The sequence below is a fragment of the Benincasa hispida genome, chromosome 9, assembly GCF_027475165.1.
Source record: "Benincasa hispida cultivar pf3 chromosome 9, pf3_genome.v1.1, whole genome shotgun sequence".
Lineage (NCBI taxonomy): Eukaryota > Viridiplantae > Streptophyta > Magnoliopsida > Cucurbitales > Cucurbitaceae > Benincasa > Benincasa hispida.
Window position 1 is genome coordinate 34,740,374 of NC_143486.1, and position 72,089 is coordinate 34,812,462.

General features: G+C 34.9%; 1 protein-coding gene, 1 long non-coding RNA gene and 1 pseudogene across 5 annotated transcripts; 2 read left to right on the forward strand and 1 right to left on the reverse strand.

Moving 5' to 3' along the window:
• Nucleotides 1-20,910: 20,910 nt before the first annotated feature.
• LOC150033763 (uncharacterized) lies at nucleotides 20,911-22,496 on the forward strand. Its single transcript, XR_016532406.1, has 2 exons — nucleotides 20,911-21,333; nucleotides 21,422-22,496. It is a non-coding gene; the product is annotated as an uncharacterized LOC150033763 (long non-coding RNA).
• Nucleotides 22,497-28,065: 5,569 nt separating this feature from the next.
• Nucleotides 28,066-38,000, reverse strand: LOC120084532 (ureide permease 1-like). 4 transcript variants are annotated; one of them, XM_039040326.2, is made up of 8 exons: nucleotides 37,720-38,000; nucleotides 35,715-35,974; nucleotides 34,781-34,919; nucleotides 34,461-34,635; nucleotides 34,184-34,215; nucleotides 33,976-34,064; nucleotides 32,954-33,328; nucleotides 28,066-28,432 (listed from the first exon to the last, which is right to left on the reverse strand). In XM_039040326.2, the coding sequence occupies exons 2-8, from the start codon at nucleotides 35,949-35,951 to the stop codon at nucleotides 28,274-28,276; spliced, it is 1,206 nt and encodes a 401-aa protein (XP_038896254.1). In that variant the 5' UTR covers nucleotides 35,952-35,974; nucleotides 37,720-38,000; the 3' UTR covers nucleotides 28,066-28,273. The 4 variants fall into 4 exon arrangements, with proteins under 4 accessions (XP_038896254.1, XP_090174358.1, XP_090174357.1 ...); XM_090318232.1 differs by having other exon boundaries at nucleotides 37,694-37,919; XM_090318231.1 differs by having other exon boundaries at nucleotides 33,976-34,067; nucleotides 37,694-37,919.
• Nucleotides 38,001-66,905: 28,905 nt separating this feature from the next.
• LOC150033764 (uncharacterized) lies at nucleotides 66,906-67,723 on the forward strand (annotated as a pseudogene).
• Nucleotides 67,724-72,089: the final 4,366 nt, after the last annotated feature.

Genomic DNA, 72,089 nt, shown 5'->3' on the forward strand with positions numbered 1-72,089 from the left:
ATCACGTCACCTCAAAGCACAATCTCCCGAATTAAATGATATTTTTGTTCTATGTGTTTGCCTTTTTGTTGACTCCTAGGTTTGTTAGAATTTGCCATAGCACCACTGTTATCACAATAAAGTGTGATGGGGAAAGACATATTTGGAAAAACTTCCAAATCAGTAAGGAACTTCTTAAGCCATACAACCTCTTTAGCAGCTACGTATTCGACTTCCATAGTAGAGTTTGCAATGCATCCTTGCTTGATTCTTCACCATACTATAGCTCCTCCATTCAGAGTAAACACTAACACTGATGTGGATTTCCGAGAATCCCGATCAGTCTGAAAGTCAGAGTCTGTGTATCTTGTAAGGATCAAATTCTTATCTCTATACACAAGCATATAGTTCCTCGTTCTCCAAAGATACTTGAGGATCATTTTGACCGTCGTCCAGTGATCTAATCTTGGATTGGATTGATATTGACTGACAATCCCTATTGCATAGCAAATGTCAGGTCTAGTACATTACATTGCATACATAAAGCTACCAATAGCCGATGCATAAGGAATTCGTCTCTTTTCCTCAACCTCCTAAAGAGTCTTAGGACACTATTCCTTGGACAATAGAATTCTATGCCTGAAAAAGGTAATAAAGCCTTCTTGGAATTGTGCATCAAATATCTGACAAGCATTTTGTCAATATACAATGCCTGAAACAAGGCCAACCTTTTACGATCCCTTATAATCTGGATCCCTAGAACAAATTGCGCCTCTCTGAAATCTTTCATTTGAAATTAGGCAGCTAGCCATTTCTTTACATCAGTTAGAAAACATACATCATTCCCAATGAGTAGAATATCATCCACACACAATACGAGGAAAGCTACTGAGCTGTTGGTGATTTTCTTGTAAACACAAAGCTCATCAACATTTCAATCAAAGCCATAGGATTCGATTGCAGTATCAAATCTTATATTCCAAGATCGAGATGCTTGTTTCAGTCCAAAAATGGACCGATTAAGCTTGCAAACCTTTTTCTCTTAAGCTTGTTCAATGAATCCTTCTGGTTGATTTATGTAAATGGTCTATTCAAGATTACCATTCAAAAAAGCAGTCTTGACGTCCATTTTCTATATCTCATAGTCATAATATGTGGCTATGGACAAGAGAATCCTGATAGACTTTAACATGACAACAAGTGAGAAAGTTTCTTCATAATCCACTCGCTCAACTGGGTATAACCCTTTGCCACAAGTCTAGCTTTAAAGGTCTGTACCTTTCCAACTACACCTCTTTTCCTCTTGTAAATCAATTTACAACCTACAGGTTTTACCTTATCAGGTTGGTCTACAAGTTCCTAGATAGAATTGAAGTACATGGACTCTATTTCTTGATTCATGGCTTTAATCCATTCATCCTTGTCACATCTTCCATTGCTTGTTTATAAGACAATGGATCCTCAACTCCATCATTAGTTATGATGTTTTGGGCTTCTGTTAAACCCATGTAGCATACAGGTGCATTCACAACCCTCCAACTACGTCGAGGCAATCTCAACTCTTGAGATGGATGACTAGATGAACTGACATCAACAACCTTTATTGATCTATCAGTTTGTTCAACAACTTTTTTTGAAGTCTCAATAGACTCATTAGAAATTTCACTTAAAACTAGTTTACTTAGAGGTTTATGATCCCTCATGTGGTATTCTTCCAAGAAGGTAGCGTTTGTCATACAATCACTTTATTCTCACTTGGATCAAAGAAGTATCCACCTCTCATTTTCTTGGGGTAGCCTACAAATAGGCACACTTTTGAACAAGGTTCCAACTTTTTGGGGTTTGCCATTAGCACATGGGTTGGACATCCCCAAATTCTGAAGTGGCGTAAACTACCTTTACGACCTCTCTATAACTCAAAAGATGTTTCAGAAACACTCTTTGAGCGAACGTTGTTCAAAATATAAACTGTAGTCTTTACTGTATATCCCCAAAACAAGTTAGGAAGATGAGCATAACTCATCATAGAACGAACCATGTCCAACAGGGTTCTGTTTCTCCTTTCTGATACACTATTTTGCTGAGGTGTACCTGGGGCTAAGAGTTGGGACATGATTCGATGTTCTATCATATAGTTTTAGAATCTTAAGTCTATATACTCTTCACCACAATTAGATCGTAGTGTTTTTATCTTTTTACCTAACAAGTCTTCAACTTCAGTCTTGTACTCCTTGAACTTTTCAAGAGCTTCAGACTTATGTTGCATTAGGTATAGATACCAAATCTAGAATAATCATTTATGAAAGAGATGAAATATTCATACCCACCTCATGCTCTTACATTCATTGAACCACAAAGGTGAAAATGTATAAGTTCCAAAGTTTCTTTGGCTCTATAACATTTTCCAATAAAGGTCGTTTGGTCATTTTGCCTTCAAGTCATGACTCACATACTGGTAAAGAGTTTTCTTCTAAACCATATAGAAGTCCACTTTTCACTAACTTCTCAATCCTATTGAGATTGATGTGACCAAACCTTAGATGCCAAATATGGTCATTTTCTTTAGGAGAAATTCTCGGTCTTTTTATAGTTGTTGCAGTTTTGAACATTTCAGTATTAAGCACAACTTTTATGACTAACGACCTTAGTACATATAAGTTATTTTCCATTGAACCAAAACCTAACTTCATTTCATTCTTAAAAATAAATACTTTATTCTAAGAGAAAGATATGGAATATTTTTGTTCAATTAGACAGGAAACAAAAATCAGGTTCCTTTTGATATGAGGAACTACATATACGTCATCTAATAACATATATCATTTCTTGTCCAAAAATAACTTAAGTCTGCCTATAGCAACAGCTGAAACAGCCCCACTAGTACCGACTCTAAGAGCCATCTCTCCAGCTTCCAACTGTTTCATGAAATTAAATCCTTGATGGGAAGAACATACGTGGCTAGTAGCTCCTGAATCAACTATCCAGGCAGAATCATCATTTTCTACTAAGCACGTCTTCAAGACAAATAAATCAGATTTATTTTCTTTAGAGTTCTTCCTTTTTTGGAGAGTAGTGGGATCTATTCCACATCCCAAATCATAAACTCCAAATTTCATCTCAGAGGACAATCCTCGTCGATGAACTTTATCAGAGTTAACAACGATTGCTTTCTCTGTTAGTCCCTTGACGTTCAATATGGACTAGAGATTATCTTGGGAACTAACACTACTGGTTTCTTTGTCATCAATCCCATTTTGCTTAAATCGTGAGAACTTTCGTTCAAACAATTCTCGCACTGATTGCATGATTTCATGTGCAATGACCATGTTATCATATCTTTGGCCAACGCATCAGGTATACTTGCCAAAATGTGAACTCGGGTGTTCGAATTAGCCTTTGTCCACACCTCATATGCATTACGAACATTTTGTGGTGCATCAGAGGTTGGGACTTGAGGACAATCCTCAATCATGACAATTTTGAGGCCGTTTACCACGAAAAATGTTTCAATGGATTCTTTCCATGTCGTATAATTAAAATCGGTCAAACTAGAAAAGGCAACTAACGGAAAAATGTTATTTAACATATTTGCTGAAAAATAAACACATTGATCAACATTAAATTTTAGTATAACTCTTAAAAAAATCCAATCAGTTTTAGCAAATCTAAATGAACCCCATTTAACATCTAATTTTTCAATGACGCTTCAATTATTTAGGACAAAAGCCACCGAAGGGTAGTCAGTTGTCCCTTCACTGAATTGAGACACTCTCAACCAATCATTACACCAGAATAACTCTTATTCCTATAACGATTAGTCATCATTTATTCTGTCAAGAAATCATTAACTTGCTTAATAATTTCCCGTAAGTGTGACCCTCCATTTTAGATCCTAGAGTTTCACCCCAATGAGCCAAAAAAGGGAAAAACTGATTGGGTCAAAAACTAAAGCGATCCTATCCATATCTGAAGTCCGCCTTGATACTGACCTACTGCACAAACTATCCGAAGGGGGACACTCCCAAGGCACTTCGAGGTCGTGCAAGAAGATCTCACGGTGCAAACCAATGAAAGAAACTATAGGACATGTTGACACACATCCCTCTCCCACTTATTATAAATACTCTCTCCATTCACCTTGATATTGACCCATGCAAACACCATCCGAAAGGGGACGCTCCCAAGGTGCCTCAAGGCCAAGCATGGGTCTCATGATGTGAATATTAAGGGAGAAGCGTGAGTGAAAAAATTGACATATCATATACATCTTTCCCTCTCACCGAGTATTTTAACAACTTAGGGTTTAATTTACTTAGGAAAAATACAGTTAATTATTTTTACTAAGTGATTGTTTAAGTTTTCCCAAAAGTAACATTTACTTTAGAACGTTAAACAATTTTGATTAATATTCGTTAAACACTTTAACAAATGTTAATCAACAATTGCATGCTTGTAGCAAGTCTATTTAATACACCTTTTCAGGTAGGTTCCCAGGTAGGGGTGTTCCGTTTCCGTCATCTTAAGTACCCCAGCCTAGACAAAACCCGCCTTAGACTAAAGGTCCCTTATAGTTATGTTTACTACAAATTTAATCTTTTATTGAAATCAATTTAATCCTATTAAATCGATTAAAAAAGATTAATCTAATTTCTAATCACATTAGAAATTCGTGAACTTAGGTCTATGTGAATCATATTTTAAAACTATTTTAAAAAAATAATTTTACTTAAGTTCGCATGCAACTCTTAGTTATTGATTTTAATTTCTAATTTCATTTATTTATAACTCTTTTAAAGTAAATGAAACAAATTAAAACCTACATTGCATTAATTGACATATTTATAAAATTACAACGTTTATAAGATTAATGTAATGTATCATGCAATGTTCATTTCATTACTACATATACATAACGCTTATATATATCAAAGTAATGAAATTAAATAACACACATCACATGCATACATTCAAACTATATATTATAACGATTATAATATAAATAATGCATGGCTATGTTATTTATGCATGCAAACATATAGTATAATACTTATATTAATGATGCATGAGCATGCTATAAAATTAAATCATGCATATACATATATAATAACACTTATAATATAATTGATGCATGAAATTAAATGCATAATCTATGGTGGATTTTGATTCTATATGACATACAATATGACATATAAGGAAAAAACATGCATCAAATGTATATTTACACTAACAATTAATAGACTGGGATAAGACACCTAAAAGGAAATTTAAAAGGCTATCATTATATAAGCAAGAGTCCTTCGGTTCGAAACAAGTGAACTAAGCCTTGAACCGCTCGAACCAAACCACCCTTCAACGAACTCTCTGTAGTGATCGTGTAGCAAACTGGATGTGCGATCTTGTAACAAATGCTACACCGTCGTGTAGCAAATTCTATACGATCATGTAGAAAAGTCTACACGATCTTGTAACAAATGCTACACGATCGTGTAGCAAAATCTACACGATCTTGTAGCATTAGCTACACGGTTGTTTAGCAAATGCTACATGATCGTTTAGCAAAAGTTGCATGATCGTGTAGTTGTAGCTACACGATCTTGTAGAACTGCTTCGTCTTCCTCATCGAAACAGTGCTCTACAACAATTCTTTGAAGCTCCCTGGGAACAGCACGAGCGACTCAAACTTAAGAATTACAGACTCTATAACATGAATATGCCCATACAAACCAAATTTGTAAATAAAGAAAGCTTTCAAACAGAGTATCCTATCCCGAAACATCCATAAAAAAAAATCACATTCATAACCATTCATCACATGAATTTTTAAACAGAATTCAGTAAAACCCACCAACACTGTAAAAATGATTCAATAAAAGAATTTGGAATCAAAAAACCAAAAACCTAGCTATGATACCAATTGAAGGAACTCTAACTGAGGAGAGCTCCATGAGCGGAAGCAAGATTGACTCAATTTTCATTTTTCATTGAATTTAAGTTTTACAGTAAAATAAGAATAAGATATGCATTTAAATAAATTATAGCATTAAATAATAAAGAAAAACTTAGAGTTTCAGAAACCCTTACCTTTGAAGAGCACTTTCTTCAAGAATCCCTCAAACAAGTCACTAATAGATCTCCATCTCCAAACAGGACACCACCACTTAAGAATCCTCTATATTCTCTTCAGACAAAGGATTCAAGCAAGAGTTGTGGGCTTTGCTTGAATCCTTGAAAGAGGGAAGGGAGATGGAGAGGATGAGAGGGACTTTTCAGAGAACTTTTCTCTTCCATGTGTTTCTTTTAAGAAAGAACTCTTCTTTCAGTCATCTATCAAGAAAAGATGAATCCAATACCATCTATCTCTCTAACCCCACGTACTTGGCTGAGAGAGATTAGGGGGGGGGAGTTGTAACTCCCTCCCTTTAATTAATTAATATTAATTTAATAAAATTAAATTAATAATAATTATACATATAATAACAACCTTATTTTATGTATATGTTATATGCCATATAACATATAATCTATAGTTACATATTGTTTCAAATACAATATGACCTATACGTGTATTTTCTCATTTTCTCTTAACCATACATGGCATTTAATATAAATCACATTTATATTATATTTACTTATATGAATCTCATTCATATAATTAATTTTTTAATCATATTCAAATATTTAATTCCTCTCAGCTTATTTGTGGTATTTAATATAAATCATATTTGTATTAAATTTAATTACATGAATCTCATTCATATAATTAGTATTTGAATCATATTCAAATTCTTCTCAAATTACCTTATATTATAATGTATCAAATACATTATATTAATTATACTCATATATAATTAATTTAATTAAATTATATCATATATAATTAATTTGAACACTTCAAATTAATCCAAAAATAATTCTCAACTAAATCCTTATGAGCTACAAAGGGGACCTTAGGGACCTGTAGATTGAAGCTCCAATGGCACTCAGATAATTAATTAAACTCTTTAATTAAATTATTCAACATCCGTTAACTACTGGTCATTCCACTAAAAATTGATAGCTGCACTATTCGCATTATAAATAAATTTCTATGTCCATTGAATATAATCAATCAACAGTGTAATGACCCTTTGAAAATTGCTCGAAGTACAATTGGGCCAAAATTAACATTTTACCCTTATAGTTACATCTAACTTCTTAAGTACCACTGATTCCTCTAATGAACAATAAGTTATAGTCCAACTATGACCAAGTCCCTCTTGGGCCAAGAGAGAGTGTGGCCACTATGTTCAAGCCCCAGAATCAGTCCTTAAGGGAGAAATTTATCTACTTATCTCTACATCGATGAAGGAGTTAATTTCGTCTCGTGTAGCTGTGTTCTAGCTCCCCAGTCAGATGAATCCCCAAAATGGTAGGCTTGTTGAGTTGGCAATCTGGCCACTCTCACCTATACAAATTAAAGGACTGGCTTCATGAGCAGAAGTTCACAACTCACTCAGGATTCAGGTCATATCACCTATGGTCATCCTAGTGAAATGTAAGTCTCTATTATTAACGACGTAATATAAATAGACTAATCATTTTGTGGTCTAGTCTTATACAAACTCTTTGTATAGGATACGTCCACTCACATATCTCCACATGAATAATCAAAATTAGATCATTTGTAGTACTTTACAACATTTGTAACACCTACAAAGCAGCTCATATCCGTAGTGTCACCAGGATAAGGTACCCAATCTTATCCATCTACTACAGATCATTTAGGTTATTATTTAAACAAGATCCACTTATATGTCTCTACATACTTTTTTAAATTATATGAAAACCTCATATCTTAGTTTATTGAATTGAGTATATGCTGATAAAATAACACTTATTTTATTAACAACAATATGTTTATATCAAGTTTACAAACTACCAGACTACGAAGAGATTTAAAACACCAATCCCAACAGTGCGTGCCTGATCTGGGCTTGCTAATGAACAACATTGCAACGCTCTATGAGAAGTGTTGCAACGCGTGTTGCAACGCTGCAAGGTCTCATTTGCTACAATTTCCTACAACAACATGCTTCATTTCATCTTCAATTACACCATAATTTGCACTTTATGGACTGTAATAAGTTTACAAACTCTTTTACATTAAGGCCCATAAACAAGAAGCCAATTACAACATAATTGAAGGGGAATTTTGATGTCAAAACCATAATATATCCATTTCAACCCCATTTTATGCACCTTATGAAAAACACCCACCAAACTAAAATTAATGTAAATTGATTGCTTAAATTATGCTCTGATACCAATTGATGGTGTTAAAAATTAACATGCGGAATTAATCAGGATCTTAAGCACTCTAACTGTATCAATTTTAGTAAATAAGCATGCATGTTCATAGTTTTCAAGAATTTAGAGCTTCAGTGAATACCTTTGTAGAACCTTCAAATTGAACCAATCGACTGCTAATACTCACGAACTTGTTATAGACTACCACAAGTGTCTTTCCTACTATCATTTGGCCTTAGATTGGATTGTGGGATCCAAAATGAGCATCTATTTGAGAGAATTTTGGAGAATGGTAGATTTTCGTTCTTAGAGTTAGAGAGAACATTTCTCTTTTTTAAAAAAAAAACCCAAAAAATACAAAAAAAAAAAAACAAAAAACAAAATGCATGAACCCTATCTCAGAATTTCCAATTTCTTTTTATCACAAACAACATGTAAATTGAAATTCATGAAAGATTGACACCAACATTTCATGCATTAAGTAGGAAATAGGTGGAAGTACTGGGAATAACCCATTAATTTATTTTTATTAAAATGATTTTCTCAAAAATCATTTTAAATAAATTTGATTTCTAAAACTAATTCACTTAATGAATTTAAAAAAAATAAAAAATAATTTTAAATAAAATTAATTCAAATAATTAATTAAAATAATTTAATATCAAATATTAAATTATTAAACCACCAAATCCTAATATGAATTCCTATTCATAAAATATTTAAATCATATTTAAATATTTTTCCAACACTTCAATTTCGTTTAATTGATATAATCAGTTTTAACAGTAAAAAAAACATTATAAAGAAAAGTGACTATTTCGTGGTCCGGTCTTATGCAAACATCTTTTGCATAGGATGTCCTCACTTGCATGTCTCTACATGAACAATTTTGGAATCACATCGTTTTTATCAAATACAAAGTGGGTCGCATCCATATTGTCCTAGGATAAGGTACCCAACCCTTTTCTATACTTATAGACCGTTTTGGCTATATACTCAAACTTGATCCACTTCTCCACATAAAGTTCAAGTATCCTTGCTATAGCCAAAGGTTCGTTAGTTTATTGGATTTAGGCGTTTTACAAGTGTAATTCACATATTCAATAACAACTTTACTTAATGAACCTCAATAAGATCTTTATTGCAAATAGAATATATTTAATTTTTACAAACTATGAGTTTCAGGACATACAACCCAATAAACCTGACTCGACTTTATCATCCATATTCATCAAAGATCGCTAGGTAACCATCTCCCACCCCCAACTTAGGAGGTTGACCACAAATGTGAAAAATATTAATACTCGAACAAATAGGATTAGTGGTGGTAGGGGGTGTCAAATCAATAAATTTTTTTTTACCTCCCTGTTTAATTTGTATGGACCATTTGTCCACATCAATCACAATCTTAACTGTTTTAAGAATGGGTATCTCCAATAAAACAGATAAATCAAAGGGATGGGAATGAGCATTCACGTAGAGAACGTAAAAATCAGTTGGGAAAGACAGGTCATTTACTCTAACTAAACATCCTAACTAGTCCTAATGGCCTAACAAGAGAGAGATCAGCTAACTGCACTAAAATGTCAGCTGAGTGCAAAATATGAGACTGAAAAATCATAGAAAAAAGAAACAGGCATGACATTTATAGCTGACCTAAGATCTAACATTGCGTGCTCATATTTTCTAGTGTCTATCAGACAAGGCACAGAAAACGTATGTGGGTCTTCCTGCTTAACAGGTAAATTACCTGAAAAACTACCTTCTGCTTGATCTTTTCCTCTTGTTTATTTTCCTTATTAGAAACCTCAACCCAAACTTTCTTGCCCTTTCCAGTAGGGTTCTTAGCACCAAATTACTAGCCAGATTTCATCTCCTCCTTGAGTGATCCTCCCTGCGCAATAGTCGACTTATTAGGAAGTGGAGCACGAGGGATATTAGATTTTAAATTTAAATGTGGATCGAACCTTACCCCTTATCTTCTTGGCTGACTGCATTCTTCTCCTTAGTATCCTCTGCATCTTCTTACCTACAACCTCCACTGGCTTAGCAGTGGACTCAATAACAGGTATCGGGAAGCACTCAATGTAGCTCACAGTAGAAATGACACTGAAGTTATAATCCTCAAACACTATCTGTGAAGGAAGCTTCCCATAATGAGTGTCTAGCCTACTGATCATGTTGTTCCAACTAGGAAAGTTGTTTTTTGATACTCTGGATGTGAGAAAGAGTAGTCTTCTGGTTCTTCATGAGTTGCAAAGTGGTATCTGTTAAGCTTTTGACCACGTCCTCAAGAGGCATCCCTGAGCTGGTTTGGCCCTGGTTTTCTGAACTTTCCAAATGGTTGTAATTATATGTCCAACCACTGTGTAGATTACAGCATAATTCACCTCAGCTACAGACTCCCGAGATTGTACCTTTGCAGAAATAACTTGTTTCATGAAAGTAGATAATTCAGCAAGTTTAGCTCTAAGTTCACTTACCTCTTGTGAAGATGTAGATGACTTGGTTATTCGGTATCGCGTCCTAAACTGTTGGTTATTTGCAGCCATGGTGAAAATAAGCTCCATAGCTTCAGAGGGAGTTTTATTGACTAGTGCACCTCCTGCGGCGGCATCGATGTCGCTTTTATCTTGCTGCAGTAAGCCCTCACAGAAGTAATGGATAAGAAGATGGTCAGGATGATTGGGGATGCCAATGTAGAGGTGCTTAAACCTGTCCCAATACTTGTATAGAGTCTTTCCATTCCCCTGAAAAATGTTGTATATCTTCTTTGGAATTCTGGTGGCACAGGATGCTGGGAAGAATTTTTCTAGGAACTACTTCTTCATTTTAGCCCAAGTAGTGATGCTCCCGGATAACAAATAGTATAACCAATTCTTTGCATTATTTTTAAGGGAGAATGGGAAGGCTCATAGATTAAGTTGCTCATCTGTCACACCATGAGGGCACATTCCACTACTTACCATATGGAAGTCCTTCAGGTATTTGTGTGGATCTTCACCTGCACGTCCAGAAAATGAAGGCAGTAAGTGAGTAAGACTAGTTTTGAGTTCAAAATTACCTATGGTCTCAAGATAAGTAATGTAAAGGGGTTGTTGGGTCAGGTCTAGGGCTGTAAGTTCCTTCAATGTACGCTCTGGTATAACAGCCATGATTGTCTCTTCTTGCTCTATCTCTTCTTTAGAATGCTCATTTTCATATATGCCTCCTACAGAAATTTCTCTTTCACTAGTTCTTCGTTCTCTAGCCTTTCTTCTTCATCTTCTTTGCTCCCTACCATGCTTTGCAAAATACAACAAAAAAAATTGATCTTGGGAGGATAAAGTTATACAAAGAAAGAAAAATTTAAGAACGAATGATGAACTGAAAACCCTTTAAAAGAGAAAATACTTGGCTGGCCAACAATGATGCTAATTTGGTCAGGCGAATTTCGTCGCCTAAATTTGGACAAGATAATTTAACTATATCCACTCGAAACTAATGTAGTAGTGGTAGCACGGGTCAAACTTAGAGAGCCCTCAAATTTCTTAATTAAACAGTTTACAACTTGAGGTAACCAATGAGGGGTTTTTTAAATTGATTGATTGTGTGAAATCTGGATTTCCATTTTCCCTACTTAAGAAGGTGATTAAGGGAATTAACTAAGTGAAAGTTAAATCCTATGCTAGAGAGAAGGAAATTTCTAAGTGTTGAATTGATTTTTCTTGAGTAGTTCTGGAGATAAGCCTTAACTAGTGAAATTTGGCTATGTGTAAAGTCAAAAAGGAACCATGCGTTTAGTGTTAGGAGACATTAACGAATAAGATGAGTAGAAAGGAAACCATGCGTTTGTAAGGTTGAACGCATGATTGGCTGAGGCATTGGTAAGAGGCATTGCCAAGTTGCTCATGCATTGAGAATGCATGAGCGAGAGTAGAGAGAGTGAGATGTTAAGCACAAGGCGCTAAGCAGACGATTGTGTAGCAAATGAGCGGAACTACATAATGAGGTAGGCGATCGTATAGCTATGAGGTAGGCGATCATATAGCAAATGTGCGGAGCTCAGCAATATGCTAGACGATCGTGTAGATGCACGTGGTGTTAAACGATGAGAAGTGGCGTGCTAGACGATCAGGCTTTACGATAGGCAAAGGCACAACACGATCAGTGTAAGCGCTAGACGATAAGCATAGAAGCTGGATGATAGCACTAGATAATAGCATTTGCATTGAGCGGGTGCTAAGCGATGAACGTTAAGCGATGTGCAGGCGCTAAGCGATAGACTACACGATGGCGCTACATGATAGGCATGGGCGCTAGACGATAGTTGTGCTACGCTAGACGATGGGCGTCAGCGCTACACGATAAGCGAAATACTAAGCAATGGGCATTACACGATAGACGCGGACGTTGGGCGATGATGCTAAGCGATAGGCGAATGCATTAGACGATAAGGCATCAGCACTAAACGATGGAGGTAAACAATGGGTGCAGCAGCTAAGTGATAGGCTATGCGCAAGATCGTTGATAGCGAAAACGTTTACTAAACAATTGAGCTACACGATGGGGCATTGGAGCTAAGTGATAGATGTGAGAACTAAGCGATGGAATAGTGTTGAGGCTTGCATTACGCAAGGTTGATGAGCTCACTCAGACAAATGGCTATACCGAGAGATGGATAGACTTGAGTTAGTAGGAGCTGGATGAATTACATGCAAAGAGAGTCTTATGCATGAGAAAGACAACACAAGTAGGTGTGTGGCATGAGAGTAGGTGAATGGCAAAGGAAGTAGGTGGTGGCAAAACATGGTGCAAACACCCCAAAGTAGAAGGTGTCTTGAATTGAGACTTGGTAAAAATGATAAGGATCGTTTCCTTTGGCTTAGCTTGGTATCAAAGCATAAGTTTTTGGGAAAATTGAAGATCTAGCCTATTATCAGAGAAAAGGTTTAAGTAAAACCTGGGAAAGGTTAGATTAAGTTGATACCAGTTTGGAATCAAAGCATAAGTTCTTGGAAATCGAAGGGTTGAGTTTAGAAAACCTGAGGTTTGAGTTCGATAAAACCAGAGGGAAGTGTGGTAAAGTAAAGGTTTAAAGAGAAACCTAAGAAATTAGTCAAAGTGAGACTAAGAGGAATAGCGTAAGTGGCAGGACCTAGCAGGCAACTGGAGCTGGAACTCACAACGCTACTTGAAGATCTACAGAGGAAGGTAAGTATGAATTTAATTATTTTCATTTAGAGTTTGAGATTGAAAAGCTACTGTAGATAGTTTGGTTCAAAGACTAGCTAAGAGATGGCTAGGAGAGGTATTGTTGACAAACTAAGAAGTTAATATCAGAGTAGCGCAGTGGCAGCGTAGTAATAAACAAGGTTATAAGAGTTTACAACAGTGGTTGTTGTGAAACCTTAAACCAGAGTAAGCCCGACTAAATTTCGAAGACGAAATTTTCTTAAGGGAGAAGTAAATGTGAAACCCCTATTTCCATTTTCCCTACTTAAGAATGTGATTAAGGGAATTAACTAAGTGAAAGTTAAATCCTATGTTGGAGAGAAGGAAATTTCTAAGTGTTGAATTGATTTTCCTTGAGTAGTTCTGGAGATAAGCCTTAACTAGTGAAATTTGGCTAAGTGTAAAGTCAAAAAGGAACCATGTGTTGAGTGTTAGGAGACATTAATGTATAAGATGAGTAGAAAGGCAACCATGTGTTTGTAAAGTTAGCCGCATGATTGGCCGAGGCGTTGGTAAGAGGCATTGCCCAAGTTGCTCATGCATTGAAAATGCGTGAGCGAGAACGGACAGAGTGGGATGTTGATCGCAAGGCGCTAAGTAGACGATCGTGTAGAAAATGAGCAAAACTACATGATGAGGTAAGCGATCGTACAGCTATGAGGTGGGTGATCGTATAGCAAATGCGTGGAGCTCAGCGATGTGCTAGACGATCGTGTAGATGCGTACGACGTCAAACGATGAGAAATGATGCGCTAGACGATCGGACTATACGATATGCAAAGACACTACACAATCAGTGTGAGTGCTAGACAATAAGTATAGAAGCTGGACGATAACACTAGACAATAGCACTAGACGATAGTGTTACGCGTTGAGCGGGTGCTAGGCGATGAGCATTAAGCAATGCGCGGGCGCTAAGCGATAGACTACACGATGGCCCTACACGATGGCGTGGGCGCTAGACGATAGTCGTGTTGCACTAGACGATGGCCATCAGCACCTCACGATAGGCAGAATAATAAGCTATGGGTGTTACACGATAGACGCGGATGCTGGGCGATGACGCTTAGCGTCAGGCGAATGCGTTAAACGATAAGGCGTCAGTGCTAAATGATGGAGGTAAATGATTGGCGCAACAGCTAAGCAATAGGCTACTTGCGAGATCGTTGAGAGAGAGAATGTTTACTAAACGATTGAGCAACACGATGGAGCATTGAAACTAAGCGATATATGTGAGAACTAAGCGATGGAACGGTGTTGAGGCTTGTGTTACCCAAGGTTGATGAGCTCACTCGGGTGGATAGACTTGAATTAGTAGGAGCTGAACAAATTAAGTTTCATGCAAAGAGAGTTATGCATGAGGAAGACAACACAAGTAGGTGTGTGGCATGAGAGTAGGTGAATGGCAAAGTAAGTAAGTGGTGGCAAAACATGGTGCAAACACCCCAAAGTAGGAGGTGTCTTGCGTTGAAACTTAGTAAAAATGATAAAGATCGTTTCCTTTGGCTTATAAATACCACCACAAGATGTCTCTTCCATTCATAAGCCAATCCTCTTCAAAAATCGTAAAGAAGAGTGTTAGAAGGTGGATTTGAAGGAGACCATGCATTGGGAAGAAGATCATGCGTCGGTCATGAAGTTCCAAGAGGAGAAGATGTTGTCGGACAGTGAAGTCTAGAAGTAGCATCAACTTAGGACGAGGATTTCTCCAAGAATACTCATGCATTTCGAGTGATTTCAAAGCCACCTGAAAGCTGAGAGAGTATAGTTTTCAGGGTAGGACTTCCGGAGAAGAAGCTCCAAGGAATCGGGATGGAGAATGAAGAAAGGACAGAGGGGTCGAGCTGTCGGGTAAGCTTAGGCCAGTCTTAATGTTTTGAGTACTTATGAGCTAAGATTTTAAGGTAAGCTTCCTGAGATATTTTAGAGCATGTTCGTAGAAGGAAGTATCTCAAGATAAGTCTTAGAACTATGAGTAATCGGAGCTTTAAGTTGAATTTGGATCTTAGGGTTCAAACGGGAGCTCGAGGTGATCAGGGAACTTCTAGAAAGAAAGATTCCTACCTTACCAAGGTGAGTGGTATTTTCCTTTAAGTATTAAATTATATCTTTTGGAGTAAAGTGTATATGCTTATGTTATGAATGAGTAATTAGCATGAGAATGAGATTATGTGATCGGGATGGTCAGGATGGTCAGGAGGTCAATAGACCTAGTTCCTTAGCCCAAAGTGGAAGCTTACAGGATGGTCAGGGGACCGAGAGGTCTAGTTCCTGAGTCTATAGGAGGATCCTCATATAAGATGGTTAGAGGGCCGACGGGCCTAGCTTCTGAGCCCATGAGCAGGGAGCTATGTGCACATAGGGAACAAAGGGGAAACGCAAGAGATAAGCGTTTATGATTAATAACAGTTAACTATCTACCGTGTGTGTAGATAGAAGTAGAAATCAGACTCATTCAAAGCGGAGGTTTGAGTATTAACCTCGTATTTATGATATACTTGTTATTATGAGTTGAAATAGACTCTAGAAGTTTCTTACCACTCACTGAGATTTATGAAGCTCATTCTTTTTTTTCATGTTTTTCTTCCCAAGTAACAAAATGTGAGGAGTTCTAGGGTGCTGCTAAGGTCAAGGTTGGCCACAAGCCACAGTCACACTTCTGAGTTTGAAGAGTTGTTCTTGTAAACTTTGTAGTTAAGTCTTGAAGTTGTATAAACGTTACATTGTTGTAATAAAATGGCCCTACTCAATCAGTTGTTGTTTATCTCCTTGACTTAAAGTTTACTGAGAGTAAAGATGGCAGTAGGTATCACAAAAGGGCGATATCTGTGGTCGCTCATGCCTCTCCTCAGGCTCAGGAGGTAGGCTCGGGGCGGGGTGTGACAGATTGTAAGGAAACTAAATTGTAAAAAGAAAACACAAATCAAAGGTTTAAATTTAATATGAGAAAACCTATCTTGGGTTGTTACGGTGTTTTCCCTATTTAACGTACTCGTTCATCGAATTCTCATCACTAGACTCAAATATTTTCTTGCACAACCAAACTAATTGGAAAAGCCAATTAATTATCCTAATTATCCAATTAGTCCTAATTGAATTGATGAAAAGCATGCAAACTCAATTTCGAACTAATTGCATTAAGGTCTAGGAAAATATTAGGTCGAATATTCAACAGGAAAAACCTTAATTAAATATTTGTTCGATTCAGTTCTAGGTTGGTTAAAACAATACTTATCTTATTCAATTTGCGAGCCAACCCAACCTGTAGCTTCTTAGTGATTAACACAAGATTATAGGTCATATATCAAATGCTAATCAAAAGCACAAATATAAAATCCACGAGTGTCCGATGATATAATCATAATCTATTTTTAAAATTAAATTCAATTAAGAAAACAGAAAAGCATTCGGTTCAAAACTCACTAGTACATTAAACTAGAGAAAAATTCCTAAACACAAGGTAGAATGAAATCGAGACGGCTACTGTTCCTTTTAGAGAAATCGAGACGCGCTGCGACGCTAGGATACAACATCGAGACACTGATGAAAACTCTCGCGTGTAGGAACTTCGGAGTGTTGGGGGGTGCACCACAGGGCAGCATTGTGGCGCTGCATCAAATTCAGTGCTTCTAGAAAAAGCGTTAGGCACTAGTGTCGCTACGTTGTGCACTGTGCTTCCAGGAGCAATTTTGTCATTTTGGCATTCTCGTTTCTGGTTGATACAATTAAGCTCCATTTTGGCCCATTTTAGCTTCATTTCATCACTAACGCCCCATTCTATCTCTTAAATGTTTGAAACCTATAAATTCATCAAATAAACTTATAAAATCTAAAAACAATCCCGAATTTAGCAAAGCAAGATAGCATATTTTTAGTGTTATCACCTACCTCCCCCAGTACCAAGTTTATTGGGCTTTATGCCCTAAAGCCTCATAATTAATTAGTTTATTAATTTAATTATTAATTATGCAATATTAATTTATCCATTAACCAGAAAATCCAAGGTTATTACATGTAGTTTTGAACAGTATGTAGTTGACATACAGGTAGATTATGTTCAAAAAATAACCTAAAGGTCTATAATATATGGATAAGGTTGGGCGTCTTATCCTGGTGACACTATGGATATGAACCACTTTGTAATAGTTATAAATGGTTTGATTCAACCATTCATGTGGAGACATGTGAGTAGGGATATCCTATACAAAGAGTTTGTATAAGCCTGGACCGTGAAATATTTAATCTCTCTTTGTAAATCCGTTATTTGATGAGATTAATATTCCATAGGATGATCATTGTGCCACTCGATCTTAATCCTGAGTGATTTATGAACTTCTATTTATGAGGTCAGTCCTTTGATTTCCAAGAGTGAGTGTGGCTCGAGTTGTTCACTCAATAAGACTACCATTTTGGGGACTTGATTAAATGGGGAGTTGGGAATATAACTTCACAAGATGAAATTCACTCATTCCATATAGTGTAAGTAAATTAGTAGATTCCTTAAGTATTGATTCCTTTCTTGAACATAGGACTCCACCCTTTCACTAACCCAAAAGGGGCTTAGTTTATAGTTTAACTATAAACAAATTGTTCATTAGAGAAATGAGTGGTATTTAAGAAAAAGAAGTAATTATATGGGTAAAATGGACATTTGACCAAACCATAATTACAAATAATTCGTGAAGGATTGGCTTGCTAATATTGGTTATATTCATGGACACAACTTACTCTACCGTTAGAGATGTCTATTTAACCAGCGGGATCGGGGCCTCATGGGTCCCACCCTGAAAGGAGTGGGGAATGCCCGATTAGATAAGGAATGAGGATAATTTTTTTTCCGTTGGCTAAATAAGGACAGGGACAAGTAATATATATATATCACCCGTGGACATCTCTACCTATAGTGCATAAAAGTTCATCTATGGGTCTATATTGGTTTATTCTATAGTTAATAAATGAAGGTTAATTTAATTAAATAGTTTAATTAATTAACTTGGATCATTGGAGTTATAACATGTAGGTCCATAAAGTCTCCTGGTTAGCTCACCACGAACCAACAAGGATCAATTATATTGAAAGAAATTTTGAAATGTTCAAATTTAGGAGGGAACATATTAATTGTATTGGATATAATTAAATATATATTCTATTATAAAATTTATTTGAGTGAGATTGAATTATAATTTTATAACATGGAGTATTAGTTTATTTGAATATGATTGAAATAATTAATTGTTTAATTTAAATGAGATTTGAATTAAATAGATAATAAGAGAATTAATTTATTTGAATATGATCAAATATTTAATTAATTGATTTTAATAAGATTCAAATTAAAAAGATACTGCAAAGAATAAATATTTAAATATGATTTAAATATTTAAAGCCTTTTAATATGATATATTAATTGTCATGAAAATAAATTATAGAAAACCTAGTTATGATGAGAAATATAATAAACCTTCACTTTTAAAGATAAAATTAACGAATGAAAATTGAAAATTTACTAAAAAGTGACATATGATGGAGTTTATCATAATCTAAAATATAGAAAAAAAATGATTTATAAAATTTTATAAAATGGATACATGTTTTAAAAGGTTATTTTTTTTCTCGAGGTCAGAGGTTTGATTCCTCCTCCTTTAATATATTACCTTTGGAAAAAAAAAAGTTTATTTTAATAGATTCCTAACCATATGTAATACTAAATACGAATAAATCAAAATAAAAAAGATTGGGAATATGAAAGAAAAACATATTAGTAAACCCACATACTAAATTTAAACTAATTTATGAAAGAAAGGGAATTAAAAATAACCCAATTGGAATCTGACCTAGTCCCTCTGTCTTTCTCCTTGGGCGTGAAGTAGTGTCCATTCCTCTTTTGTTTTCTTTCTTCTAGCCAACCAGCCCCTTCGTCTTCCCCTTTTGGCAAAGAAAACCCATGGCGACACTCCCTCCTCATGAGGATAAATACTTTTTGTCACTACAACAAACTCTATTCCTTGACATTTCCAATATTTAATTCGTTCACTTTTTTAAAAGAAAAAAAAAAAATCAAGTAACGCATGTTTTTTTCTTTTAAATGTCAAGAAAAATAAAAAAAATAAAAAAAAAAATTTATAGGTTCATGAATTTTTTCAAAATTTTTCATGCTAGAATAAAATTGATATTCTTAAAATGTCAAATTTGCTACTGGCTTTAAAAGTATTTAAGAATTAAAAATTAGAGAAAAATTATAAAGCACTATGTTCTTAGTGCTCGACTTTGTTCAAATATAAAAATATCAAAATTTCTAACTATGAGGCGCCGTCCACGAACAAAGACTTCTCCTTAATTTGTTGTGTTTCGGATGAAATCGAATTGGTTTATTCTAACGCCCTATGTTTTCCGATATAGTTAATTCTAGTAAATTGAGTTTATGTTGGATCTCATCTTAGATGAATATTTTGAGTTAAGTTTGGTTTGATGGAATGGTTGAGTATAATTGTTTATTAGATTAAATTGGTATGATTTCCTTTTTAATTTTTTAATATTAGGACCAATTTGGTATAATTGGAAAAGAAATTGTTTTTTAATTTTAGATTTTATTTGAGAAATTATTTCAAATGGTAACATTGTTGAAAATATTTACAAGGTATAGCAAAATTTGGAACTATCAATGATAGACGCTTATAGACTTCTATTAGTGTCTATCAAAGTGTTTATCGGTGACTATAACGTCTATCATTGATAGTTCTACAATTTTGCTATATTTTGTTTCATTTTTCTATATTTGAAAACAACCCATTTTATTTTGGAGAGAGATTTGGAATGTTAGGTTTGAAGGATGAACATGAGCATAGCACAACTTGCATAGTGTTTGTATTATCAACCTCGAGGTCAGAGGTTTGATTCCCTTAACCCACACTTTATTACAATACCATGGGTAAGCCAGTGAGTTTCTGTACTGTTTTCCAAATCTTGTAACCTCACTTTTACAAACAAATGAAATTCGACCTTTTGCTGATGTCATCATGTTGTGAATAATTTACCACTTTAACCCTTCTTTCTTCTTCCTCCTTCCTCCTATCTTTTGCCACACATTTTTTCTTTTTCTTTTTTTTTTCGTTTTTCCTGCTTTCTTCATCTTCTTCCTGTTTTCGTTTCTGGTGATTTCTTTCGTTTACGCCGTCCTCTGCGTGATTTTCCTTTTCTTTTTGCTAGTGATTTCTATGAAGATCAAGATGAAGGAGCGAGAAATGAGAGCGAGTAGTGGGAATGGGAGTGAGGAGCTAGAAACAGGCCCTCACGTGTGTTTTTTAGGACAAATGGGTACTTTCATGTGTGGATGATGTCAAGGCCAAATTTCGAGGGTTTTTTTAGAATGAAGCCAAATTTTGAGTGGGTCGGACGATTCGTACAAATTCTCCCATATTCTTCTTTTTCTTCACGATAACCAGCACCTCTTCGATCTTGTTTGCAGCCTCCACACCGCACCGCTCGCGCTGCTGTCTCTCTTCCATTGTCGATCGTTCTATCGCCACCTGTTTGAGGTCTGCCACTCGTGGTATTGTCTTCGTGAGTTCCTTTTTCTCTCTCCCGTATGCGGCTCTGTGATCCAGTTGATGGTCGTCGTTCGCCGTTCTCGTTCGATCGGCTACCGCTTCCAATTGGTGACCGCCGCACCTAGTCGCCTATCGTTGTGGGTAAGTCGCTCTCTCTCGTTCTCTCCTTCTTGGTCTTTTCTCTTTAGATGTCTCTATCACACAGGCCAGTCCGAGAGTGAGATATCCTTCCACCATCATCGTTCGTTGAGCGCCTTCGATGCTGCCGCCGTTGGGTTGTCTGAAACACGGACCAACATTTATTCGAGTGAGTTTTAGTACTGTTTTCAGAATCTTGTAGTTTTGGTTTTTGTGGTTTTGGTTGCCTTTAAATAGGTTACCCACGTGTTTTCAAGGTCAAATGCGTGGTTTTAAGAAGCTTGAAACCACTGTTCTAACGAGGCTTTTGGCTTTTGGGGCGCTTTGGTATGTATCTCAGCTCCGAATTTATTGTTAATTCTATTGTGATTGTTGGAATTCTATGGGATTAACCTTTAGTTTTGGTTCTTAGACTTCAATTTTTCATAGTTTGCTTAGTTTCAAGAGGTGTTAGCCTTTAATCTTTTTGCTTAGAACGAACGTGTCCTATGGTTTTGTTTCCTCCCTTGTCTTCTTATTAATAATCACCACGGGACTATAAGTTTCATGATCTTTCAACTTCACTTTGGAATTTTAGGTTACCAATGGAAGACTTGTGATAAACTATGGAACAACAACCATCTTTTTCTTTTTTTATTTTGATTATAGCACTTCATTAGTTGTCTTTCTCAAGTACTTCATAAATATTGTCATTGTTGAATACTTATGGGATATTTGTTCTAATGAGTGCAAAAGCTGAAGAAAACTGAAAGGTTTGAAGTTCTTGGTTTTAACCTACAGGCTCACTATTTAAGTTCATTGTTTTAACATACTATTTTAGATAGAACAAAACGTTGTCGTTTTGGTTAGTGGCTATTCTTTTAGATTCAATACTCTGATTTGAGGGAGGAAGGGGTTGAGTAGAGCATTTATATTTATAATTGTGAATTAGGGGTAGGAGAATATTAGAAAGTTATCTAATTTGTATTACTTTATTTATTGTTTCTTTAATTTTTGTTGCTGTGTTTAAGGACATTATTTGAGGAGTAACTAGCAAGCACTTCAAAGTAAATGATCACTTTTTAGAGATGAATTTCTTCCTTCACTTCATGAAGTTGCTACACATATCTGTTTACAACAATGTGATTTGTGAGCTTATTTATGTAGTTATATTGTCACTTTAAGTATTGTTCTTGTTTTAAAGATTCATTTGAAGCTTCTTTTTATGATTAAAATATGGTTTTGAGTGTAACGTAGTGAGTGTATGATAAGAGACCATTGTGAATAATATTTTTATTATTGTTGACATTGATGTATTGTGTTGAATTCAAAAATGAATGTTTTTTTTTACTAGATCTTCGCATAAGCTTATTGCAGCGAGGAAACGTCCCACCAAGCAAGTTATTTATATGTGTTTTTTTTTTTTTTTTTGTGTGTGATAGTGTCAACAGTTGTTGTACTTATTATATTCGTAAATAACTTAACCAAAGTTTAGTTACTAGTTTCGTCATGTATAGTTTCCTTGAATTAACATTGCACAACTTATCGTTATATATGAAAATTCATGTTTATATTTGTGTACATATTTTCTATCAAAACTGAAGGAAACATAGGTGTAAATGTGTAATGACAGATATGAAACAAATAATTATCCATCATTATAAGCATTCTCTGTTGATATTTCACAAATATCATAAGATATATTTATATGACATTGAAATATTGTCATCAATTGGACTTCAATGATTATAAATAAGTGTTACTGTATGTAATTCAATGACGTTTAGAAAGTGTCACCACTTAGGCATTATTGACAATATAAACATGTCATTATTAATATTTTTGTGACAGATTTTTAATGTCAATGTAATGGTTTAATTGGTAGGAAAAGTCAACTTTTTAGTTATTTATTGACAATAATAATTTGTCATTGAAAATGTTACTATGATAGACACTCAATGTCAATAAATGCTTTATTGTTGACTGTATTAAAATGTCACGAAATAGCTAACAAGAGCGTAACTCAACTGACATAATGTTCATACTATCAACCTCGTGGTTTGAGGTTCGATGCTCCCACCCCACACTTTAATTACAATACCTCTTCAAAAAAAATGTCATGAAATCATCAATAATGACAAATTTTTTCACGTGTCATCTATACACTTTCCTTGATGGTAGATTGAAGGACTGAAAAAAGAGTCATGAAATGTACTATATGTTGAAAAGTTTGTCATTATTAAACTTTATTTGTGGCATTTAGTGTGACTTTTGGGTTTTGTGACTTTTAGTTTTTTGTAAACAATAGTGATTTTTGAGTTATGAGCATTTGATGATATTTATAGCTTTAAACCATTGGCATTCCTATGGTTATGTTTGTAAGCCTATATAAAGGCATGCTTAGTTAAATGGAAAATATATCTCTCATTTTTTATATTTGTCCTCCACGTTTTTTTCTAACATAGTGGTATCAGAGCTAGTAGAAAATATTGAGAGAAAAATGGCCAACGGTGGGATAGGTTACTTCAACTACCAATGCTTACCAAGCTCAACTATGACAATTGGAGCATCAAGATAAAAGCGTTACTAGGAGCACAAGACGTGTGGGAGATCGTGGAGAACGGTTTCCAAGAGGCAGAAGCTGGAGCCGATCAAGCGTAAAGAGATGCGTTAAAGGAGACAAGAAAGAAGGACAAAAAGGCCCTTTATATCTTGTATCAATCGGTGGACGAAGATACGTTTGAGATCATCGCCAATGCGGAGACGTCAAAGGCGGCATGGGACAAGCTCCAATCGACTCATAGAGGAGCCGATCGTGTGAAAAAGGTACGGTTGCAAATCTTACATGGTGAGTTTGAATCTTTACAAATAAAAGAGATGGAGATGGTAGCGGAATATCACACAAAAGTAATGGCTGTCGACAACCAATTGAGACGGAATGGTGAAGAAATCACCGATGTTCGTGTCATGGAGAAGGTTCTACGAAGCCTAAATACAAAGTTCGAGATTATCGCCACAACGATCGAGGAGACACAAGATCTCGAGAACATGACAATTGAACAATTTATAGGCTCGTTACAAGCCTATGAAGAGAAAAAGAAAAGGAGGATGGAGCAAATAGAGACTGTTGAACAACTTCTCCAACTCAAAATCAAGGAGGAGAATAGTCGTGGACGTGAAAGAGGTTGTGGTGGTCGAGGCCATGGTGGAAGAGGTGAAGCCAACACCGATGTTTCTCAAAACTCGTCTGAATCCTCAAGAGGAAGAGAAGGTCGAGGTCGTGGAAGACGTGGTGGAAGGTCCGAGAGAGATAAATCTCAGAATATTATAATTGTAACAAATATGGACATTATGCGAATGAGTGTTACTCATCTCAAACAGAGTCGATTGATCGAAAGCATCAGGGCCGATCAACCGCTAGGACATCAAAAGCCCATCAAGGGCAATCCAATTATGTAGAGGAGAATGGAACCTTATTTATAATTTCAAAGGGAGAAGAAGAGAGTCAAGATAATATGTGATATCTTGACACAGGAGCCTCGAATCACATGTGTGGAAAACGCGAGATGTTTGTGGATTTGAACGAGATAAAAAAAGGTAATATTGCCTTTGGAGACAATTCTTTGGCCACCATCAAAGGAATAGGTAAAATTCTCCTTCGGTTAAAAAATGGAGAAAATCAATATATCACAAATGTTAATTACATTCCCAATGTAAAAAATAATATATTAAGTGTAGGAAAATTGTTAGAGAAAGGTTTTGAAGTTCAAATGAAAAACAATTGTTTGTATTTAAGGGATAATCATGAGAGACTTATTGTTAAAGTCTTCATGACCAAAAACCGAATGTTTCATTTGAATATATGTAATGATGTTCCAAAATGCTTGAAGACGTGTTATGAAAATCTCTCTTGACTATGGCATCTACGTTTCTGGCACCTCAATTTTGGAAGTCTAGAAGATTTTTCGAAGAAGAAGATGGTGCAAGGTTTACCACACATTCACAAGCCAAACCAAGTGTGTGAAGGGTGTTTGCTTGGCAAACATCATCGAAGTAGTTTTCCGAAGGAGTCTATGACAAGAGCAAAGAAGCCTTTAGAACTCATCCATGCCAATGTGTGTGGAATGATCAAACCAGAGTCTCATGATAAAAGTAAATATTTCCTTCTCTTTATTGATGATTTTTCTAGAAAAACATGGGTGTACTTTTTTAAGGAAAAATCAGAAGTATTTGAAATCTTCAAGAGATTTAAGGCACATGTGGAGAATTAAAGAAACCTTACAATCAAGGCCATGAAAACCGATCAAGGTGGTGAATTCACATCAAATGAGTTCAAATAATTTTGTGATGAAAAAGGCATCCAACGTCCGTTAACAGTCCTAAGGACACCGCAACAAAATGGCATGGTGGAGAGGAAGAATCGGACAATCTTGAACATGGCAAGAAGCATGCTAAAGACAAGAAGATGCCGAGGGAATTTTGGGCGGGGGCCATAGCTTGTGCGGTTTATTTGACAAATCGAACACCAATCAAAAGTGTGCTTGACAAGACGCCTCAAAAAGCATGGAACAGAAGAAAGCCCGGGATTGGTCACTTCAAGGTGTTTGGGAGTATTGCATATGCTCATGTGTCGGAAGAAAAAAGGACCAAGCTCGATGATCGAAGCGAGAAACTCATCTTCATCGGCTATGATGCAAGTTCAAAAGGTTATCGTCTTTACAATCCTTTGAATGGGAAGGTAATGATTAGTCGTGATGTTGTTTTTGATGAAGAAGCCTCTTGGGATTGGAATATACAAGAGGAGAAGTATAATTTCCTTCCATATTTTGAAGAAGACAATGAAAATGAGCCAACCAGGGATGAAATAGGTGAAGGTTTGCCCATTCCAGTGCCACCTCATTCGACCGATCGATCATCATCTGAAGGTTCATCCAGCGATTCGAAGAACGAAATTGGCCCAAGAGGAACTCAAAGTCTACGGGAACTTAATGAGGTAAATGAAAATCAAAATGACATAATTCTCTATTGTCTTTTTGGTGATTGTGAGCCTATTAGTTTCCAAGAAGCCATTGCAAGCATGAAATGGAAGGATGCAATGGATGAAGAAATTCGAGCGATAGAGAAAAATGACACATGGGAGTTGACCAAGCTTCCAAAAGGGCACAAACCGATCAGAGTGAAGTGGGTATACAAGACAAAGAGAAAAAGTCAATGGCGATGTTGAGAGGCACAAGGCGAGACTAGTTGTGAAAGGGTATAGTCAATGACATGGCATCGACTATGATGAAGTATTTGCCCCTGTTGTTCGCCTTGAAGCTATTCATTTGATTATTACTTTAGCAACCCATAATCATTGAAAGATACATCAAATGGATGTCAAATCAGCATTCTTGAATGGAATTCTTGAGGAAGAGGTCTATGTGGAACAACCATTGGGTCATGAAGTCAAGGGTGAAGAAGATAAAGTGCTTCGATTGAAGAAGGCACTTTATGGTTTAAAGCAAGCACCAAAAGCATGGAATTCGAAGATTGACAAGTACTTTCAAGAGAAAAAGTATATGAAGTGTCCTTATGAGCATGCCCTCTACATCAAAATGCAAGGTGAAAGCATACTAATCATTTGTTTATATGTTGATGATTTAGTATTTACCGAAAACAATCCTAGCATGTTTGATGAGTTCAAAAGAGAGATGGCAAAGGAGTTTGAAATGACGGACATTGGTCTCATAAGTTACTATCTTGGGATCGAGGTCAAACAAGGTGAAGATGGGATTTTTATATCCCAAGAGGGCTATGCTAAAGAAGTGCTCAAGACGTTCAATATGAATGATGCTAATCCAGTTGGAACACCGATGGAATGTGGAGTTAAAATCACTAAGCAAGATGGAGGAGAGAAGGTAAATTCTACATATTTCAAAAGCTTGGTTGGAAGTTTGAGATACTTGACATGTACAAGACCGGATATTCTTTATTCGGTTGGAATTATTAGTCGATTTATGGAGGAACCGACAGCAACACATTGCAAAATGGCAAAAAGGATACTTCGCTACATCAAAGGGATGATTGGGTATGGTCTTTCCTATGTCTCTTCTAGCAATTTTGATATTGTTGGTTATTGTGATAGTGATTGGAGTAGTGATTTGGATGATCGAAAGAGCACTACGGGGTTTGTGTTTTTTTATTGGTGAAACGGCGTTCACATGGATGTCAAAAAAGCAACCCATAGTCACATTATCAACATGCGAGGCAGAGTACGTCGCAGCAACTTCATGTGTATGTCATGCAATTTGGCTAAGAAACTTAGTGAAGGAGTTGAAGTTTCAAATGGAAGGTCCAATGGAGATTTTTGTTGACAACAAATCGGCCATTGCCTTAGCCAAAAATCTGGTATTTCATGGAAGGAGCAAGCACATTGATACCCGATTTCACTACATTCGGGATTGCATTACGAAGAAAGAAGTGGAACTCAAATATATCAAGTCACAAGACCAAGCGGCTGACATTTTCACAAAGCCCCTCAAGTTGGAGACTTTTATCAAAATGAGGAGTTTACTTGGTGTAACAAATCAAATTTAAGGAGGGGTGTTGAAAAGTTTGTCATTATTAAACTTTATTTGTGACATTTAGTGTGACTTTTGAGTTTTGTGACTTAGTTTTTTGTAAGCAATAGTGATTTTTGAGTTATAGGAGTTATGTGAGTTATGAGCATTTGATGACATTTATAGTTTTAAACCATTGACATTCCTATGATTATGTTTGTAAGCCTATATAAAGGCAGGCTTAGTTGAATGGAAAATATATAACTCATTTTTCATATTTGTCCTCCATGTTTTTTTTCTAACACTCTTATGGTTATATTGCTTATGATATTTACACAAAAAGCCAGTTACAAAGTAGAAAGTACAACACTGTGAAGTCGAAGTTAACAAACTCGAACCTCTCCATAATTACTTTTCATTCGGTTAAAATTACATTCTATGAGGAACAATTCCTACATTTTAAACAACTGTGTGATTCCGTTCTATTACTGATTCATTCAACAGCTATATATCAAAGGCATGTGATAATGGATTGCCTTGTAAATATTTTCACATTATTTTACACAGTTCTCTTAAGATTTTGCAATAAAATCAACTTTCATTTCTATGTCCTGAAGAAGCCATTAGGATACCAACAGCCAGCATAAACATTAACAACATGCTGATGAGCAAAGCATATGTTTTCTTCGATGATCTACGGTATTCTCCAAATAGAAGGATTCCCCAAAACGTGCTCACCAGTGGAAGCGCCTGAATTTATAAACACAACAATGTTACTGTTTTTTTTTTTTTTCGAGTTTAAGAATATTTGGGTGGGGATACAATCTCTAACCTTTGCGTCGAGGATATATATATATATAACCTCGATGACTAATTGAGTAAGCTCACGTTGACTATGAAACATTTATAAGATATTTACTATCCAATGTTATTTACTATTTCTCAATAACCACACATATTAGCATAAAAGTTTATTACTTTTCCATTTAGTTTCAGTTATTTTTGTCGTTATACTTTTAAAATGTTCATATTTAGTAGTTTATGTTAGTTTAATCCTTTTAAATTTCCTTATTTATCATTTTTTCTATCACAATTTCGGCATGACATTAGATTTAATAAATTTGGCAACTTTACATTAAAGGGCTTTTATTATGTATAGAATTTGTATCAAAAGTTTGGAAACAAGGAATATAATTGTCACATTTTTAAAGTACAATGGCTAAAATAGATATTTTAAAAACATATAAGGACTAAAATAAATTAAAGTTAAAAGTATAAATACTAAAATGGATAGAAAATAAATTTGGGTGTTATGGACTGCACCTAATCTTTTGTGGAGTCCTAGCAACACTCAATAACAATGTGTCATGTGGTAATTTTTTTTAGAAAAAATAAAATATTTTTATAAATATAGCAAAATGTTACTGTCTACTGTCTACCACTGATAGACTGATATTTTGCTATATTTGAAAATATTTCCAACATGTTGTAAGCATATGATGAACACTCACAAATAAATAATTAACAAAGGAATATTTGAGAGAACAATTTCACATTTATTTGAAAGACTTGTCAAACTTGGCTCTTTGTGTATTCTTCTTTGCACACTTGGATACTTTAAAATACAAAACAATCCTATTTATAGTATTCTTATAGGTCCTAACTCTCATACTTAAATACATAAAAAAAAAAAAATTCATATTAACCCCACTACTTTAATTCATGAAACTCTGATACCAACTGTCACAATCGCTCTTTCGGGAGCTTCTCTTAGCGATTGTGCGGTACTTGTTCCCGCTCACGAACAAGTCAGCCAATTCGAATACGGATTGCCAGTGGCACACCGAGTATCTCTCGCAACCTCCACCCCCGTTTTAGGGAAAACGGTTTTAGTAAATGGGTTTGGAGAAAAGATTTTCATAAGCAGTTTTTGTGAGTGTGAATAAAGAAAGAAAGATTGTAGTAGGCTAGAAAGCAATAAGCAACAACAACAGCTTTATAGAGTACTACTCCGGGTATGGGAAGTGATACTTAAATACTAAAACTCTTACATTAACTTAATTAACTCCCACCCTTTAATTTTGTCAACTCTCGTTAAATTAATTCATTATAACTCATCTAATTAAAATATGTTTAATTTTCAACATCGCCCCTTAAACATTTTTTTTGAAGACTTCAAGCAAAGTTCTCAACTTGTTAAACACATCAACTTGGAGTGGCTTCGTGAAAATATCTACAATTTGATTTTCAGTCTTCATATATTCAACTTGAACCTCCTTTCTTGAAATGCAATCTTTGATAAAGTGAAATCTTGTATCAATGTGCTTACTGCGATCACATGGAACACTGGATTCTTTGCTAGAGCAATTGTTGACTTATTGTCTACATGGATCATAGTAGCATCATCTTATAAAATTTCAATTGTCTTCAACAAATTACGTAACCAAACTACCTGACAAATACATGAGGTTGCAACAACATATTCTGCATCACAAGTAGATAATGTCACAATAGGTTGCATCTTAGAACTTCAAGTAAATACTCTCAAATGAGCAATGGATGGTGTTCTTCCTGTCCATGCTTATTCAGGCATTTTGTTCCACAAGCTTCTAGTAGGAGAACAATTAGACAAGTATACAACACATTCAATAGCTTGTGCCCAAAATTCTTTTGGCATCTTCTTACTTTTCAACATGCTTCGAGCCATATTGCGTATCATTCTGTTCTTCCTCTCAACAACACCATTTTGTTGAGGAGTCCATGGAACTGTCGATGAATTTCATTTTCTGCACAAAAATCTTTGAATTCATTTGAAGTGAATTCTCCTCCCTTGTCTAATCTCAAAGCTTTTATGTAATAACCTCTTTCCTTTGCAACAAGAGCTTTAAATCTCTTAAACATGCCAAATACCTTTGATTTCTCCTTGACAAAATAAACCCAAGTTTCTTGGCCAAAATCATCAATAAATAATAATAAATAATTATTCTTACCAAAAGAACTTGGTTTAATCGGTCCACAAAGATCATTGTGAACTAACTCTAGTAGTCTTCTTGCTCTTGAAGAAGATTCTTGTAGAAAACTCTTCCTTGCTTGCTTGCCATAAAGACAACCTTCATAAAAGTGATCTGAACATTTGGCATATGGCAGTCCATTCACCATGTTCTTCCTTACTAGTAGTCACAAGTCATCCAAGTTTAGATGTCCAAATCTCAAGTGTCAAATCTAAGATGGATCTTTCAAACATGACTTCAAACATTTAGCAACATCAGTTTGAATGTTTAATAAAAACATTTTATTGTTCGTCATTTGCATTTTAGCAATCATATTATCATGATTATCCCTTATCGAAAGACTATAATCCTTCAACAAAATATAATATCTTTTCTCTAAGAGTTGTCCCAAACTCAAAATATTGTGCTTCATATCAGGCACATAATAAACATTAGAGATAAACTCATGCTTCCCATTCTTCAAGTTGATCAAAATCTTACCTTTTCCTTTAACAGGAATTTTTATGGCATCACCAAATATGATGTTACTACTAGCGGATTCATCAAGTGTCACGAACATTGACTTACATCCACACATGTGATTGCTTGCACCACTATCAAGATATCATGCATTGTTCCACATGTTTCTTCACCTTTGCATGCTAGAAGCAAAGATGACTTACCACTTTCTTCATCTTTCTTAGCATAATTTACATTTTCTTCTCCTTTATTCCTGCATTCCCAAAAATAATAGCCAAATTAATGATAGTTATAACATTCAATCTTACTTTTTTCATTCATTCTTTTATTATTTGATCTTTCTCCATTTGACCTCGAATATTTTTGCCTTCCACGATCTCTTGATGAATTAGAGTTTGAATTACTCTGATCAAATTTTCTTTGATCATAATTTTCTCGATCTCGACCTCTAAAATCACCACATCCACGATCTCAATTGCCTTTTTCTTGGCTATATCTTCTTTATCTCTCAATTGTAACTTTGACTAAAAAAGTTGCTCAGTTGTCTATTTGTTCTTCTTGAGAAGCTTCTCTTTATGGGCTTGTAAGGAACCCATAAGTTGATCAACGAATATTGTACTCAAGTCTTTTGATTCTTCAGTAGCTACAATGATGAAATTGAATTTTTCATCCAATGAACGAAGTATCTTTATACTACACGCTTATCATTTATTGCTTCACCATATCTTTTCATTTCATTTACTATTGCTAGCAATCTTGAAGTATAATCTGAAACCAAATTAGACTCCTTTATATGTAGTGATTCATATCACCTCTCAGATTTTGGAGGCGAATTTTATTGACTCGATCTGCTCCTTTGTATCTATTCTCCAAAATTGTCATGCTTGATTTACAGTAGTTGCTCCAAAAAAACTTCTCAAAATCTGGATCATTGATGGCTTGATGAATGAAGTGAGAGCCTTTTGGTCTTTCTTTCTTGTATTTTGCAAAACTTCTCGTTGAGCTTGATTTAAAACCGCACCACTTTCTGGTTCTTCATAACCATTATTGACAATGTCCTATATATCTTGTGAACCAAGTAGAGCTTTTATACAAATACACTAACTGCTATAATTTTCTTTCGCTAAGTTGAGGCACTTGGAAGGGAACCAAATTGTTATTTGCCATTTGCAAAAATAATTCTTGCTTTTCAAACTCAAGCTCGGATACCACTTTGTTGGAAGCGTGTAATGGACACTCACAAATAAATAACTAACAAAGGAATATATGAGAGAAAACAATTTCACTTTTGTTTGAAGGACTCTTCAAACTTAGCTCTTTCATGTATTCTTCTCTACACACTTGGATGCTTTACAATACAAAACAATCTTATTTATGGGATTCTCATGGGTCCTAACTCTCATACTTAAATACATAAAAACCCACATTAACCCCAATACTTTAATTCATGAAACTTTCATAATTAAACAAATAAAACTCTTACATTAACTTAATTAACTCTCATCCTTTAATTTTACCAACTTTCATAAATTAATTCATCTATAACTCATCTAATTAAAACATGTTTAATTTTCAACACAACAGTTTTTTATTTAAAATAATTACTCTTATTTTTATTTTATTGTTAGTGTGGAAGGAAAAGAGAGCATGAATTAAATGCAACCTAGACTACACCTAAGATACATAAATTAAAATGATCGAAAGTCCACTGAAATAATATTAAAACATAGCATGCAAGACAAGGCTCTGTTGAGATTAAAAATAAATAAATATATAAAAGCATTGGAGCAAAAAAATTGACCTGCACAGCATCTGCTGCTGCATAACCAGCAGCTTGGCCACCCATAAACTGCAGACCATTGCCAAAGCCACACAAGAATCCAGCCAACAAGGCCCATCCTCTTCCATTCCAGTCATTCACATATGCCTTCAATGTTGTTTTTGGCGAGTTAAGTACGGGGCGGTAAAGGAAGACGACGTTGAGAACGATGGCTATAACGAAACAAGAAACCGAGAAGTAGAAAAATGCAGTGTAGACCGACAAGTGCGGAATGCCGTCGCTTAGCATGTGCCATTGATCGTTTGTTGCCAGATTGAAAGCCGGCGAGAAGAGAGAAAAGCAAACACCAGCAAAGAAAGTTATGGACAGTCCAATGAATGTGCTCTTACCAAACACCTGCAAGTTTGGATCAAAATGTTATTTGAATTGGATTTATTTCCTACTTAAGATTAGGAAGATTATCGATACTTTTAATTAGTTTCTATTGAAATCTAGACATTTTAATTTAATCCCCTTCGTCTTTGAGTATCAAAATTTTACATTTTTACTCTTATTTTTTGAGTTTTGTTTTCGCCTCTAAATTTCTAAATTTGAATATTTATACTTTAATTATTGATTTTCTATTAAATATTTACTTTTGATCCTTAGTGTATTAATATCTATTAATTAATTTAAAAGAATTATAATTATTTAATTTCACTCATTTTTCATCACTATTAAGATTAATTTTAAAATTACACTACATAATTATTGTAAATTGTAAATTCATTAACTAAATGTTAACTCCAACGACCAAAGTGAACCTTTACAAAAACTCAAGGATAAAAGTGTATAATATTGAAATTTAGGGACCAAATAAAAACTAAACTCAAAACTTTGGAGTAAAGTTGTAATATTTAAAGGGATCAAACGGAAATTAAAATTAAATTTTAAAGGTAAAAGTATGAAATTTTGAAACCAGATCAAATGGAAACTAAATAAGCTATTAATCACTCCCAAATTTTTTCTTGCCCCAAAATTTCACAATGAAGGGTATTACATACTTTAATGGATCTTCTATTCTCGAGTTGAACAAGAAAATCTGCAGTCCCAGCTTTTGCCTTCAGTGAAGAATAATTAGCACTTTCCAAGTCTGCTGATTCAATTATATATAGATGTCAAAATAACACAAAAAAACCACAAACTTCTATTTTTTTCTTACACAAGGATGACTGAAGAAGTAATCATATTGCTCCAAATTAAAAATTTTACCCTTGCTTGATTTAGGAGGAACATCAGTTGTGCTGTCAAAATTGGATTAAGAATTTTATTATCAAACAAATATGATGTTGAAGGAAAACAATCAAACTAATAAACTGCTTTCCCTCTATCTGTATGTGGATGTAGCTAACACACTGTTAATGAACCACGTAAATTTCTGTATCAATTCTCTACTATTTACGTTTTTCAACTTATCTTTATTTATCGATTCTATAACAGTATATAATATGAACAAGATCATAAAATCAACAAAATGACGAAAACGTACTTGGATTCTTGGTTCATGTCGGCAGACAAACTTTGGAGTTTTGATTTGTTATCAGCTGTGTTGGATGAGTGAACAGCAGAGCCAAGACAAACAGCAATCAAAAAGCAAGCAACACCAGGGAAAAGTATCTCAGCTTTATTGATTTTGTCATCAAGAAAGTAGTTCAAGGTTGTACCTAGTTCAAGAAAATGGTATATAATATACATTTTTTAGTGACATATTTTTAGTATTGATATGTTAGATTATTATTCTTTCACTTGAAAGATATATAAAGAGAAATGGAGTAAGAAATTATAGACTGGATATATAGAGAAAGAGACCTATAACAACTGTTATACTTGCAGTGATGACTTCTGTAACTGATAAACCAACAAAAGCCCAAGCATATTGAGTTGAAAGATTTCCAAGACTTAGTACTATTCCACCTGCCATAGCAAACATGACGGAAGGCCAATTATCCTGCATATAACAAAACTTTACTACATTATAAACCTATCATTTATAACATGGCTTTACAAATATGTTTACTTTTAAAACGAGTTAGATGGTTTAAATCTCATTTTGATCCCAAACTATCGAGTTTGTTTCATTTTGGTCCTGGAGCTTTTAAAAGGCTTGTTCTGGTCCTTAAAATTTTTTGTTGGAATGGTTTGAATATGTTATCTGGCGTTTCAAATGACCAAAGCATAAGGTCTCGTTGACTAGTCAGTGAGTCAACGTCAACGCCCTTGGAACCTAAATTGTATTTATATTTTATGTTATTTACGATTACAGTTGTAGGATTTACAAAGGTTTCATATATGAACCCTCTAATTCTTTTAGCACCTCTACGGTCTGTATTATCTATATTTCTCTCTAATAACAAATTGATCTCTCCCTCTGCCTACAGATGTAGCTAACATATCATTAGTAAACCACGTAAATCCCTGAGTCAATCTTTACTGTTTATATTTTCTCGCTTTCTTTATTTGTCGATATCATAATACTTTTAAACAACAACCATGCATTTATACAAATGCTCATCTCTAACTTATATGACTTGAAATTGTGTTCATATTCACATGCTACTCCACCAAAGTTATGCCATTAATAGGACCAAAATAATATACATTTTAAAAGTGTAGGAATCAAAATACAATAAACTTGAAAGTTTTGAAGGTAAAATGGGATTTTTAAACCAAGCAAAACAGAGAGAGTATGATGAAAGAAAGCCTGTATATGAAAATTTGGAGAAAATAGAGGAAAGAAATGAACCTGAGAAAGCTGTTGGATAAAATTAGGATGATGATGAGAGGATTTTCCAATCTCACCAAAGGTTAAAGCAATGATTAGAGCAGCTAATAAGTTGGTTATGGAATAATCAAGATAAGTATGCTGAGGAAGACGCCCTCGTCGTTCAAGCAGAGTCAAAAGTGCAGGCCATGTTCCTAATAATAAAAGTGCCATTACCATACATGCTATTGCACCTCCTTTACTCTCCACCACATACATCTTTTTAACCTCCAAACAAATCCCTGCACACATCCAACATATACTAATTGATCTGTCCGCCATTAAAACATCCCAAGCTAAGTATAACTCAACTGGTTAAGTTGTTATAATCAATAAATTAGAGGTTCGAATTCTCATCTCCATGCATGGTTGAATTAAAGGAAAACAAATTCCAAATAGCAAGATGGCATAGGTCGGAGGGATGTTGTAGCTTTAAGAGATCATAGGGCGCGGAGTCTAAATTTACTACACTACAACAACTATACCACCCTAGAACTCCTCCACAAAGAGGATTAGTTGATTGACTAGATTGAGACTTTCTTCGATAAGAGAAAAGTATGGTTCACAAAAGGTTGCAAAGTAGTACGCTTAGTTCACGTTCTATCTTAGCAAGGTCTAACTAATCATATATTAATTAATCACTCCATCATTAAAGCATCCCCATCTGAACATAACTCAACTAGTTAAAGTGTTGTAATCCAAAAGTTAGAGGTTTGAATCTCCATCTTTATGCATAAAAAAATCAAGTTGACATGTGGGCATAGGTGGGTGGGATGTTGTAGCTTTAAAAGATAGGGCTTGGAGTCTAAATTATTACACTATAACAACTATACCACACTGGAACTCCTCCACAAAGTAGATTAATTGATTGACTAGACTGCCACTCTCTTTGATATCCATCACTTTCTAAGAAAAAGAAAATAGCAAGAATCATAAGAGAAGTGAGTTTCACAAAATATTGGGAAGTAGTACGCCCAGTTCACGAGATTCTATATAATAAGCTAATGTCCAATTATACTCATATTAAGAAGAGTTTGATCTGGCTTAGAAAGAACAATATCGGTATCCATATTCTTAACACTGACAAGAGTTGAATATTGTTTTCAAGAAGCTTGGCAGAAGAAAACTGGTTAACATATTAAAATCTGAACAAAAAGAAGAGACCTTTACAAATGGCAATCAGAGTATAGCTTGATGTATAAGACAAATAATCTCAACTAAATTAGGAGATTTGAATTATTGCTGAAATAATAACACTGTGAATAACAAACAAATCAATGATAATAAAAACATTGCAAGACTTAAATACGAGACTTCCCTAGACCACCTACTCTAATACCATATTTGATAGTATAGAGTTTCATCTTAAAATCAATTGAGAAGCTCATCTATTTTATAAGGGGTGTAAGATCCCTTGATTTTTTCAATATGGGATTCTCAACATGCCCTCTCAAGATGGTGTTTCTCTTGGGTTCACCATTCTTGATCCGATCACAATTTTTTTTTATTGGACTAGATACTCGTTTGGACTTTATGGACTCTGATATCATATTAAATCACCAATTGACCTAAAAACTTAAGTTGATGGATGAAGGTAAATTTAATTATATATCATCTAACATTAATTTTTTGGATTTGGCTAAGATTTCAACCATTGTACTAAGAAAAATACAATTCATGGTAAGAAATAGAGAGAAAATAAGTTTAATTTTTAAATACCAAAAACAAAAAACGAAATGATTACCCAAATGAGTCAAAGTTATCGAAACATAAATTAAATCCCAACCCCTAAACGCCCAAAAAGCAACACTCTCCGCAATTTCAACAACCATAGAAACTAAACAAGTTACATTTACAGGTGGAATCATATATACAACTCGAATATGAAAGATGGAAGCAATAAAAGAAATTCCAAGTTTAACATCACACTTTACAATCAAAGAAATATCGAAATCTCATACCAGAAAAAAAAGGATAAGAAACGAACCAAGCGATCGGAGAAGATGATTATGAAACCCAGTAGGAGGAGATGAAATTGCTCGACTGTGAACGGAAGTCCACGCACATGGCTACAAATTGGAATCTAAAAGAATGATTCTCTTCCTCTAAGTTATAAATTTGTAGTTTCCACAAAATAGTCAAAGATTCCGGTTGCGTATTGATGATACATGTTGACTTTAGGATCACAACTTTCACAATTACAAATTACATCTTAAAATACAAATTTTCTCCCATGTACTTTGTGACTTGTTTAGTCCTCAAAAGTGCGCATAGGTCAACATAACTGGCATTGTATTGCTTTTTAAGAGTCGTTTGTATTTTAGGAAGGTAGATAATCAGGATTTTAAATGCTTAAAATTATAGATAATTGGAATTATAGATGTTTAACATTTTTAAGTCGAGAATATTTTGATAACTATGTTTATCTAAAAACTACTCAGGAATATTTTGAATTTACATAATGTTCCAAGAATACCCTTATGACTAATTAATTGGATATAATTTGAACTAATATAACATATTTGTTTTTATCAATTTGATTTTTTTAAAATTAATATAATTTATATTATTTTTATATGTTATTTTTCTCAACAAAATAATATATCATAATTTAAAATTTTTTTATAAAATAAATATTAAATTAAATTTATATTTGAATATATTATTAAAAATAAAAAGAATTACGATATAACTAATAAATTGGGTCGAAATTATCTAGTTTAATTATATAATGTAAATAAAAATTAACATATATACATAAAGGAAGGACAAAAATGTGGAATGGGGATGCCTTCATCCCAAGAATTTAAAAAACTCTCCGAATGATTGGGAATCTCCAGATGCCAGGACATCTTACAATACCCAAAACAAAAGGTCCAAAGTCATGGGTTTAGAGATTTAAATTCTCATAGCCCATTTTCTATATTAATAAAATGTCTATATTCAATGTGTGTAATTTAAAAAAAAATAAAATAATAAAAATTAGGACGAGTTTGAGAATCGTTTAGGATCGTTTGATAACTATTTGATTTTTTTACTTTTTAGTTTTTGAAAATTAAGCCTATAAGCACACATTTCTTCTCTAAATTAATCAGTTTTTTATCTACTTTCTACCAATGTTTTCAAAAATCAAGCAAATTTTTTAAAACTAAAAAAATTGTTTTTAAAAATGTTTTTGTTTTTGTTTCTAGAATTTGACTAAGACTATAACTCATGTATTTAAGTAAGATGCAAATCAAGGAAAGAAATTGAGAGAAACTATGCTTAACTTTGAAAACCAAAAACTAAAAATTGGTGTTTGAAAATTAAGTCGATAAACACCATTTCATCTATTGATTTCTATGGTTTGTTGTCTACATCGTATTTTAAGAATCCAAAGTAAAATTTGAAATTAAAACTAAGGCCTCGTTTTGTAACCATTTTAATTTTGGTTTTTTTTTTTTAAATTAAGGTTCTAAACTCTACTTCCACACCTAAATTTATAGATTGTGTAGTCTACTTTCTCCCAATTTTTCATAAACTAAGCCAAATTCTAAAACCTAAAAAAAGTAGTCTTTGAAGTCTTGTTTTTGTTTCTAAATTTTGACTAAGAATCTAAATGTTAAGGAAAGTGAAAACCACGGTATGAAATTTGGGAGAAAACAAAACATAAATTTGTTTTTAAAAAAAACATAAAAATAAAAATAAAATGGTTACCTATTTTTAAAAACTTGTATTTATTTTTAGAATTTTGCAAAAGATTGAGAAGCATACAAAGAAATTTTTTTAAAAAAAAAAAAAACATTACAAACTTGTCAAAAAAAGGAAATTTGTTTTAAATGGGAAAACTACTGAAAATATTTTCAAATATAGCAAAATGACACCGTCTATCAGTGATAGATGATAGTAGTCTAATGTCATCATTTTGGCTATATATGTAAATATTTTAGTTTGTTTTACTATATTTCAAAATAGCGTTCAAACAAACCTAATTTTCAAAAATAAAAAATTCAGGCCCCATTAGGTAACCTTTTTTAAAAAAAAAAAAAAAAAACATATAAATGACTCTTTTATTGGGTTAGTGTCCTAATTCTCTCGAAGTCTCGTTGTTTGTAATTATGCACATTATTTTATGAATAAAATAACTGTTATTTCATTCTGACATTTACTCATATCCAATAAACAAAGTTTCAAGTTATCTTATATACACTTAAGCATGTATATGTGATATACAAGTGGATCATGACTTAAGTGATGACCTAAATAAGTCTGTAGTATAAGGATTAAGGTGGGATACCTGATCCTGGTGACACTACGGATGCAGCCCACTTTGTAGAGGTTTGCAAGTGTTAAACTACTACAGATGGTAGATCCTAACCATATATGGAGACATGCGAGCGGGGTGTCCTATACAAAGAGTTTGTATAAGACCGGACCATGACATGGCTAGACTCTGTATATAACGCCGTTGATACTAGAGACTTACATCTCACCTAAACGACCATAGGTGACACAACCTCAATCTTGAGTGTTTTAGAAACTCCTGCCTTTGAGGGCAGTCCCTTGATTAGTATGGGTGAGAGTAGCCAAATTGCCGACTCAACATGCCTACCTTTTTGGAGACTTGTCTGATCTGGGAGCTGGGAACTCACTTACACACGATGGAATTCACTCTTTTCCCGAAGTAGGGATAAATAGAGAGATTGCTCCCTTCAGGGCTGATTCCGGGGCTTGAACATAGTGGCCACAGCTTCTCTTTGGAAGAGAGGACTCAGTCATAGTAGGACTATGACTTATGTTCATTAAAGGGATCAGTGGTACTTAAGGAATTAGATGTAACTACAGGGGCATAACGGTTATTGGCCGAGCTGTACTTACGAGTGACCTGTGAAGGGTTGTCGCACTGTTGATTGGTTAAGATGGACACATAATATATCTGTAGTAAGAAGAGTTCAGCTGTTGGTCTTTAGTGGAATGTCTGGCAGATAACGGATGGTGGATCCCGTGGCTAAAAAGTTTAGTCAGTTATTTACATACCGTTGAAGTTTCAAGCTACAAGTCCATAAAGTCCCCTTGGTAGCTCAATGAATAGAAAAAGAGCTATGGTTTGTATGATTCATGAGATGAAATATTAAACTATAGGTTATAAATATATTATGGTAAGTTAGTTATCATTTATACTTATAATAATATTAATTATTAGATAATCATATCTTTTTCTCAAATAATCAATTAAGTGGAAGGTTATTGGTGGTTTCATGGTAGCCATGAGATAAAAGGAAAAATGTTTTCCTATTTTTAGTAATGTTAATGTTGGTAAAATTTTATGAATTTGAGATTTCCTCTCTCAGAAATATTCTCACAGAAGTTGTCAAGTAAATAGGATTTACTAAGCGACAGCTTGGATAAGGTAAATGATCGTGGAGTGTTAATAGGCGATAGACACTCGGCTAAGCGATGAGCTAAACGATCGCATAGTTTTTGCTAGACGATCACTTAGCTTTTCCTAAACGATTGGGCATCGACCTATATGATAGGTTCTGCCATCTCCCACTTGCTCAATCGTTTACACGATTGTGTTTCCTCCGTTGTTCTGCCTCAAACCAAGTCCACACAAAGTCCACCCTCTAGATTCTCATACCAAGAATACCAAGGTAGTCTTCTTGGGTGTGTCATACTCAACTCGACATTGTCGAGGTTCTGTGGAGGTCGTTGTTGTTGATCAGAGTGTTCGTGAACTAGGCGATTGCTGAGTTCGAGCGCGCGTTGTTTGTGTAGTGTAGTGGTCGTGTTGGACGAGCATTCATGTGTAGTTGTGATCGAGCGTTCGTGATCAAGGACCTTGCAAATGAGTCGACAAATATGTGTTACTCTTGTCCTTGATCTGTTGTTGAACATGTTATAATTTTTGTATTGAATGCATAATCGTATGTTTCTGTTTTTTATTGTTATTGTAAAGTTCATGTATGATTGTAATTTAGAATGATCTTTCTGCTCCTCATGGAAATCCTCGTGTTCGATTTCCTTCATCTTTCACGTTTAAATCTCTTATTTTGATATTTAATTTTTACTCATAATTTTCAAATACCAAAAATAAAAAACGAAATGGTTACGTAATATAGGATCTCAATGTTTAAATTTTGTACATTTTCACTTTTTTCAGCCCATTGTCTCAGCCTATATATGCATTACTGTAGTAACGAGATCTTCTGACACATGGGAGAAATTTGTAAGAACCAAAATTTCGAATATCATTGTTGTGTCGTGGTAAAATCACTTCCTTGAAACCAAATTTCAGTGCGACTTCGGTGCTAAATCGTGTATGTTGGTGTCTCCCCAAGGTTAACATAACTCCCCAATTCAAGTGTGCACTCGCTGGAATTAGAAATGGAATCATCAGGAAAAGAATTCTCAGAACAGTGTTAAGAAGGGAGAAAATAGCAGAGAAGAGATGTAGATAACTTTTTGTGTCTCTCAATCGAAAAAGCTTTTCTGCATAGGTGAAGAACACAACAGCTAGCTGGACAGAATAAATGGCCAACAAGCTGAAAATTAAATAGCCAACGGATCTAAAATAGAAAACTTTAATTAAATTATAAAACGGTAACATTTTAAAAGAAAATGTAGTAAAAATTAGATCTTTTTTGTCGCAAGCGCAGTTACCCGAACTTGCCTGCTCGAACGGCAGCGACAGTAGCAGGCGCATGGGAAAAGGTTATATCTTCCACCACATCCATAATTTGGAGGCTTTTTTACACTCCTTTATATTTATACACACTCTCAATTGTCAAAACTTCCAATGTGGGACAAGTTACTCCCAACCCCTTTTACTTTTGCTATGAGCCTTGGGCCACTAGCCATTCCCAACAATCTCCCATGAATGAATGGTATAGTAAATTAGTTTGAAAATAAAAGAAATATAAAACACTATTTTTGAGCAAAGATAGGAGGATAAACTTAAACATCAATATCTTACGATTTGAATTGATGCATAGTAAAGTAGGGCAACAACTTTGTTAGAGAGACTGAATTACCTCTTGAAATTTCAATAACTATCGTTGAGACCTCTACAACACGTTTCACTCCTTAAATTTTCTCAATTTCGCGATATAGAGTGTGTTGTTTAGGCCATATACATTAACCTCGGGTGACGTGAGAGCTCTAGGAAAAGACTTTGAAACTTTTCCATAAAAGGCGGCCACACCTTCACAATCACGTTATTGCTTCATCAAGTCTGTCAAAGACAAACCACTAAAAAATCGAGAGCTATGAAGACTTCCACAACTATACGTCAAGTCCATATCAAGACCATCCAAATAAAGGGCTATGGAAATTTCGTGGGTCTGAGTCTCATGTTTACTAAGGATTCTTGAATTATTCTCCTTGTTAAACTTTTAGTTAGAAGATCTGTCAAATTCCTCTCAGACTTGACATATTCCAAGGAGATAATTCCTTTTTTTTAATAACTATTTCACAACTTCATGCCTAAGACGTATATGGCTTCTTTTGTCGTTATACACACTATTCTTGGTCATTCCTATGGCTGCTTATAAATCGTAGTGTAAAAAGACCAGTATTGATGTCCCCCACAATCGTATATCTTCCAGTAGGCTTCTAAGCCACTCTACCTCTTGTCAAGCTAACTCTAGAGCAATAAAATCAGATTCCATGGTGGACCTAGCTATGTAAGTCTATTTTGTAGACTTCTATGAAATAGCTCCTCCGCCTAGTAAGAAAACATATTCACTATTGAAGCTTACTTCGTCATTGTCTGTAACCCATTGGCATCACAATACCCTTCTAATATGGCAGTGAATTTATTAAAGTGCATACCAAGGTGGATCATATTTAAATGATAACCTAAACGGTCTGTAGTAGATGGATAAGGCTTCGTCATATAATTGTTATTTTATGAGTATATACTCAATCCAATAAACTAAGATCTTAGGTTATTTTATGTAATTTAAACATATATATAGAGACATATAGGTGGATCATATTTAAATGATAACCTAAACGGTCTGTAGTAGATGGATAAGGCTGGGTACCTTATCCTGGTGACACTACGGATACGACCCGTTTTGTAGATGTTACAAGAGTTTGTATAAGATCGGATCACGAAATGACTAGTCTCATTATATAACGTCGTTAATAGTAAAGACTTACATTTCACCAGAATGACCATAGGTGACATGACTTGAATCCTGACTGTATTGTGAACTCCTACCCATGAGGGCTGATTCCGGAGCTTGAACAATGTGGCCAGCTACATAAGACGGGATTCACCCCTTTCCTAATGTCGGGGTAAGTAGATAAATTGCTCCCTTAAGGCTGATTTCGGGGCTTGAACAATGTGGTCACACCCTTTCTTGGCCTGAGAGGGACTTGGTCATAGTTGGACTATGACTTATTGTTCATTAGAAGGATCAGTGGTACTTAAGGAGTTAAATGTAACTACAGGGGCAAAACGGTAATTTTGTCGCAGTTGTATTTACGAGCAATTTGTGAAGGGTCATTGCACTGTTGATTATCCAATGGATACAGAAATATATATGTAGGGCGAAAAGTGCTGTTGTCGATCTTTAGTGGAGTGACCGACAGTTAATAGATGTTGGGTAATTTAATTAAAGAGTTTAATCAATTATATAAGTACCATTGAAGCTTTAATCTATAGGTCCATAAAGTTCCCTCTATAGGTCAACAGGGATTATTGAGAATTAATTTTGGATTAATTTAAATTGTTCAAATTAATTGAGGGAATTAATTATATATGATATAATGAATTAAATTAATTATATGTGATATAATTAATATAATGTATTCAATACATAATAACATAAAGGTTACTTTGAAAGGGATTAAATATTTGAATATGATTCAAATACTAATTATATGAATGAATTTCGTATACTTAAATTTAATATAAATATGATTTATGTTAAATACCATAAATGGTAGAGATGAATTAAATATTTGAATATGATTCAAATATTAGTTATATAGATGAGATTCATATAATTGAATTTAGTATAAATGTGATTTATATAAAATACCATGCATTGTTGAGAGAAAATAAAACTATAAGTTATATTGAATTTGATACAATATAAAAACTATAGGTTATGTGTTATATTTGACATAACATATAGTGTATATATATATAATTATTAATTAAATTATATTAATTTTAGATTTAATTTAATTAAAGGGAGGGGGTTACAACTCCATCCTCTTAATTCTCTCTCAACCAGACGTGAGTTTTCAGTTTTTTTATGGACGCTCATCTTCTTTCTCTGGCTTCCCAAGAGAAATCTCTATAGTTTTTTCTCAATGGAATTCACATAGAAGAAAAAGTATTTTTCTTTCTCCTCTCAAATCTCTCCCTCTCTTCCAAAATTTAAGAGCCCACAACTCTTGAATTCTCAATCCCAAAAGAATACAGAGGGTAAGTGGTGGTGGCCATTTGGGTTGCTGTATTTTTGGAGATCAAAATCCAGAACGAAGGGTTCATGATCCAGATCGAGGGAATTCGTGAAGACCATTTGGCTTCAAGGGTAAGCGTTGTTTCTTCCCTAATTTATTTTTTATGCATGCTGTAATTTTAAATCTTTGTAATGCATATTTTTCTTGTTATTTAAAATTGGGATTCTATGAAAAAATTAAAATTGGGACGATCCTTTTCCGCTGCAAACCTTCACTGGTTCCATATAATTGGTATCAGAGTGGAGGTTTTTGGTCCCATTTTTTTTTACTTTCCATAATTTGTTTTATAGAATTCTGGTGGGTATTGCATTTTATAATTTGTTCGTGTGATGAATGTATGGAATGTATGTTGGTTTGCGATTTATGGATGTTTCGAGATTAGGCTTTAGTTGTACTATTTTAATTTTACGATTTGATATGTAAGGGCCCTATGTTTTTTTGGCATTAATTACAATCAAGTCTATATTATTAAAGTATTAAGTCGTTCGTGATGTTCTCGGTGAATTTCTGGAGAAATGGAAGCCCAAATCGGAGCAGAATCGAAATAATTTGAATATGTACAGTAGGCGACTGTACAGTAGCGTCAAAACGTTGTGCCTTAGCGTCGTGACGCTCTGATGTGGCAGACGAAGTTCTTTTCCGTAGCGTCGTGACGTTCCGAGACGGAGAAGAATCGTGGTTCAACGTCCAGTCGCACGTGGTTCGTAGAGTGATATTCCAGTTTGGTTCATGGATTCTCCAGTTTGGTTGGTTTGGGTTCTTTTTTGTTGGTTTGTGGCTGGTTCAAGTTGTTCTTGGTCCAGTTCGAGCGATTCAAGGGTCAATTCACTTGTTTCGAACCAGTTTGACTATTAATTTGTAGTAGTTAGACTTTTGATTAATTAAATTAATATAAATTTTATATTAATTTAATTAATGGTTTAAGAGTCCAATCTCGGTCCATAAATTGCTATTTTAAATTATGCATATTATGTATGATTTAATTTATTTATATATGTCATAATGTATGTCATATAGTAAAAATCTCTCCATAGGTTATGCATTATTCATGTATTATTTATATTATAAGTGTTATAATATATAGTTGCATGATTTTAATTTTATAGCATGCTCATGCATCATATAATATAAATGTTATACTATATGCTTACATGCATTAATAACATAGTCATGCATTATTTATATTATAAGAGTTATAATATATAGTTGAATCTATGGATGCAATGTATGTTATTAGACATTACTTTAGATAATTTTATAAATGTTATAAATTTATTAAGTATGCCATTCGATGCATTGAATGGTTTTAATGTATTTCATTTAATTTATAATCATTATAATTAAATGAAATTAGAAATTAAAATCAATAATTCAGAGTTGCATGCAAACTTAGGTAAAATCATTTTTTTAAATAGTTTTAAAATATGATTCACATAGACCTAAGATCATAAATTTCTAATGAGATTAGAAATTAATTAAATATTTTTAATCAATTTAATAGGATTAAATTGATTTTAATAAAAGATTAAAATTGTAACACACGTATCTATAAGGAACTTTTTGTCTAAGGCTAGTTTTGTCTAGGCTGAGGTATTTAAACTGACGGAAACGAAACACCCCTACCTATGATCTGAGATTCTGACATGGAAAGGTGAATTAGATAGATTTGCTACAAGCATGCAATTGTTGATTGTTAAAGTGTTAACGAACATTAATCGGAATTGTTTAACTATCCAAAGTAAGTGTTACTGTTGGGAAAACTTAAATAATCACTTAGTAAAAATAATTAGCCGTACTTTTCCTAAATTAAATAAACCCTAAATTTTTTCTTTTAAAATACTCTGTGGGAGGAAAAAGATGTATGTGATACGTCAATTTTTCACTCACGTTTCTCCCTTAATGTTCACACCGTGAAACTCATGTTTGGCCTCGAGGCACCTTGGGACCGTCCCCCTTCGAATGGTGTTTGCATGGGTCAATATCAAGATGAATTGATAGAGTATTTATAGTAAGTGGGAGAGGGATGTGTGTCAACATGTCCTACGGTCTCCTTCATTAGTTTGCACCTTGAGATCTTATTGCACGACCTCGAGGTGCCCTAGAAGCATCTCCCTTCCGATGGTTTGTACATTAGGTCAATATCAAGGCGTACTCCATAAATGGATAGGACCACTTTAGTTTTTGCCTCAATCAATTTTTTCTTTCGATTGACTCATTGGGGCGGAACTTTAGAGTAAAAAATGAAGGGTCACACTTAAGAGAAATTGTTAAGCTTGTTAATGGTTTCTTGACCAAATCAATGATGACTAATTGTTATAGAGTAAGAGTTATTCTAGTGTAATAATTAGTTGAGAATGTCTCATTTCAGTGAAGGGAAAACTGGCTACCCTTCGGTGGCTTTTTTCCTAAATCACTAAAGCATCATTGCAAAAATTAGATGTTAAATGGGGTTCATGTATTTTTTACTAAAATTGATTGGATGTTTTAAAGTTATGCTAAAATCTAATGTAGATCAATTTGTTTCTTTTCAACAAAAATGTCAAATTATTTTTTTTTTCGTTATTTGCCCCTATTATTTTGACCGTTTTTTAATATACGACTTGGAAAAATTCAATTAAAATGTCTTTCATGGTTAACGATCTCAACATCGTCTTCACTAAGGATTTTCCTCAAGTCCCAACCCCCGATGCAACATGAAATGTTCGTGATGCATACGAAACTCGGACGAAGGCTAATAATAAGGCCCAAGTTTACATTTTGGTAAGCATACATGATGCCTTAGCCAAAAGATTTGAGAGTATGGTTACTGCACATCAAATCATGAAATCAATGCAATAATTGTTTGAGCAAAAATTCTCACAATTCAAGAAAAATGGGGTTGATGACGATGAAACCAGTATTTTCAGCTCTTTAGATAAAGTCCATATTGCTAAATCTAGTGAAGTTAATCAACGAGGATTGTTCTCTGAGATGAAATAGGAGTTTATGATATGAGTTATGGATCTGATCCCACTACTTTCTAGAAAATGAAGAACTCTGAAGACAATAAATCTGATTTATTTGTCTTAGAGACGTGCTTAATAGGGAATGATGATTCTTCCTAGATAGTTTTATTCAGGAGCTACTAATCACGTATGTTCTTCCTATCAGGAATTTAATTCCTGGAGATAATTAGTAGTTGGATATATGACTCTTAGAGTCGGTACTGGTGAGGCCATTTCAGTTGTTGCTGTAGGCAGGTTTAAGTTATTTTTGGACAAGAAATAGTATATATTATTGGATGACTTATATGTTGTTCCTCATATTAAGAGGAACTTAATTTTTGTTTCTTGTCTGATTGAACAAAAGTATTCTCTATCATTCTCTAAAAATAAAGTATTTATTTTTAAGAATGGAATGGAACTAGGCTTTGGTTCAATGGAAATAACTTATATGTATTAAGGTCGTTAGTTACAAAAGTTGTGCTAAATACTGAAATGTTCAAAAGGGCAACAACTATTAAAAGACCGAGAGCTTCTCCTAAAGAAAATGTCCATCTTTGGCATCTAAGGTTAGGTCACATTAATCTCAATAGGATTGAGAGATTGGTGAAAAGTGGACTTCTAAATAGTTTAGAATGAAACTCTTTGCATATATGTGAGTCATGCCTTGAAAGCAAAATGACAAAATGATCTTTTACTAGAAAAGGTTATAGAGCCAAAGAGACCTTGGAGCTTATACATTCAGATTTGTGCGTTCTGATGAATGTAAGAGCACGATGAGGGTATGAATATTTCATTTCTTTCATAAATGATTATTCTAGATATGGGTATCTATACTAAATGCAATATAAGTTTAAAGCATTTGAAAAGTTCAAGGAGTATAAGACTGAAGTTGATAACTTGTTAGGTAAAAAGATAAAAACACTATGATCTGATTGCGATGGAGAGTATTTGTACTTAACATTCCAAAACTATATGATAAAACATGGAATTGCGTCCTAACTCTCAGCCCTTGGTACACCTCAACAGAATGGTGTATCGAAAAGGAGAAGCAGAACCCTATTGGACATGGTTCGGTCTATGATGAGCTATGTTGAACTTTCTGACTCGTTTTGGGGATATGCATAGCAGGATAGTAGGATAACACGCATAGTAGGATAAAAACCTAAATTTCAGTCGAAGAAGAATTCACCCCATTAGTGAGATTGATAACCACCATCAAATTAGAGTCAATCTCTAGCGAAGGGTTAGACTCTTCACTCCTGATTGATTGCTTTTAGACTCTCCAAGATGGCCTCAACTTCCAGCAGATTAATATCACCCCTCCTCTAGGAAAATTTACAACTACTCAAGAGTAGTAGACGTTCATGATCACAGACAATCAAACCAAGACCTCATCTTCCTTCCTAGTACGACCACATGATGTCTACATTGAGTTTCCAGCAGCCTGATCGATGAGGGGCACCAATGAATATGAAAAGAGGAACTAGTAGCGGTAGGAACAACAGAGGGTTCTAGTGTATGTCTCTATTATGGGCAATCCTTGGATCTTGAACAATGAGAATTTCAAGCCAAGTTGGGTTGATGAGAGAGCTAAAGATAAAAAAAGTGTTTGTTCTATTCAATGTTGATAGTGAAGGATCTCATATCTAAGAGTTCCATGAGCGCGTTCGGATCGCTCTGATCTCATCGTGACTGAAATACATATTATACATTCAAATCATAGTTATGCAAATAAATCTTAATTAACGGCATGTTATGAACAAAAAAATAACAAGGGATAGAGTTTCATACCAGTTGAAGACGTTCTTCACACTTCGGAACTCCAACGCAACAAAAACCTCCACGCGATCTACCAACACCCAGCAGCAGCATCTATAACAGTAGCACGAATAATGCACGAATACAAACATCGTGGGGATGACACAACTAGAAAAGAGCCCCGGGTATTCTCGGAGTGAAAACCCAAAGCGTGGTCTTTGGTGAATTTGGTAGAGGAAGGAGGAAACACAAATCGTGTAGGCGATAAGAAAATGGGAGGGAAAAAGAAGTTATTGCATAGCAGACTGCTTATCGTTTAGGAGAAGCTACACGATCGTGTAGGATTTATTGAACGATCCTTTAGTAAAATCGGCACACTATACGATCGTTTAGAGAAGCTATCTAATCGTGTAGGATATAGTGTGCGATCGTTTAGGCGTGAGGTAGACGATGGTTTAGACGGAGAGGACTATCGTATAGGCTTTCGTTTTACGTAAGCGATCGTTTAGATGTTCACCAACGTGCGCTCTGATTTTTCTTTTCGGGCGATTGATTGAACGATTCAAAAATGAAAACATTTTTTCATTTTAATTCATCGGTTACAATAACCAACTCATTCCCACTAACCCACGTCCGAACGTGATTTTTAGATTAATTAACATATAATTAATCATTTAATTAATTAATAAATATAATCATATTATATTTTTATCCTATAGTTTGATATCACATATCTACTATAGTATTTTCTCCTCTACTTGATATAAATCATATTTATATCTAATTTCCTCCAAAATAATGTATCTCATACATTTAGCCAATTATATCATATATAATCGAACTTCCTCTTGTCAATTTGAACATTTCAAATTAACCCAAATATTGGTTCTCGACTTTATCCAAGCTACCCAGGGGACCTAATGGACCTATGGCTCAAAGCTCTAACGGTCTTGAATAGCTGACTAAACTCTTTAGCCACGAGATCCACCATCCGTTAACTGTCAGGTATTCCACTAAAGACACATTCCACTAAAGACCAACAGTTGAACTTTTCTTACCACAGATATATTTCTGTGTTCATCGGATATAACCAATCATTCGTACGATGACCTTTCACAGATGCTCGTAAGTACAACTAGGCCAAATTACCGTTTTGCTCTTGTAGTTACATCTCACTTCTTATGTACCACCGATTCCTCTAATGAACAATACAACATAGTCCAACTATGTGTGAACACCTCTTGGGCCAAGAGAATGTATGTGGTGCCACATCATTCAAGCCCCGGAATCAGCCTTTAAGGGAGCTATCTATCTACTTACCCCTGCCTCGAGGAAGAAGTGAATTTCATCTTGTGTAGCTGAGTTCCCAGCTCCCAAATCAGAGGAATCCTGAAAATGGTATGTTTGAATCGGCGACCTGGCCACTCGTACCCATACAAATCAAAGAACCACTCTGAATGGCAGGAGTTCCCAACTCACTCAGGATTGAGGTCCTGTTATGGTCATCCTAGTGAAGTGAAGTCTCTATCATGAACGGTGTTATATAACAAGACGTTAACACTTCGTGGTCAGGTCTTATACAAACTCTTTGTATAGGACGCCCTTGCTCACATGTCCCTAACATGAATGATCAGGATCAGACCATCTGTGACAAGTCACAACACATGTGACCATTCCACAAAGCGGACCACGTCCGTAGCGTTACCAGGATAAGGTTTCCTTCCTATATCCATATACTACAGACCATTTTGGTTATCACTCAAGACATGGTCCACTTTTATGTCACCACATACATGCTTGAGTCATATACAGCTAACCAGAGATTTTATGTTTATTGGTTTGTGGTAAAGCAAATAAAATAAGTAACCGAGCAAAAATACAAGATGTGAAGTAAATATCATATATTAACAACACAAGCGTTCGTACAAACTGTTTACAAACTACAGGACACGAGACTTTAGGGCATCAACCCCAGATAGATCTTGGAATGAAGATCTTATTAGGGTTCTTTCTCTTCCCCACTATGCTGTTGACATCATTAACATCCCAATTAGACGAAAGTCTTATGGTGAGGAAATTTTTTGGCATTTTGATAGAAGAGAGCATTTTTTCGTTAAAAGTGTCTATCACTTGAGGATTGGTTGGGTGGTTGTCAGACTCGTCTTCGTTTAACTCTATGGTGCTTTCTAAATCTTGGTAGGCCTTGTGAGAAGCTAGAGTCAAACCAAAAGTAAAACATTGCTGCTTGAGAATCTTCAACCATCTTATCCCCACCATCAGAAACTTACACTTTAGAGGGATTAATACTAACTCTCTTTATCCTTTTCGTAGTGTTCGTGCGGAATCTACTACCCACATATGAAGGGATCAGATGCTTTGATTCCGCAGCAGAAGTGATGGAATCGCTTACTTTGATTTTCCATTAGAATTAAAGCCCTATAAAAATTAGTAAATTAGGCCAGGCATAAGAGAATGATACCTTTGTAGAAATGTAGCTACAGTGAAATATTTTCCAATTGATATTCTCCTCAACGAAGACTTTCTTGCTATGACTTCAATAAGGATTAGCTTGTGAGAACTTCTTAAAAAGAAAGAAATAATAGAGAACCTTTCTCTGTATTTTGGGAGAGTTTAGAGGAAAAAAATATATGCAAACTATTGTCTTATCATCCCTCTATAAAGTCCTATTTATAGACGTAATTAGGTTAAAATCTAATTAAATTAATCAATCATTTTAATATCTTACAAAAATGATTAATTATTTGAATTATTCAAATATATAAAATCTCTCGTATTATATAGTTTTAATTTGAATCTCATTCAAACTAACTTTACTTTATGATAATAATGTATTACAATACATTAATACTTATATTAATTGTAAAATACAATAAATATGTTTTCCTTAAATAAATAAATTTGAACGTTATAAATTCATCTTTCAATACTTTTGATTCTTGTTGGTATGTTCTGAGCAAGCAAAGAGGACCTTATAAACCCACAAATTATAAGCTCCAATAATACAACATTAATTAACTAAACACTTTAATTAATTAATCTTCATTCATTAACTATAGGCAAACCACTATAGACCTATAATTACACTCTTATGCACTACAGGATAAGTTGCATCCATGAATATAATCATTACAAGTAAGTTGATAGTTGTTCGTAAATACAATTGGATCAAATGTCTGTTTTGTCCCTATAATTATGTTTTTCTTGCATATATTGAAGATTATTTTTCTCCTAAAATTCTAGGAACCGACAAAAACTTTCACATAATTATTTTAAAATAAATTGAAAAAATATAGATGAAGACAAAGAAGAAAAACTTCACTCATGTTAAGGAAGCCAGTAGCATCCGTTTTATTCCATGCATTTTGAATTAATATTAGGTTAATTCTTGCATTTAAAGAATCTCATGTACGTGTGAACATTGTATGCATTACTAGTTTTAAAACAAAATCCTGGTAGTGCAGAGTTTAAATCAATTCACATACCAAAAGTGGAGGAGATTTAATGTATACAATTATTAGTTTGATGTGGTAAAGAGATATCATTCTAAAGTCAAGGTCATAAAAAATTTATATATTTATTTATTTATTTTAAAAATAAAATTCGAAATATGAAAACAAGTTCACATTTTATTATTATTATTATTATTATTATTATTATTATTATTATTATTATTATTATTATTATTATTATTATCATCATTCATTATTTGAAGAAAAAATGAGAATTTAATTAAAAGTTTTAGTAAATATATATGTTTAAAAGAAACAAAAGGGTATGACCGTGCAAAAGATTTAGATAAAGAGAGAGAAAGTGATATTTGATGATGTTATAATAAGAAGAGTTTAATATTATAAGTTTAATTTATTAAATGACGTGTTAATTTATGATTCATCCAAAAGTTCTCTTTCAACATATGTCTTTTCGAGATTTATGCACGTATGTGAGTGAATGAATCTAAAAAAAAAAATAAATAAAATCCAAATACAAGTTATTTACTTTTGATTTTGACTCTATTTGATGTGTCAAAGTAGGACTATGAATTTAGCTCATAAGTTTAATAAAAATTTGGGATAAAGTTTGGAACATGACCAAACTAATTTGACTGTCCACAATAATTGTCTTGAGGATAAAAGTCTAGATTTTGACCATTTGAATTTAATTTGAAACAAATTTGTCCAATCCACCATTTGTCCACAATTTAAGTTGTCTTGAGGATAAAAGTCTAGATTTTGACCATTTGAATTTAATTTGAAACAAATTTGAGGTCCAATCCACCATTTGATTTGGTTAGAGTATAAGAGCCTCTAAATTTTGACAACTTGAATTTGGGATAAATTTTGAAATATGACCAAATTTTAATAGTTTTATCCTTAATTTAATTTGATTTAAGGTTAAGAACCTTTGAATTTAGTATAAAATTTAGAATATGCCCAACTTTTAATCTGAAATAAGATTGAAATCAAAATACAAGTAATTTATTGTTGATTTTGGTTCCATTTGATGTATCAACTTTGGAGATGAAATTTGAATTTCACTCCATTTTTGTTTGGAGTGAATTTTATATTATGTCCCTAATCTAAAATTGAGATAAATTGAAGACTTTATTTCTAATTTATCTTCACTTGAGATAAAAGTCTAAATTAAATTATTTGAGTTTGAGATAAAATTGGAAATATGACCAAATTTCATATTTCGAATTTTAATTTGAGATAAATTTAGAGATTTTATCCTTAATTTAATAAAAAAAAATTGAAATAGTGCCAAATTTTTAAGTGAGATAATGATCTAAGTTTGAACATTGCGCCAATTTGACACAAGTTAAAATCAATTTGAATTTGATAAAATCTCACCATATCTTTGCAAATAAGGTGGGAATATTATCACAACTCGCCCACCAATTTTATAACTTTAGTCCCAATTCGATTTAAATCAATTGAAGTTAGATTAAAAGAAATCTAATTTAAATCAAACTAAGTTATCTCCAATTTTAAATCCAAATTCTAAATATGAAAAGATTTTGAAATATGATGCACTTTCAAATCCAATTAACAATTGGATTGAGATCTTTCTCTATAAATTGTATCATTTTACAGAATTGAAGCTCCCCTAAATTAGTTTGTTATAGAATTATCATTTTACAGATAAGAATTGTTCTTCTTGAAACTCAACTCCCACACTCGAATCTCTCTCAACTCTCTTCCAATCTTTCATCACACAAAATTATAGAGAAAAGGTTTCTCCCCAGACTTCCAAAAAGATTCCCACAAACTTTTTCTTTGCCAAAGAATAGCAAGAAAGATCTTGGTGATGGTGTTTGAGACCAAAGAAGATTTGCTTAAATCATGATCACAACGAGGATTTGGAGAAGATATTGAAGAAAGTATTCAAAGGTAATTCTCTTTTTATCTGAAAATCTTCTCTGTACAAAACATGTTTAGTTCTTTGTATTTTCTGTATATTCCAAATGTAAATTAAAAGCACAAGTGTTCATGCTCTTCCACACGGGATTCAATCCCTTCATTTCTCACCCTAGTGACTTCTTTCAATTGGCAATTAGTCCAAATAGGATATCAATAATGCCTTTTCAAATGGTAAATTGTTTAAATAAGTCTACGTATCTTTACTCATGGGTTATAAAACTTCCAAGGTACCAAGTAAGGGGGAGAAGCTTGCTTCTTGTCTAAATAGAAAAATATATGGTCTTAAATAGACATCTAGATAATGGTTTGTCAAGTTTTCCTCCACTTTGTCCATACATGGATTTGTACAATCCAAGTCTGATTATTCCCTCTTTACTCGTGGCAAAGGTACTACCTTTATTACACTCTTAGTGTATGTTGATGATATGTTGTTGACAGGACCTTCATCTCATGAGATTTCCTTTGTCAAGGAGATTCTTAAGGGTCATTTTAAACTTAAAGATTTGGAACAAGCCAAATATTTCCTGGGTTTAGAGTTATCTCGTTCCCAACCAGGAATATTCCTTTCTTAGAGGAAATATTGCTTGTAAATCTTTGAAGACATTGGTTACCTTGATGCTAAGCCAACTTTGTTGCCTATAGATCCTAATCTTAAGCTTTTGAAGGACACTGGTACTTTACTGACAGATGAAGAAATCACTTGTTATGGAAGGTTGATTGGACATCTTCTATACTTACAAATATCATGCCAAGACTTATGTTTTGCTGCTGATCGTCTTCGTCAGTTTTTGCAAAAGCAACTAGTGCATTTAAATTTTGTTCACCATCTTTTAAAGTATTTGAAACGATTACTAAGGCAAGTTATGTTGATCAATTCGGTTGTTGATTTTCATCTTAAGGCTTTTGTTGATGCAGATTGGGAAACTTTCCTTACACTACAAGAAAAAGGAGTTCTCTCGACGCCTAAATAGAGCGTCGGGAGAGACAGTCTCTCCCGACGAAGTAAAGGACCGTCGGGAGTTCCTCGGGGAACTCTTGATGCCGTAAAGGTTCGTGGGGAGTTCCCGGGGAACTCTCGACATCGGGTGTTGACCGCCGAGAGTTCCCGGGGAACTCCTGACGGATCTCCCGATGCCTGTCGGGCGGCGTTGGGAGAGGGGTCTAGTTTAAACCAAATCCCTTCTTCTTTACCACTCCCCCTATTTTTTCTCTCTCTCCCTTTCAAAATACCCTAACCTCCCTCACAGCCGCCGCCCCTATTTTCTTCCTCTCCCTCTCAAAATTTTCCCTCTTTCTCCCATTTTCCTCATTTTTCTTCACCATTCTTCCTCTCTCTCCCCATTTCCCATCATTTTATACTTTAACTCCCATTTTCTCCATTTTTCTCATCCAACTTTTCTTCCATTTTTCTTCCATTTCTCCCTTTTCTTCCATCAATTTTTTCTGTCGACGCTGTAATCAATTGCCCAGAGCCACCGTTGTCTCCTTGCTGGTAATTTTCTCATTTTATTTTATCTTGTATATTTATTTAAATCAAATGTGAAATGCCCATTAAAATGTATTAAATATTGTATTCGCTTTTGTTAATTTTCTGAAATTGTTGTACAAATCATGACCATCAATATTATGCCCATTAAAATCTTATCTGAAATTTTTAACATTTCGAAGATGTTGAATAAATGAAAGGCCTATATTAATCTAAAAAATATAAAATAAATCTTTAAACCCCCAATTTGGTACTTAACAGATTTAATATTTTTAAAAAATTTAAAGAATCTACTAGACATAAAACTAAATTTTCTGTCTAATAGAAAATTGAACTTTAAATTTTGTCTCCAATAGGCTTGTAAATTTTAGAAGATGTTGATGTGAAACCCGGATTTCTATTTTTCTTACTTAAGCAAGTGATAAAAAGGAATTAACTAAGTGAAAGTTAAATCCTAAGTTAAGGGGAAGGAAATTTCTAAGTGTTAAGTAGATTTTCCTTGAATAATTTAAGTTGAGCTTTAATTGGTAAAATTGTAATGAAATTTGTATAATAAATAGGTTGTTGAAAACAGTTAGTGTGATTGGTGAAAGAAGGAATGGAGATTTGAAAGGAGAAATAATATTGGAAAAGTTGGGGAAAAATATTAAGTGGAAATAAATATAGAAATTAAGTACGTGGAATTAATGTGGAATAATATGAAGATTGAGTTTGGAAAATTCGGGGAAGAATACGGCTAAGTATGAAAAATTAGGTGAAGTACGGAGTAAGGAATTAAGGAAAAATATAGAAAATATTATTTTGGAATTATCCTGGAAGATCCGTGTAAAAGTATCACAAAGTGGTGAGCAAACGTGTACGGAGAACAATGTTCGCAGTAGCTAAGAGTGAGATCAGCGAGATCGTTGAGAGCGAGATCATTGAGATCGAGACCAACAAGATTGGAGAGGAAATGGGAGAGAGCGAGATTGGATAGAAGATGGGAGAGAGCGAGACCAGCGAGAAAGTTGGAGAGAGCGAGAGTGGAGAGAAAAGTTAAAGCTGGAGAGAGCGAGATTGGAGAGTACAAAACCAGCGAGATTGCTGGAGAGAGCGAGAGTGAAGAGAGCGAGACTCGCGAGAAAGTGGGAGAGAGCGGCACTGCCGAGAGCGGAAAGAGCGAGAGCGCCTATGCGTTAGCCTTGCTTTGTCCAATTCGAACGTCACGCCCACGCCTCGCCTATGCATTGAACGGCCGAGCAAGCTTCTGGGCGATGTATTTGGACGCGTTGGGGTGGATTATGCATGTAAAACCCCTAATTTGAATACAAAGAAAGCTTGAAGACGTAAGAGCAAACGTCAATTAAAATCTAGGTGTCCGATTAAGAGAAATTCTTAAACCCTAAGAAATTGTGTTGGATGCGTTTGGGAAGAACACATTGAATCAAGGTGAAGTCAGCTTACGTTGATAAAGGGAGGATTAAACATTTAGCCATGCAGCCAAGTAGGTACTGTCAATCCCACGAGCAATTTGAACGCCTATAAATAGGGAGTTGGGATGTCATTTTCAAATCACACAAAAATCATAAATTTCGTAGAAAAAGTAGAGGGTAGTGAGGGTTCAGAGGAATGTATCAACTTTGGATGAGGAGATCTTCCAATCTACTCGTGCATTTGGAGTGATTACAAAGCCATCTGAAAGCTCTAGAAGTCTAGTTTTCAGAGTAGGGCTGCTGGAGGAAAAGGCTCAAAGGAACTAGGCTGGAGGTTGAGAAGAAGGCAGAAGGGTCAGACTGTCAGATCAGTCTGAGCCAGACTTGAAGATTTTGAGATTTCAGCCAAACCACGAAGAATTATGAGCGGAAAGTTTAGGGTAAGATTCCTAAGACATTCTAGAAAAAGTTTGTAGAAGGAAGTATTTCCAAATAAAGTTCAAAACTATAAGTAATCTAAGTTTAAAGTTGAATCTGGATTCTAGGGGTGAAAAAGAGACCCCAGGAACTACTAGAGTGAAAAGTTCCTAAGAGTTCGAGGTGAGTGGCTAAAATGTTTTCGAACTAAAACATTTTTAAACTATTTTGATTACAAATGTTTTACAAAAAGCATGTTTGCGAAAATAATTCTCATGCCTACTAGTTTTCTAAAGTGGTTTCCAAGCAAGTTTGAATTGTGATTTGAACGCATGCATATTGTTGAAAAACTATTTACATATGTATATGTATTGATTTTATCCAGCATGCGTTACCATCTTTAAAGCCATGTTGTATATGTGTTATACTGTACATACTTTAAAGAGAAAAGTTGTTTATAAATAGTTTTGGTAAAATGTGATGCCGAAGTACAAGGAGAAGGCATCTACCCAACTAGATATTGAAGTACAAGGAGAAGGTATCTATTGGTACTAAAGTACGTTTGAGAAGGTACCAAGCCAACGGGATACTGAAGTACGTTGGAGAAGGTATCCTAGTAGCTCGATACTGAAGTACAAGGAGAAGGTATCTGAGCAGTAGTACTTAATGTGTGAAGGTACTTAGTGTGGCCACAGGTGAATAAAGTCAGAGATTGAGCAAAAGGGTTCTCTCTGGACTAGTAGTTAATGTTGGGATTATTTTACCAGCTATACAGTACTCTGATTTGAGAAATGATTTTATTGTTTTATGTTTAAAACAATTTTATATACATTACGCTTGGAAAATATTTATGCTGCAAAAGTTTATATTTCAGATAAAACTATTTTCTAAAATTATGCATGAGAATTTACTATGTTTTCTCGATCACTCACTGGGCGTAAGCTCACCCCATTTTCAAATGTTTTTGTTTTTCCCCCCCACAGATAGCGGTCAAATCCTCTGAAGATAGCTCAGTATCTGCTCTGCCACTAAAGGACTAAAAGACTTGTAACCATTTGCTAGGTGGTTACGGTTAATATTGTACATATATTGCTATTGTTCATATAGAGACTAGGGTTTGTGGGTTTTGGGACTTGTAAATCTAATGTTGTAAATACTCTAAACATATTAAGTTTCTAAGTTAATAAATTGTGGGCCTAAAGACGTCCCGTTGCATATGAAGTATAATTGGTATCAGAGTTATTTTGCAAAAGTTATTAGGCAATAAGTGTCAGGCCAAGGGTTGGTAACTGCTACAGTCACGCCTTTCTCTAGGATAAGAAGGAGGTCTGGGGCGGGGTGTGACAGTTTGGTATCAGAGCATAAGTTTTTGGAACAATTGAGGAATTAGTTGATACCAACTTAGTATTAAAGGATGGGTTATACGTAAGTTTGGGAAAGATTTAAGCTAGCTTAGTACTAAAACATAAGACTTTGGGTGAAAGAGAGAGTTCTTGCATTAGATTAAAGTCTTATAGATAAATCCCTAACATGTGTACTTAATAACTAGGCAAAGATGCTGAGGAAAAGAGGCAGACCGAGCAAGCAGACTGAGAAGAGGAATATTGACCCTAACAGTAGAGGTCCTGAGGTCTCGTCAGACCCAGATCCGAAGGGGAAAAGAGTTAGAGACTCAGTAGAACAGGGGGTAACTTCTGAAAATGAGTCTAGTACACCAAAGGTAGGTGTAGATCGTGAGATGGAGGATCGAGTGTTCGATAGAATCACTCAAAGATTAGCGGCGAGTGTAAAATCGATTCAAAACGATCCAGAAAAAAGTTCGGTGTCGAGAGGCTGAAAGCTTTAGAAGCCACGACGTTCGATGGAACCATAGATCCATTAGATGCTGAAATCTGGTTGGATTTAATTGAGAAGTGTTTTAAAGTTATGAGATGCTCTGAGGACCGTAAGGTCGAGTTAGCGGCATTCTTGCTGCAAAAAGGGGCTGAGAAATGGTGGAAAGTGATAGAGGCTAGAAGGAGTAGTTTAAAAACTATGACTTGGTCTGAGTTTAGACAAGTATTTGAGGATAAATACTACCCTAGTTCTTTTATTTGAGGATAAATACTACCCTAGTTCTTTTAGAGATGCGTAGAGGGAGGAATTCCTTAGGCTAACTCAGGGAGTAATGACGGTTGCTGAATATGAGCAAAAATTTACTGAGTTATCTCAGTATGCCCTTCCGATCATCGCGGAAGAGAATACCTACGTTGTTACCGCTACATCTAATTGGGTGAATTTCACTCAGTTAGTTGAGACCGCTATCCGAGTAGAGCAGAGTGTAGCGAAGGAGGATGAACTTCAACCAGGAGAAGGACAGTTTAGAGTGCTTGGAGAAACAAGAAGTAAAAAATTTAGATCCTCGTTCTCTGGACAGTTGGGTATAAGGAGCTTTGGAGGCATGAGCCAACAAAGTCTGAGTCGAAAGAAGTCCAGACCTGTAGCTAAACAAAGTGGTAGATCAGTATCAGATCGTGCTAATGAGTCAGTAGCTAGTATGGGGAGGAAACCACTTTATGTAAACTGTGGTAGGCCTCATACAGGGATATGCTATGGTAATAGGAATGTGTGTTTCCAGTGTGGACAAGCTGGGCATTTCAAAAGAGATTGTCCTTAGCTAGGTCATGGAGCACAGAATGAGCAAAGAGAAGTTACCTAGACGGTAAACTAACCTAGAACGATCGGAACTAGAGGTGAAGGATCCGGTGTAGCTAAGCAGAAAGGGGTAGCTGGACGACCCCAACAGCAGCAGGGTAGAATGTACGTTATGACACACCAGGAAGCGGAAAAAGGTCCAGATGTCGTAAATGGTACGATAACTTTATGTAATCAATCCGCTTATGCATTATTTGATCCTGGTGCTACACACTCATTCATATCTAGTATGTATGCATTAAATATAGATAAAATACTCGAACGTATGGATGAGGAATTATTTATCTCTACACCTGTAGGAGATACTCTAGTGGTACATGAGTATTATAGGAATTGTGAAGTAATTCTTGGAGATCAAAGTTTTTGGGTCGACTTAATTCCATTAGAATTACTAGAATTTGATGTTATCTTAGGTATGGATTTCCTAAGTAAACACTATTTCACTATGGATTGCTTTAGAAGAGAAATAGTGTTTAGGAAACCCGGTGAAAAAGAAATAACTCTGGTAGGAAGTAAAAGAATACTCCCAGGAAGTTTAATATCAGCGATAAAAGCTAGAAAACTGTTGAGTAAAGGATGTGAAGCCTATTTAGCATCTGTAGTAGTTTCCCAAGATAAGAAACTAAAACCTTAAGATGTACCTGTAGTACAAGTATTCTTATATGTGTTCCCTGAAGAATTACTAGGCTTACCGCTTGATAGGGAAGTGGAATTTACTATTGAGTTAATTACTGGTACTGCACCAATATCCCAAGCACCATATAGGATGGCCCCAATGGAGATGAAAGAGTTAAAAGTTCAATTACAGGAACTTGTGGATAAGACATTAGACCCAGTGTATCACCTTGAGGAGCACTAGTTGTTAAGAAGAAAGACGGTACTCTTAGATTATGCATAGACTATAGACAGGTAATAAGGTGACCATTAAGAATAAGTACCCACTGCCTCGTATAGATGATCTCTTCGATCAGTTAAAGGGAGCAACGGTGTTCTCTAAGATAAATTTGACGTCAGGCTATCACCAGTTGAAGGTGAAAGGCACAGATGTTCCTAAAACTGCATTCAGAACTAGATATGGACATTTTGAGTTCCTGGTAATGCCGTTTGGATTGACAAATGCTCCTGCAGTATTTATGGACTTGATGAATAGGATATTCCATTCTTATCTGGATCAGTTTGTGATAGTATTCATAGATGACATACTAGTGTATTCCAATAGTATGGAAAAACACAAAGAACATCAAGGATGGTATTACAAACTTTAAGAGAAAAGAAGTTATATGCCAAATTTAGTAAGTGTGATTTTTGGTTAAATTAAGTCATATTTCTTAGGCATATAGTTTCAGCTGACGGAGTTAGTGTTGATTCCCAAAAGATAGAAGCAATAGTTAATTGGGAACGACCCCTGAATGTAACCGAAGTACGCAGTTTTCTGGGTTTAGCAGGTTATTATAGGAGATTCGTGGAGGATTTCTCTAAGATAACCCTTCCATTAACAAACCTGACCAGAAAAGATGCGAAGTTTGAATGGTCGTCAGAATGCGAGCATAGTTTCCAAGTGCTGAAACAAAGGTTAGTATCAGCACCAGTATTAACTCTACCTACACTAGGTAAGGAGTTTAAAGTTTATTGTGATGCATCCCGACAAGGATTAGAATGTGTGTTGATGTAGGAGGGAAAAGTAGTAGCCTATGCTTCGCGACCGTTAAAGAAGCATGAATGTAATTACCCTACACACAACTTAGAATTAGCAACAGTTGTGTTAGCTCTAAAATTGTGGAGACATTACCTGTTTGGTGAGCGATGTCATATATTTACAGATCATAAGAGTCTAAAGAATATCTTTGATCAAAAGGAACTAAACCTAAGACAAAGAAGATGGCTTGAATTGATTAAAGATTATGATTGTACAATTGACTATCACCCAGGTAAAGCAAATGTGGTAGTTGATGCTTTAAGTCGAAAAACTAGATCAGCTGGAGCTAGTATTAATTCAGTGAAGGGTAGATTGATCCATGAGTTGTATAATGCTAGGGCAACATTATCAATTGGTCGAAAAGGAGAATTACTAGCCTTATTTCATGTGCGTCCTACTCTTGTAGAAAATATTCTACGTGAGCAATTAAAGGATTTTGATCTGAAAAAGTTAGCTGAAGAAGTGGATAAAGGATTGAGGACAGATTACCAATTAGGAGCTGATAAAGTGCTATTAAAAGAAGGTAGAATATGCATACCTAAAGATCTACCAAGGGAGGCAAGTATGAATTTGAGTTATTCTCATTTAAAGTTTGAGATAGAATTGTTATGTGATAGATATTTTGGTTCAACATCTAGCTTAGAGATAGCTAGGAGAGGTATCATTGGAAAACTAAGGAATTGATATCAGAGTAGCACAGTAGAAGCGTGGTAATAGACAAGACTATGAAAGGTTACAACAATGGTTTTTGTGAAACCTTAAACCAGAGTTAGTTCGAGTAAATTTCGAGAACGAAATTTTCTTAAGGGGGAAGTAAATTTGAAACCCGGATTTCTATTTTCCTTACTTAAGCAAGTGATAAAAAGGAATTAACTAAGTGAAATTAAATCCTAAGTTAAGGGGAAGGAAATTTCTAAGTATTAAGTAGATTTTCCTTGAATAATTTAAGTTGAGCTTTAATTGGTAAAATTGTAATGAAATTTTTATAATAAATAGGTTGTTGAAAACAGTTAGTGTGATTGGTGAAAGAAGGAATGGAGATTTGAAATGAGAAAATAATATTGGAAAAGTTGGGGAAAAATATTAAGTGGGAATAAATATAAAAATTAAGTACGTGGAATTAATGTGGAATAATATGAAGATTGAGTTTGGAAAATTCGGGGAAGAATACGGCTAAGTATGAAAAATTAGGTGAAGTACGGAGTAAGGAATTAAGGAAAAATATAGAAAATATTATTTTGGAATTATCCTGGAAGATCCGTGTAAAAGTATCACAAAGTGGTGAGCAAACGTGTACGGAGAACAATGTTCGCAGTAGCTAAGAGTGAGATCAGCGAGATCGTTGAGAGCGAGATCATTGAGATCGAGACCAGCAAGATTAGAGAGGAAATGGGAGAGAGCGAGATTGGATAGAAGATGGGAGAGAGCGAGACCAGCGAGAAAGTTGGAGAGAGCGAGAGTGGAGAGAAAAGTTAAAGCTGGAGAGAGCGAGATTGGAGAGTACAAAACCAGCGAGATTGCTGGAGAGAGCGAGACTAGACTCGCGAGAAAGTGGGAGAGAGCGGCACTGCCGAGAGCGGAAAGAGCGAGAGCGCCTATGCGTTAGCCTTGCTTTGTCCAATTCGAACGTCACGCCCACGCCTCGCCTATGCATTGAACGGCCGAGCAAGCTTCTGGGCGATGTATTTGGACGCGTTGGGGTGGATTATGCATGTAAAACCCCTAATTTGAATACAAAGAAAGCTTGAAGACGTAAGAGCAAACGTCAATTAAAATCTAGGTGTCCGATTAAGAGAAATTCTTAAACCCTAAGAAATTGTGTTGGATGCGTTTGGGAAGAACACATTGAATCAAGGTGAAGTCAGCTTACGTTGATAAAGGGAGGATTAAACATTTAGCCATGCAGCCAAGTAGGTACTGTCAATCCCACGAGCAATTTGAACGCCTATAAATAGGGAGTTGGGATGTCATTTTCAAATCACACAAAAATCATAAATTTCGTAGAAAAAGTAGAGGGTAGTGAGGGTTCAGAGGAATGTATCAACTTTGGATGAGGAGATCTTCCAATCTACTCGTGCATTTGGAGTGATTACAAAGCCCTCTGAAAGCTCTGGAAGTCTAGTTTTCAGAGTAGGGCTGCTGGAGGAAAAGGCTCAAAGGAACTGGGCTGGAGGTTGAGAAGAAGGCAAAAGGGTCAGACTGTCAGATCAGTCTGAGCCAGACTTGAAGATTTTGAGATTTCAGCCAAACCACGAAGAATTATGAGCGGAAAGTTTAGGGTAAGATTCCTAAGACATTTTAGAATAAGTTTGTAGAAGGAAGTATTTCCAAATAAAGTTAAAAACTATAAGTAATCTAAGTTTAAAGTTGAATCTGGATTCTAGGGGTGAAAAAGAGACCCCAGGAACTACTAGAGTGAAAAGTTCCTAAGAGTTCGAGGTGAGTGGCTAAAATGTTTTCGAACTAAAACATTTTTAAACTATTTTGATTACAAACATTTTACAGAAAGCATGTTTGCGAAAATAATTCTCATGCCTACTAGTTTTCTAAAGTGGTTTCCAAGCAAGTTTGAATTGTGATTTGAACGCATGCATATTGTTGAAAAACTATTTACATATGTATATGTATTGATTTTATCCAGCATGCGTTACCATCTTTAAAGCCATGTTGTATATGTGTTATACTGTACATGCTTTAAAGAGAAAAGTTGTTTATAAATAGTTTTGGTAAAATGCGATGCCGAAGTACAAGGAGAAGGCATCCACCCAACTAGATACTGAAGTACAAGGAGAAGGTATCTATTGGTACTAAAGTACGTTTGAGAAGGTACCAAGCCAACGGGATACTGAAGTACGTTGGAGAAGGTATCCTAGTAGCTCGATACTGAAGTACAAGGAGAAGGTATCTGAGCAGTAGTACTTAATGTGTGAAGGTACTTAGTGTGGCCACAGGTGAATAAAGTCAGAGATTGAGCAAAAGGGTTCTCTCTGGACTAGTAGTTGGTGTTGGGATTATTTTACCAGCTATACAGTACTCTGATTTGAGAAATGATTTTATTGTTTTATGTTTAAAACAGTTTTATATACATTACGCTTGGAAAATATTTATGCTGCAAAAGTTTATATTTCAGATAAAACTATTTTCTGAAATTATGCATGAGAATTTACTATGTTTTCTCGATCACTCATTGGGCGTAAGCTCACCCCATTTTCAAATATTTTTGTTCCCCCCACCCCCACAGATAGCGGTCAAATCCTCTGAAGATAGCTCAGTATCTGCTCTGCCACTAAAGAACTAAAAGACTTGTAACCATTTGCTAGGTGGTTATGGTTAATATTGTACATATATTGCTATTGTTTATATAGGGACTAAGGTTTGTGGGTTTTGGGACTTGTAAATCTAATGTTGTAAATACTCTAAACATATTAAGTTTCTAAGTTAATAAATTGTGGGCCTAAAGACGTCCCATTGCATATGAAGTATAATTGGTATCAGAGTTATTCCGCAAAAGTTATTAGACAGTAAGTGTCAGCCCAAGGGTTAGTAACTGCTGCAGTCATGCCTTTCTCTAGGATAAGAAGGGGGTCTGGGGCGGGGTGTGACAGTTGAATAGATGAAAGGCCTATATTAGACACAAAATTGAAAGCTTGGAGACGTACTAAATAAAACATTTGAAAGTTGTTAAGATAATTTAAGCGGTCTAGGGACCTATGTGTTTATTTTACCTTAAGAAATGAAAATTATGGAATTCAATGCTTAATAATATTTTGTACTTTGTTCTCTAATCCAAGTTATTGTTTTGGATTACAAGTTATTTTTAAGGATGAATAAAGAGTGGACTAAACTAATGAATAAGTTATCAGTGGAGTATAGAGAAGGAGTATCACAGTTCTTAGATATGGCAAGGTTTCATGTTAATGATTCCGGACGAATAAGATGTCCATGTAAGAATTGTATGAATTCAATTTGGGAAAAGATAGATATTGTGGAACGACGTCTATTAACATATGGAATATCTCCCTCATATTGTGAATGTGTATATCATGGAGAGCCAGTAAACTTATCTAGAAGTCATACAAGTCATTCAATACAAGATGTTGAAGTAGATAGTATAGAGAGTAATGCTGTCGAAGAAAATGAGATGTTGAATCTTATAAATGATTTACAAGTTCCATTTGAAAATGAAAATGCAAATGAAGGAAGGATTGAGAATAATGAAATGTCCTTTAATGGTCAAGAAAGAGATACCACAAACTTATTCGAAGATTTAATGACCGAAGCACGTAATGAATTCTACCCTGGGTGTTCGCAATTTTCGTCCTTAAACTTTTTAGTGAAGTTGATGCATATCAAAGTTCTGAACAGCTGGAGTAACAAATCGTTTGACATGTTGCTGGAATTGTTAAAAGCAGCGTTCCAGCTGGCACCTCTATACCTACTTTCTTTTATGAAGCCAAGCGAAAATTGCGTGATTTAGGCCTAGGTTATGAGTCTATTCATGCGTGCAAATATGATTGTGTATTGTATTGGAAAAAGTTTGCAAATTTGCAACAATGCCCTGTTTGTGGTGAGTATCGGTACAAAGTTAATGATGGCAAGGGTAAAAAATACCACATAAGGTATTGCATCATTTTCCATTGATACCGAGATTAAAACGATTGTTTTCATCAAAAGAATGTGCTTCTGACATGAGATGGCATAAAGATAAGTGAGTTGAAACAGAGGATGTATTGCGACATCCAGTTAATGCAAAGGGGTGGAAACAATTTGATCGTGAATTCCCTCATTTCGCTTTAGATTCTCGAAATGTTCGTTTTGGATTAGCTTCAGATGGCTTCAATCCGTTTGGAAATATGAGCACTTCTTATAATATGTGGTCTGTGGTGATAATTTCTTATAATTTGTCCCCTTGGAAATGCATGAAGGAAACAAACTTCTTCATGTCTTTGCTCATACCTGGTCCAAAATCTCCTAGAAAAGAAATTGATGTTTACTTGTAATCGTTGATTGAAGAGTTGAAAGAGTTATGGACAATTGGTGTGCGAACTTATGATTCTGTTGCTGGTGAGTTTTTTCAACTATATGCTACCTTATTATGGACGATTAATGACTTCCCTGCATATGGTGACTTATCTGGGTGGAGTACAAAAGGTTATCAAGCATGTTCAATATGCAAAGAAGATAACTCGTCCTTCGGGATAAGAAGGAAAATATCATTTATGGGACATCGACGTTATCTTCCAGAGAATCATAGTTGGCATCGGACAACATGATGGAAAAGTTGAACGTAGACCTCCACCAGTCGTAATGAATGGAGAAAAGATATTACAACAAATAAATACGCTAAACTTTTATGTGCTTAGCAAACATCCATCGAAGCAAGATAAAATAAGAAAGCGAATTCTAAACTAGACTAAAAAAAGTATTTTTTTCCAACTTCCATATTGGTCCAGACTATTGTTACGACATAAATTAGATGTAATGCATATTGAAAAAAACATATGCGACAATTTAGTGGACACATTGTTAAATATTGAAGGAAAGACAAAGGATACAACGAACGATTGATTAGACTTACAAGATTTAAAGATAAGAAAGGACCTACACTTGATACAGGTCGATAACAGATTTGTAAAACCATACGCAACATACACATTAACAAATGGTGAACGGATTTCGTTTTGTAAGTATTTGAAATCAGTGAAATTCCCTAATGGATTCGTATCTAACATATCACGATGTGTCAATGACAAAGATGGAAAAATATCAGGGCTGAAAACACACGACTGTCATATGTTACTTCATAGACTACTACCTATTGGTATTCAAACATACCTACCGAAGAACGTATCCACTGCTATTGTTGAGTTGTGTACATTCTTTCGCGACCTATGTGCAAAGACAATATGTGTAAGTGATTTGAACAGACTACAAGCAGACATCATAGTCGTACTTTGTAAATTGGAGAGAATATTCCCACCTGCCTTTTTCGATGTAATGGTACACCTTGTAGTTCATCTACCCATTTAATTATTATGTCTAGCATCAAATGTTGGAATTACAATCCAGCCCCATTCTAGAAGGTTCTTAACTACTAACAAGGGATGAAATCTGTGAGACGGTTTTGGGTAGACGACTCGGATATTCAAAAGGTCTATGTTGGGGCCCTAAGCCTAAGTCAATAAAGAGTAGCATCTCATCAAGCTCGTCATCTACTCAAGGAACGGAGGTGGGAATGGAGGAATTGAGAGTCAATTTTCAACAGCCTCAGTCGAGGATTAAGGAACTTGAAGATGTTCAGAAAAGAATGCAAGAGGATCATGCAAGACAAATGGAAGAAATGAAAAAAATGATTGAAGACATGGTACGATCACATAGAGGAGACCCATCAAATTAAGTATGATTACTACATTATTTAGTTGTCTAATATGTTGCTATCCTGCAATCATGGTAGCAAAGTTTAGTTATGTCTTAAGTAGCTTTATGATAATTAAAGAATTGTTGGCTATCCTACAGTTATGGTAGCCAAACAACTGGATTTTAATGTGTTTTTTTGTTGACTCTCTCCTTGCCTCTTTTTTTGACTTTTTATTCGACTGTATCTCGCTCTCTTCTTGCCTCTCGCTCTCTCCGTGTATCTCACTCTCTCCCTGAATCTCGCTCTCTCTTTATATCACGCTCTCTCCCTGAATCTCGCTCTCTCCTTGAATCTCGCTCTCTATCGCTCTCTCCCTGTATCTCGCTCTCTCCCTGTATGAAAGAGTTGGTTGGTCAAGAGAGAGCTTTGAGTCTTATCATTATCGTTTTGAGTCTGAAATCACTTCTATTCCTCCATGATTCCCTAATGGAAGACTGATCTACTCTTGACACACTGCATATTCACCTTCCCTGGGATTAGAACTTTTTTTTTTTTGACTTTTTATTCAACTGTATCTCGCCCTCTCCTTGCTTCTTGCTCTCTCCCTGTATCTCGCTCTCTCCCTGTATGAAAGAGCTGGTTGGTCAAGATAGAGCTTTGAGTCTTATCATTATTGTTTTGAGTCTGTCTTTCCTTCTTTTCCTCATGATTCCCTAATGGAAGACTGACCTACTCTTGACACACTGCATATTCACCTTCCCTGGGATCAGAACTTTTTTTTTTTTTTTTTTACTTTTTATTCAACTGTATCCCGTTCTTTCCTTGCTTTTCGCTCTCTCCTTGTATGAAAGATATGGTTGGTCAAGAGAGAGCTTTGAGTCTTATCATTATTGTTTTGAGTTTGTCTTCGCTTCTCTTCCTCCATGATTCCCTAATGGAAGACTGACCTACTTTTGACACACTGCATATTCACCTTTCCTGGGATTAGAACTTTTTTTTTTACTTTTTATTCAACTGTATCCCACTCTCTCCTTGCTCTCGCTCTCTCCTTGCCTCTTTCGCTCTCTCCCTGTATGAAAGAGCTGGTTGGTCAAGAGAGAGCTTTGAGTCTTTTCATTATTGTTTTGAGTCTATCTTCGCTTCTCTTCCTCCATGATTCCCTAATGGAAGACTGACCTACTCTTGACACACTGCATATTCACCTTCCCTGGGATCAGAACTCTTTTTTTTTTACTTTTTATTCAACTGTATCTTGCTCTCTCTTTGCCTCTCGCTCTCTCCCTGTATCTCGTTCTCTCCCTGAATCTCTCTGCCTCTCGCTTTTTATGAGTTTCCTCTTCTCTTACGTTTTTCATTATCTTAACTTTTTGTGTATTTATGAATGTTTACGAAGTTTAATGTGTTGGGGGGAGGGGGAGTGTAAAATTTGGGTTAAACCGTTTTGGGGACAAATTTGAGTTTTATGTGTGTTGGTCATCATTGTTTACTTCTTTTGTATGTTTTTGATGTTCGGGAGGTTCCATGTTTGTCGTGGGGGGTGGGTAGAGTTTCATTACACCTGTCTTATCCTTGAACTTGGCTATTTTGTGTATTTATGAACGTTTACGAAGTTTAATGTATTGTGTGTGTGGGGGGGGGGGGGTGTAAAATTTGTGTTAAACCATTTTGGGAACAAATTTGAGTTTTATGTATGTTAGTCCTCATTGTTTACTCGTTTTGATGTTCATTACCACCCGTATTGGAGTTTGAACGTGTTGTGGATGTTTATCGATATAACATTTCAATGTTTTTGTTTTATTGTAGAGTGCTGTTCGGAGATGAACTAGGACAATTGTTGAAGATGGTATATTCGAGAAGTGTTCTAGATGTTGTTTTGATTTTACTTCTTTTATGTATTTGTGATATGAATGTTTATCGGCTTCGTTTGGATATTGTAATTTCTAGTATCGACTTTATTTGGATATTGTAATTTTTGACTTGTTATAAAATGGACTTCATTTTCGTTTTTTTAGTTATGTGAATCTTTATTTGGTATAATATGTTTTACAAGTTTTCAGATCAAATTTTAAAAAATTACAAACGATATATTAAATTTTAATACTCCCTACGCATATAGGATCTCCCGACACACTTTAAAACGGCGTCGGGAGTTATGTTGGAACTCCGAACACCTACGTGGCATCGGGAGTTAAGGGGGAACGTAGGCATCGAGAGTTATGGGGGAACTCTCGACGCACTACAATGCGTCGAGAGTTCCCCCTAACTCCCGACGCCGTTTAAAAGTACGTCGGGAGATCCTCTCCCGACGGGTTTCTCCCGACCAAACTCCTGACGACCGTTTATGTATCGGAGATCCTCTCCCGATAAATTTTTCACACTTTCCCGACGAAATGTGACGTCAGGAGAAGTCAGATTTCCTATGGTGTTGATACTCGTCATTCTATCTTTGGTTTTGTGTCTTCTTAAAAGATTGTTTATTCTCGTAGAAGTAAAAAAAAGCAACCTATTGTTTAAAGGTTTTCTGCCGAGGCAGAATACAAGGCTCTGGCTTTGGTAACAATCGAGTTAATATGGATTTTTCACTTGCTTGCTGATTTACATATACAGTACTTATCACCAACCACAGTTTTTTATGATAATCAAGTTGCC

Coding starts and splice junctions, on each gene's coding strand:
- LOC120084532 (XM_090318231.1), bottom strand. CDS start 35,951: ATGTATGTGGTGGAGAGTAAAGGAGGTGCAATAGCATGTATGGTAATG. Junction 34,920..35,714: donor TTATCCAACAGCTTTCTCAG/GTTCATTTCTTT, acceptor TGTTATATGCAG/GATAATTGGCCTTCCGTCAT. Junction 33,329..33,975: donor AGAATAGAAGATCCATTAAA/GTATGTAATACC, acceptor CCAAACTTGCAG/GTGTTTGGTAAGAGCACATT.